The sequence below is a fragment of the Cynocephalus volans genome, chromosome 10 (assembly GCF_027409185.1).
Source record: "Cynocephalus volans isolate mCynVol1 chromosome 10, mCynVol1.pri, whole genome shotgun sequence".
Taxonomy (NCBI): Eukaryota; Metazoa; Chordata; class Mammalia; order Dermoptera; family Cynocephalidae; genus Cynocephalus; species Cynocephalus volans.
Window position 1 is genome coordinate 60,592,407 of NC_084469.1, and position 72,089 is coordinate 60,664,495.

Consider the following 72,089-nt stretch of genomic DNA (forward strand, 5'->3'; position numbering starts at 1 on the left):
TAATTTATACATATTGTTGACAAAGGGTTATATCTAGCACACATAAAATCTCTTACACATAAATAATAAAAATACAAGCAATGCTATATAAAGGTTAAAAGATTTTATTATCTGGCAAAGAGATTAAAAGCACAGTGGATATTACTACACACCCACTAGAATGGTTACAGTTAAAAAGATTGACATTGTTGACAAGGATATGGAGCAACTGAAACTAATACATTGCTGATGAATCATAAATGTGGACATCCATATTTGAAAAGTTTCTAATACTCCATGATACAGTAATTCTGCTCATTGGAAAAAAATGAAATCATATGTCCACTACAAGATTGGAACAAGAATATCCATAGCATCTTCTTGCATAATAATAATTAAAAAACCCTGCAAACTATCTAGAAATCCATCAATAGAAGAATGGATAAATAAACTGTGGCATATTCATACACTGGAATATTAAAAAACAATAAAAAGCATAGAACTACTAATATGAGCAATAACATAGCCAAATAGCAAAATTTTATGATGAGTGAAAGAATATAGACACAGAAGACTTTATAATGTATGATTTCATTCACATAAAGATCAAGATAAGGGAAAACAAGTCAATTGTAATAGAAATCAGAACAATGGTTGCCCTGAGTAGGGTCCCCCAGTCTCCCCTACTCCCCTACTTACTGTGTTCTGACTGAAAATCTCAGAATGCTTTGATCTCCTTGTGACTCAGCTAGCTGCAGTTTCCTCCATCAGGCTTGAAACAAAACTGGGGCCCTGAACATTCTCAGGCACTGATAAAGGTATCTAGGTTGTTGCCCACAATACTGAATGAAACTGGCCCTGTCCTGAGCCAAATTCCTTAAATCCTCATGTAAACTCCATACCCTGACCCCTCACTGCTGACATACGTAGGTAGAACACCTCTTTTCTCTCACTGTCTATTGTGAGGATACACTGAGGCAATCTGTACATAAGTTCCCCTAATAAATATTTTGGACATCACCCTGACATTTAGTGCTTCTTTCTTTGGATTTCTTTGGAATCCTAACTGGCGTGGAGGCATTCCCTATAGGAACTCCCCTGTCACCACCTTTGAGGAGATTCCAGCCTCAGGTTCAGTGGTACAAAAATATCTTGGGACATGGAAAGAAAAGAAGCAAGAGAGAACTTTTAGGTGTGTTGAAAATGTTCTATATCTTGATTTGTGTGGTGCAAAAATTCCTAAAAATACATATTTAATTTATAAATTTTACTCTGCATAAAATATACATTAATATATTTTAAAAGACAGAAGTGAAGATGGCATTATTTAAAGATTCAAGATTATGTTGCTTATTACAGGCACAATTTAATCACGTATATAGAAAAGTTAAATAAGATTGAAAACATCTTGAAAAATATAAAACAAAAGAAGGATGGGATAGAAATTCTTATAGCAGGCATAGTAGAATTTAAGGCAAAACGTCCTATATATAAGGGCACTTCTTAACCTTGGGAAAGTGTGTTTAACCCCTTAAAAAATTTTTACATCTTGGAAGTGGCAAGATTGATAGAATTCTTATTTTGCTTCGTATATTCCCCACTGTTGGATTTTCATACAGAATCATTATCCTTATTGTTAAAATTAAACATTTAACAAAACAGTAACCTACATGAATAAATGGAAAAGGAAACAGAGATAATGTAATTTATGATGTTCCTCAGGACAAGAGGATGTATGTGGTCAAGAAAATAGGGGATCTTAAAGAGACAGACAAAATGGCTGTCTAGAGGTGCCTGGTCTCATCCCTCCCACAAAAAAGGACCCAAACAACTAATAAACAGCTAAAAATTGATGGAAGTGTCTGTGAGGTAGCATGGGAGTTCAGCAAGAGACTGGTGAGATCCCTGTGGAGCATGAAAGCCCAGGATGGCAACATAGAGAGGGGAGAGAGACACACGGACTCAGCCCCCAGGTCTCTGCTTCTGGGATCAGTGCAGGAGGATCTTTCCTTTGCAAAATAATAATAATAATAATAATAATAATAATAATAATAATAATAAAACGGTAAGTAGAAGGCCCCCATTAGCTTCATCTTCACCACAGAAATCTTCAATTCCTGTTACAGGAGAATCCCACAGCTCTTACAAGCCCAGAGCCAACTGTGGGGAGCTGTCTAGATTACATGAATGGCATTGCTCTAGAATAGTAGCACACATTTTGCACTTCCTAGCCCACACCCTTGTGAACCAAGCTGATACACAGAGCCCCTGGCATGCCTCGCCCCCAGCCCCCCACCTGAGAATTATCCAGCAATGTCATTAGTGAGCCAGCCACTGAGATGACTGATCCACAGTGTGCACACATCCCCTGGCCTGAGAACCAGCCCAGTGGGCCCACCCCTGGCAAACTTGTGTCACTGCCACCACAACCCTCCCACCCCCACCTAGGCCACTGAGGCACTTGCAGACATACAAACATGAATTACAGCTGAAGAAACTGCACAGAGTTTATACTACTGTACCCATTCAGAACAAAGCCAATGTACCTTACCCAATTGACACTCAAGGACACATTAGCAGGTAAAATCTTTCCCCATGCAGGCTACTCTACTCTAAAATTCAAAGAAGTGACTGTTCCACCAGATGCACAGATATCAATGCAGGGAAACAAGAAACATGAAAAAAAGAAAAAAGGAAACATGACACCACCAAAGAAATACAATAATGCTCCAATAACTGCTCCCAAAAAATCAGAAATTGCTGACTTGGCAGAAAAAAATTCAAATTAATAATCTTAAGGAAACTTGCTGAGATATAAGAGAATACAGACAGATAATTCAACAAAGTCAGAAAAACAATTCATGATCTTAATGAGCAATTTAACAAAGAGATAGATATAAAAAAATCAAACAAATCTTGGAACTTAAGAATTCATTAAATTAAAAAAAAATACATCTGAGAGTCTCAAGAGCAGACAAGATTGAGCAGAAGGAAGAATTTCTGATCTTGAAGACAGGCCTTGAAATAACCCAGGAAGGAGGAGGAGGAGGAGAAGAAGAAGAAAGAATAAGAGAGAATGAACAAAACCTACAAGATTTGTGGGACACCATTAAGTAAACAAATATTCCAATTATGGGCATTCCAGAAGGAGAACAGAACAACAGAGGTATCAAAAAGTTATTTAATGAAATAATAGCTGAAAAATTCCCCATTTTTAGGAGAGATCTGAACATCCAAATCCAAGCAGCTCTAAGGTCCCCAAATAGATTCAATCCCTAAAGTCCTCTTTAAGGCACATTGTAGACAAACTGTCAAAAGTTAAAGACAAAGAATTGTAAAAACAGCAAGAGAAAAGTGTAAGGGAATATCCTTTAGAATAACAGCAGGATTCTCAGAAGGAACCCTACACACCAGGAGAGAGTGGAACCATACACTCAAAGTGCTGAAAGAAAAAAAAACAAAAAACAGCCAGCCAAGAATACTATACCCAGCAGAGCTATCCTTCAGAAATGAAGGAGAAATAAAGTATTTCTCAGACAAGTGATAACTAAGGGAATTTATCACCATTACACTGGACGTAAGAGAAATGTTTATGGGAGTCCTACATCTAGAAGAGAAAGGATGATAAGGCCATCATGAAAATATAACACTTACTTGTAGAGCAGATACAAAAATTAGAAAGAGAAAGGAATCAAACCTTATCAACAGAAACCCACCAAACTGCAAAGATAAACAACAAGAGAGGGAAAGAGGAAAAAGGATATACAAAACAATCAGAAAACAACCAACAAAATAACAGGAATAACAGGTCTAACACCTACATGTCAATAATAACCTTGAATGTAAAGGATTAAAAGCCCCAATTAAAAGACACAGACTGGCTAAATAAGTAAAAAACCATGATCCATCCATGTGCTGCCTAAAAGAAACATACCTTACATACAAAGACACACAAAGACTGAAAGTGAAGGGATGGAAAAAGATATTCCATGCAAATGGAAATCAGAAGTGAGCAGAAGTAGCTATACTTATATCAGATAAAACAAACTTTTAAAATCAAACACTTATTTTTATTTATTTTTATTTTTTAAATTTATCATTATATGATGTAATCAATTTTTGTGGCCTTTTACCAATTCCTCCCTTACCAAATCAAACTTTGTACAAGGAGATGAAGAGAGGTATTATATAATGACATCATTACAGCAAGAGGAAATAACAATTATAAATATATATGCATCCAACACTGGAGCACTCAGATATATAAAGCCAATATTATCAGATCTAAAGGGAGAGATAGACTTTAAAACAATAGTAGTATGGGATGTTAACACCCCACTCTCAGTATTGGATAGAACATCAAGACAGAAAATCAACAAAGAAACATTAAATTTAAACTGCACCATAGATGAGATGGACTTGACAGACATTTACAGCTGCAGAATACACATTCTTTTCATCAGCACATGGAATATTCTCCAAGATTGACCATACAGTATGCTACAAAACTAGTCTCAGCAAGTTCAAAAAAATAGAAATCGTATCAAATACATTTTCTGACCACAATGGAACAAAACTAGAAATCAATAACAAGAGGAACTTTCAAAACTATACAATACACAGAAATTAAACAACATACTCCTGAATGATTAATGGGTCATAAAAGAAATTAAGAAGAAAAATTTTAAATTTCTTGAAACAAGTGAGGGTAGATACACAATATACCAAAATCTTTGGGATACAGCCAAGGCAATATTAAGAGCAAAGTTTATAGCAATAAATGCCTACATCCAAAAAAAAAAAAAGGAAAGAAAAAGAAATAGAAAGATATTAAATAAACAACCTAATAATGCACCTCAAGGAACTAGAAAAGCAAGAACAAACCAAATCCAGGATAAGTAGATGAAAAAAATCAGAGGAGAAATAAATAAAATTGAGACTAGAAAACAATACAAAAGATCAATCAAATGAAAAGTTGGTTTTTGTTGGTTTTTTTTAGAAACTGAAATTTTATTAATATTTTTTACATTCTAGGATGTTGTTGCAGAGCAGTTGGGCAGGAGGCGGAGGGAAGAAAGGGGAAGGAAAGAAAGGCCTGTGGCACCCCCCCTCATTTACCTAGGGGAACTGGAGGGTTCCAGTGGTGGCTTGGTCATTGCAGGGCTGGGTGCAGATGTCAGGGGGGTGTGGAAAAGCCCTCACCCCCCTCTATCCCAGATTGGGAACCTGGTGCACTTCCTGTGGTGGATTGGTGGTCGTTACTGGGCTGGTTGCATGCATCAGTGGGGTATGTCCAAGTCCCACGGCTCCCCACCTCCCTGGATCAGGGAGACCGAGGACCTTCCTGTGATGGCTTGGTGGTTGCCACTGGGCTGGCTGCAGGTGTTGGGGGGGATGGCTGTGGCCCAAGGCCCCACACTCCCCCAGCTTGGGAGAGCCCAGAACTGTTCCTTGGCAGCTTGGTGGTTGCCACCAGGCAGGCTTTGGGTGTCGGGAGGCATGGCCAAGGCCCTTGGCCCCCCACCGCCCTGCTCAGTGATCACCGCTGGGCTGGGAAAAGTTAGTTTTTTGAAAACATAAACAAAATTGACAAACCATTAACTACATAACCAAGAAAAAAAGAGAAATGGCTCAAATAAATAAAATCAGAAATGCAAATAGAGACATTACAACTGATGCCAAAGAAACGTAAAGAATCATTAGATAATATCATGAACAACTATATGTCAAATGAATTAAAACACCTAAAAAAAATGGATAAATTCCTGGACATATACAACCTACCAAGATTGAAACAAGAAGATACAAAAAACATAGAGACCAGTAAGAAGTAAAAAGATTGAATCAATAATAAAAAGTTTCCCAACAAAGAAAAGCCTAGGACCAGATGGTATTACTGCTGAATTACACCACATTTTTAAAGAAAAGCTAATCCTAATACTTCTCAAACTGTTTTCAAAAATTGAAGTGGATGGAACTCTTCCAAACTCATTCTATGAAGCCAGCATTACCTTGATACCAAAGTCAGACAAGGACACAACAAAATAGTAAACTACAAGCCACCAGCCCTGATAAACAATCATGCAAAAATCATCAATAGAATAAAAAAAAACTGAATCCAAAAGCACATCAAAAAGATTATACACCATGATAAGTGGGATTTATCTGGGATGCAAGGATGGTTCAACATACACAAATCAATAAACGTGATACATCATGTAAACAGAAAGGAAAAAAAACATGATTATCTCAATAGATGCAGAAAAAGCATTTGATAATATTTAACATCACTTTATGGTAAAGGTTCTCAACAAATTAGGTACAGAAGAAAAGTATCTAAACACAATAAAGGCAATATATGAGAAACCCACAGCTAAAATCATACTGGAACTGGAAGAAGACAAGAATATGCACTTTCACCACTTTTACTCAACATAGTACTGGAAGTCCTAGCCAGAGCAATTAGGCAAGAGAAGGAAATAAATGGCATTCAAATTGGAAGGTAGGAAGTCAAATTGTCCCTGTTCATAATGACATGATTTTACATGAACAGAAACCTAAGGACTCTACCAAAAAACTCATAGACCTGATAAACAAATTCAGTAAATCTTTAGGACACAAATCAACATATAAAAATTAACAATATTTCTATAAAACAACAACAAACTAGCAGAAAAAGAACTCAAGAAAGCAATCCCATTTATGATAGTGACAAATAAATAAATAACCTAGGAACAAATTTAATAAAGGAGGTGAAAGATCTCTACAAGAAAAACTATACTGATCAAGAAATTAAAGGAGACACAAAAAATGGAAAGACATCTCATGTTCCTGCACTGAAATAATCAATATTGTTAAAATGACCACACCACCCAAAGTGATCTACAGATTCAATGCAATTCTCATCAAACTAACAATGACATGCTTCACAGAAATAGAAAAAAAAAAACCCAATTCAAAAATTTATACAGAAGAAGAAAAGACCCCAAGTAGCCAAGCAGTCTTGAGCAAAAAGAATAAAGCAGGAAGTATTATATTCCCTGACTTCAAAATATACTACAAAGCTATAGTACCCCAAACAGCATGGTACTGGCACAAAAACAGACACTCAGACCAATGGAACAGAATAGAGAATCCAGAAGTAAATCCATGTACTACAGTCAAGGTGCCAAGAAAATACATTGGGGAAAAGACAGTCTCTTCAATAATGTTTCCAGGAAAATGATATCATATACAGAAGAATGAAACTGGACCCCTATCCTTCACCTTATATAAAAATCAACTCAAAATGGATTAAAGACTTAAATGTAAGATGTGAAACTGTAAAGCATTAGAAGAAAACACAGGGACACACTTCAGGACACAGGACTGGGCAAGGGTTTTATGAATAAGACCTCAAAAGCATGGGTGACAGAAGCAAAAGTAAACAAATGGAGTTATATCAAACTAAAAAGGTTCTACACAGCAAAGGAAACAATCAACAGAGTGAAAGACAACCTGAATAATGGGAGAAAATATTTACAAACTATTTATCCAACAAGAGATTAATATCCAGAATATACAAGGAACTCAAACAACTTAATAGAAGGGCTATTAAGCCGGTTAGCTCAGTTGGTTAGAGTGCAGCTTTATAACACCAAGGTCATGGGTTTTGTTCCCTATATTGGCCAGCCACCAAAATAAAAACAAAAACAAAAAGACAACTCAATGGGAAAAAATCAAAAACAAACAAATAATCCAATTAAAAAATGAGCAAATGTACTGAATAGACGTTTCTCAAAAGAAGACATATAAATGGCTAACCAGGTATATGAAAAAATGCTCAACATCACTAATCATCAGGGAAATGCAAATCAAAACCACAAGATATCATCTTATACTAGTTAGAATGGCTATTATCAAAATGACAGAAAATAAAAAATGCTGGTAAGGATGTGGAGAAAGGTAAAACCTTATACATTATTGGTGAGAATGTAAATTAATTAGCACAGCCATTATGTAAAATAGTATAGAACTACCATATGATCCAGCTATCCCACTACTGAATATATATCCAAAGGATAGGAAATCAACATGTTGAAGAGATACCTGCACTCCCATGTTTGTAATGGCTCTATTCACAGTAGCCAAGATGTGAAACTAACTTAAATGTCCATCAGTAGATGATTGGATAAAGGAAATGTGGTATATATACACAATGGAATGAAATTCTGACATTTATGGCAACATGCATGAGCTCGGAGAAAATTATGTTAAGTGAAATAAGCCAGGCACAGAAAGAGAAATACTGCATGCTCTCACTCATACATGGAAGCTAAAAAACTTGATTTCACAGAGGTAGAGAGTAGAACAGTGTTTACTAAGGGACTGGTAAGAGGACAGGGCATAGGGAGAGGGTGGTCAATGGATACAAAATTGTAGCCAGACAGGTAGGATAGGTTCTAGTGTTCTATAGCACTGCAGGGAGACTACAGTTAACAACAGTTCATTGTATAATTTCAAGTAGCTAGTAGAGAGGATTTTGAATGTTCCCAACACAAAAAGGTGATAAATATTTCAGGTGATGGATATGCTAAATACTGTGGTATGATCATTGCACGTTGTATAAATAAAGTCAAATTTCACATTTTATTCCATAAATATATACAATTATCATGGGTCAATTAAGAAAAAAATAAAAAAGAAAAAAAAATGAGGGATGCTGTGAACTGAGCTCCTTGTATGGGAACAACCTCCACAGAGAAGAGACGGAACCACAGTAGAGACAGAACCTCAGTAACAGACACAGAAGGAGAATTTGAGCCAATGGAAGCAGGGAGAGAGTGGTCCTCAATGAGAAAAAAAACCAAAGCCAGCAGAATCTAACATCTCTCTAAGCCATTATCCATCCTCCTCTCGCTCTAGGGCTGAATCCAAGTGGGAGCAGGGAAATTGCTATTGGCTAGAAGGTACCTCGTCCAGGAAAGAAGTAAATTATCTCACCCCTAAAAAGATGTTTGGGGAAAAACATCCTTTCCACCAGACTAGAGATTATGTACTTTTTTCAGGTCACATCCTATAATAGCAAGGATATTCCTTGGAGTTAAAAATTTGCACCCAGGATGGACTGGTGGCTACGAGACAAGATCCAGATTCATCATTTTTTCCACTTGTCTCAGGTGTTCAGCAGGGGAGGAAGTTTAGCAGTCTCTGAGCTCAACAGACAGCCTGAAGGGGATGCTGACATGGTGTTGTGATGAACCAACTCATTACCTGTGTCTGTGTAACATAAACACCTATTTACCTGTGATCCTCACTGTTTATGCCCCTTGTCCTGGAATAATTATTATGGAGCCCCTTTTCAAGCTGTATGGATTGGTTTGGAAAATAAATATGTTCATGCTAAGCATCAATCCAGGGGGTCACTGGATCATCAAGTTGTGTCCAATATATAAAATCAAGGGAGAAAATCAGTGTTCTAAGAACATCATCTTATGTGTTTAAACCAATTAACTTCTCTTTAAAGAGAGATGTATTTATAATCACCCAGTTTTAGGTGGAACACTTAATAATTAACCTAAAGTCATACATATAGTTAATGAAGGAGCCTTTGGACTCAAGCATAGATTCTCCAAATTTTATACTCTTAACTCCTACATGACACCTTAGCACAAAGTCTTCTCAGGGAAGGAGGAGTTAGAACATCTTGTTCACAAATTCTTTCCCCAGAATCTCAGAAGGCAAAAGACACCTTATCTTTCTTCACGGGTGCATATAGTGTACACCGTCCGTGATCATGAGGGAAAATCTGAGATATTTAAGGGGAGGAGGAATCACAGATCAGAAATAGCACCTTAGGCTGGCCCATGGCTCACTCGGTAGAGTGCGGTGCTGATAACACCAAGGCCACGGGTTCGGATCCTATATAGGGATGGCCGGTTTGCTCACTGGCTGAGCGTGGTGCTGACAACACCAAGCCAAGGGTTGAGATCCCCTTACCAGTCATCTTTAAAAAAAAGAAAAAAAAAAGAAATAGCACCTTAAAAACTCACTTTCAGCAGTTTATGGTAAAAAAAAAAAATGAAAAAGCCAAGAGTCATTTTCAATGTGGATTACATTAAACAAATTTGAAAGAGTTCCAGAATTCAGTGGGAAGATCTCACTTCCTATTTCTAACCCCGGCACATGTTGCTGGAGAATTTGTAGTCTCTGGCTCTGAGGTGTCTTTGATGACAGGAACATCAGGTCTTAGCAGCTCAGTTATGGGGTCTTATCCCTTTTCTGCAGAGCCTCAATTCCATCATGAAATAAGATTGTCAGTGGCTTAAGCTGAGTTCCCTAGAGCAGAGCCTGAGGTGGGGAAGTTGTCAAAGAGCTTTATTGAGGAGAACTCTTAAGGGAAGGGAGAGTGGGGAGTATGTAGGGCAGGGGAGAAGGCTAAGCAAGATGTGGTCTCGGCCTGATTCCACATTGGGGGTGGGAGCTGTGAAGCACACAGTGCAGGAAGAGTTAGTTCCTCACTGAAGTGATGCGCTGGGCTTACAGACCCCCATTTCAGTCACTCATTGGCCACTTGTTATTTAAGTAACCTTGTAGATGAGGTGGCTTCTCCTTGTCTAAGGGCACTGTTCCTGAGAGGGGTGCAGGTGTGAGGCTTTTGCAACCAAGGCTCACAGCAGCTGGGGGAGCGTGCACCAGTAGATTCAAGGGATCTGGGGTGAGAGAGGGCACAAACTTCCTCCACTTCAAAGTGCCTTTGAGGAGTGCGGAGTCATGAACACCATGAGCAGGCCCTGTGATAAGCCCACAGGATCCTACGTGTTATAATGAATAAGCATAAGTCATTAGAAATAATTACAGCGCAGAGAGAGAAAACTTGGCATGAGATAATGCGAACTAAAAATGTGAAATAAAAACACAGTCATGCAGATATTTTGGAACCAGGTTTCCTTGGTTAAAAAAGAGCACTACATATATTGGGCAAGAAAAGAGGAGTCAGTCATTAAATGGGAAATGGCAAGTCAGGTACTCAGACAAAAAACGCAACCTTGAAGAAGGGAAGTTAATTAATTCAGGTTTTCCCTTCTTTAGGCATTGGGCTTCAGCCAGGTGGGGAGAGGCAAGATGGCCACCATCATGTGGCCTCTGCATGTGCCAACAATTAATGCTAAAAGTAACCCTGGGTCTGCCCTGATATGGCATATTTTCCCACTGGTGTGTTTCATTTCCTCCTCTCTGGCACCAAGGGCAGGGTGTGGTCAGACCTGGGCATGTAAGAGGGAGCCATCCCGATTCAAAGCCCAGAACTCAGGATTTTCTGTCTTAATACCACAGCCCAGTGCTGATGATGTGGTCAATGGGTGGCCTTATATCCATTATTGGTTTTGGGAAGTAGATTCAGAAACATGTCTCTCCTTGAGAGGCTCAGAATCAATACTTACATCTCTTTCCTGCAGTCTAAGAAGAATCTGAGGAAGAGAATAGGGTTTATGCCTTTTCCTAACACCATGCAAAGGGAGAGCTCTTTATGAATGTTTTTCTAAAGTCAATCAGGACCCCAGAGGAAACAAAACAACATTAACCCACATTTACTATGTGCATGCTCAAAGCCAGACGTACTTATGTTTATTCCTCATCACATTCCTACAATGGAGGTGCTGTGATTTCCACCTTCAAAGAAAAAGTTTAAAAGGTTTGTTTATGGTGAGAAGGGAGGAGAATTCTGCCAAGTCTAAAAGGAGGAAAGGAAGGGTGGAAAGTTTCAGGAAGCCCACAAACAAAAAGGAAAGGAAGGGAAAGAGGATAACTCAACTACTAAATACACTAGAAACACAGGACATATTAGAACCATCAAGTCATGAATTTTTCTTGAATCCTGAGATTAAATAAAAGGCTTATTAACATTCTTGGAGCCACTTTTTATGACATATCAAAATGGAGTAAAAGATTTACTCACCAAGCCGACCTGACATCTGGATGGTGAGTCTGTTGCTGCCAGGGTTTGTGCCTTGGGGTGCAAGAAAGCACCTGAACTCCGAGTTACACACTGGGGACACCATAACCTCATTTCCCACTAGTGCAGAGATTACTATGCCACTGGTAACACTGACAGTGTCTGTGAGGGGAATTGAGACTATTTCTGAGAAACTTTGGCCCAGGGAAAATAGTAACATGAGCAATTACTAACTAGTGCTCATGAGAAAATCCAAAGACACCAATGTCCTGCAGCAAAACTTTCCTTTTATGAGGCAGCAGACAGGATGTTGAGGGTGGAGCAGAGGGGGTTTGAATGGTTTATGTGCAGAACCAGTGAAGATACACCATCAGCAAACTCCCATGTCCCCATGCAGACATTTCTTCTGCCATTTTCTCTTCTTCCAACTCCATAATCTACACATCTCAACCCTCTAGTCTGGGTTCACTGCCTGACCAGCTAAGGCAAACTTGACTTTTCAGCAGCCAGGACTTCCCTTCACTTATGAGCTCCACGGGGACCTCTTGCTTTCCCATTGCTGAGAGAGAGTGATTATTTTTAAAAGTCCAGCTCCTTCAACTCTATACCACACAAATATATATAATTAATTATGTTTCAATAAAAAAGCCCAGCTCTTGAAGTAACTGGCTGATGTTTAAGTGATACAACAAACATGAGCAATAGATCCTATCATCTGCCAGGCATTGTTCTCTGTTCTGAGTATAGAGCAGGGGTCAAAAATTTTTTTCTGTGAAGCCTGACAATAAATATTTCAGACTTTGTGGGCCACAGGGTCTCTGTCACAACTATGTGGTTGCAGCATGAAAGAAGCCATAGATAATATGTAAATGATAGAGGATGGCTGTGTTCCAATAAAACTTTACGGGCAATGAAATTCGACTCTGATAATTTCCAACTTTCAAAAGCATTACTTGTCTTTTGATTTTTTCCAAATATCTAAAAATGTAAAAACCATTCTTACTTTTGGTTTATTGGATGAAGCCATACAAAAACAGGCAGTGAGCTGGGTTTGGCCTGTGGGCCATAGTTTTCTGATCCCTGCTATAGACAAATAACCAAAGAGTCAAAATTCTTGCTCTAATGGATATTTTATTTGACTCATGAACACAGATATAGAATAGTCCAAATATAAATAAACACAAAATAATGCATTGTGATGAATGATGATACAAAAAAGATGAGGCTTTTCAAAGAACCAGTGATGGGTGATCATGATTTAAATATGGATGTAAGGAAGCCTTGTAAAAGAAACTAATAATAAGCTGAAGTCTGAAAGATGAAAGTGAGTGCTTAAAGCAAAGACAAGGAGAAGAGAATTCCTGGGAGAGCAAAGGCCCCAAGAAGGGAAAGTGATTGGAGTCTCTGAAAGGAACTGAAAGAAGGTCAGGTTTGCAAGGAGCATCATTGCTGTATGTGCAGCTCATCTCCCCTTCTGAGAAAGCTTAGTTCTGATCCTCTTGATCTTGGCTGGATCCTCTCCCTAAAGTCCCCTCACACAGTTTACATGGGCCACGTACAGTGGATTGCATATACTATGGCATGTTTGAGATTTCTTTCTTTTACTCTTGTATTAGTCTGGGTTCTCCCAGACTAATACACACACACACACCCCTGATAGTACTTCAAAAAGTTCATGGAAAAATAGAATTGAAAGATAATACAAATCTTTCCACTAACTTTTGAACTACCCTCGTGTGCGTGTGTGTGTGTGTGTGCGTGTGCGTGTGCGTGTGCGTGTGCGTGTGTTTACTATAAGGAATTACCTCACATGGTTATGGAGACTGGGAAGTCCCAAGATCTGCAGTTGGCAAGCTGGAGACCCAGCAGAGTGGACGGTATAGTACTAGTCTGAGTCTGAAGGATTGAGAATCAAGACAGCCAGTGGTGTATGTTCCAATCCAAGTTTGAGTCTGAAGGTAGAAGATGATATTCCATTTTAGAGACAGTCAGGCAGAAAGAATTCTTTCTTATTTAGCTTCTTTATTTATTCAAATCTTCAATGAATTGAATAAGGTCCACCCACACTGGGGAGGGCAATCTACTTTATTCAGTCTAAGAATTCAGATGTTAATCTCATCCAGAAACACTCTCACAGGCACATCCAGAAATAACATCTAACCAAATATCTGGGCACCCCGTGGCTCGGATAAGTTGACACATGAAATTACCCAGCACAGTCTCATATAAGAGAGGTATTTTGACTAGAGCAGTAGATACTGTGAGCCACCCAAATCCCAGTTTTATTTCATTAACAACACATTTATCCCAAGGAAGGTGACTGAATAACGTCTGTGCTTACCATGTCCTTACCATGTATCATTATGGTACAATGGATATTATTATTTTTAATCCTTGCGAGTTTTTAGTCCAGTATGGCATCTTGTTTTTATCCAGTATGGCATCATCTATTTATTTGTCATAAGCTTACATGTGTCTTCATGTACACATTTATAATTTTTAATTCTTCTTTTCTTATTTCTCCCTTTATATCCTTGACTCATTATTTTTCACAACAGTGTGTTCATCTATATATTGATATATAAAAACTGTTAATTCAGCTCAAGAATATTTTATTTTGTTTTGTTTTATTTTATCAATATACAATGTAGTTGATTTTCGTGTCCCTTTACTGATTCCTCCCTCCCCCCTCCTACCCATCAACATTATACCTGTTCACGTGTCTTAACAAGTTCAAGGAATTGTGATTGTTGTGTCTTCTTCCCTGCCCCCCTGTTTGTTTATTTATTTATTTTTAGCTCCCACAAATAAGTGAGAACATGTAGTATTTCTCTTTCTGTGCCTGAATTATTTCACTTAATATAATTTTTAAGTCCATCCATGTTGCTGCGAATGGTAGTATTTCATTCTTTTTCATAGCAGAGTAGTATTCTATTGTGTAGATATACCATATTTTCGTATCCACTCATGTGATGATGGGCATTTGGTCTGTTTCCAACTCCAGCTCAAGAATATTTTGTTCTCATATTTGGAACAGAATTTTTCTGGTTAATTTGCTTTTGACTTTCTAAAGGAGTGTATTGAATCTGGAGTTCTACTATTCTCATAGGTTAGCTTATTAGTTATTTACTTTATGATTCCTAATTGGAATGTTATGTTCTCACATCAAAGATTATACTAGCCTTTATTCATATTTTTATAAATACATTGGTAGTCTATATTTCATTCTTTTTTTATGGTGGCAAAATACATAATATTTGCCAATTTAACAATTTTTAAGTGCATAATTAAGTGGCACTAAAGTACATTTAATTGTTGTGCAGCCACCACCACTATCCATCTCCAGAAATTTTTCATCATCCCAAACTAAAACTCTGTACTTATTAAATGATAATTCCCCATCACCCATTACCCATCCCAATCCCCTTCTAGCCACTATTCTTCTTTCTGTCTCTATGAGTTTGGCTACTCTAGGTACCTCATATTAGTGGAATTATACAATGTCTGTTATTTTGTGTCTGGCTTATTTCACTTAACACAGTGTTTTCAAGGTTTATCCATGTTGTAGCATGTATTAAATTTTTATTCATTTTTAAAAGCTAAGTGTGTATATACCACGTTTTGTTAATCCATTCATCTGTTATGAACATTTGGGTTATTTCCATCTTTTGTCTATTGTGAATAATGTTGCTGTGAACATGGGTGTACAAATATCTGTTCAAGTGCCTGCTTTCAATTCTTTAGGATAAATATGTAGAAGTGGAATTGCTGGATCATATGGTAATTCTATGATTAAATTTTTGAGACAACATATTGTTTTCCACAATAGCTGCACCATATTACATTCCCACTGGCAATGCATAAGGGTTCCATTTTCTCCATATCATTTCCAACACTTGTTATCTTCTGTCTGTTGGTTTGCTTTTATTAGTAGCCATCCAATTCCACGTGAAGTGGTATTTCATTTTGGTTTTGACTTGAATTTCCCTAATTATTAACGATGTTGAGCATCTTTTCATGTGCTCATTGACCATTTTTATATTTTCTTAGGAGGAATGTTTATTCAAGTCCTTTGCTCATATTTTGATTGGGTTGTTTATTTTGTAGTTGTTGTTGTTGGGTTGTAAGAGATCTTGATATTCTGGATATTACTGCCCTCTCAGATATATAATTTAAAATATTTGCTCACATTCTGTTCATTGCCTTTCAATATTTGATAGTGTCCTTTGATGTACAAAGTTTTAAATTTTAATGAAGTCTAAGTTATCTGTTTTTTCTTTTGTTACCTCTCCTTTGGATGTCATATCCAAGAAATTATTGCCAAATCCAATGTCATAAAGCTTTCCTCCTCTGTTTTCTTCTAAGAGTTTCATAGTGTTAGCTCTTTCATTTAGATCTTTGATCAATTTTGAGTTAATTTTTGCATATGGTGTGAAGTAGAAATTCAATTTTATTCTTTTGCATGTGGATATCCAGTTTTCCCAGCACCATTTGTTGAAGAGACTGTTCTTTCCCCTAGAATTGTCAAAAGTCAATTGACAATAGATGTCATATAGATTTATTTCTGGATTTTCAATTCTACTCCTCTGATCTGTCTGTCTATCCTATGTCAGTAGCATGCTGTTTTGATTATAATAAATTACAATAAAAATTGTAATAAGCTTTGAAACCAGGAATTTTGAGTTCTCTAAATTTGTTCTTCCTTTCCAAGATTGTTCTGGACGTTTGGTGTCCCTCATATAAATTTTACTTTGCATTTTCATTTCTTCAACATATGCTGTTGGGAATTTGGTAGGGATTCTGTTGCATCTGTAGATTCCTTTTTTGAGTATTGCAATCTTAACAATATTGAAATCATCCAATTCATGAACATGGGACATCTTTCCATTTCTTTAGGTTTTCTTCAATTTTTTTCTCAGCAATTGTATTAATTTCCTGGGACAAATTATCACAAACTGAGAGATTTAAAACAACAAAAATTTATTCCCTCATAGTTCTGGAGGCTGGATATCTAAAATTATGGTGTCGGCAGGATTTGCTCCTTCTGAAGGCTCTGAGGAGGATCCATTCCATTCCTGTCTGCTAGCTACTGGTGAGTGTCAGCAATCCATGGCATTCCTTGGCTTGAAGGCATATCACTCCAATCTCTGCCTCCATCTTCACATGGACTTCTTCTCTGTGTGTTCTCCCACTCTCATCTAATGCCCACTCTAACCCAGGATATTCTCATCTTGATCCTTTATTTCAGCTGCAAAGATCCTTTTCCAAATAAAGTCATAACCACAGGTTCTGGGTAGATGTTATGTTTTGGCAATGCTACCATTCAACTCACTACAGCAATTTTTTTGTGTCCAGGTCATGTATATCCTCAGTTAAATTTATTCCTAAGTATTTTATTCATTTGCTGCTATTGTATATGGAATTAGTTTTTAAATTCTCTTTTCAAATAGTTCGTTGCTAGTATATAGAAATACAACTGACTTTTGTGTGTTAATCTTGTATCATGCAACTTTGCTGAATGTTTATTAGCTTGTGTGAGTGTATATTGTTTAAACTTTTCTCTATAATAAAGATCATGTCATCTATGAATAGAGACAGTTTTTCCTCTTCCTTTCCAGTTTGGATATGTTTTCTTTTCCTTGCTTAATTGCTCTGGCTAGCTTTTCCAGGACAATGTTAAGTAACATTTTAGTGGTAAAAGCAGATATCTTTGTCCTATTCCTGGTCTTAAGGGAAAAACTTTCAATCTTTCACCATTTAATATAACGTTATCTGTGGGTTTCTCATAAATGCCCTTTATTATGTTGAGGATGTTTCTTTCTATTCTTAGATTTTTAAATGTTTTTATAATGAAAAAATGTTGATTTTGTCAAATGTCTTTTCTGCATCAATTGAGATTATCATGTGATTTTGACTCTTCATTCTCCCAGTAGTGTAGTGTGGTGTATTACAGTGATTGATTTTTTGTATGTTGAAGCACCTTTGCACTCCTGGTTAATCCTATTTAGTCACTGTGTATAATCTTTTTAATGTGATGCTTGATTCAGTTTGCTATTATTCTCTTGAGGATTTTTACATCTATATTCGTACGAGATATTGGCCTGTATTTTCTTTTCTTGTGATCTGTTTGTCTGACGTTAGTTATCAGGATAACGTTGGCCTCATAAAATGTGTTAAGAAGTGTTCCCTCCTCTTCCATTTTTTGAAAGAGTTTAGGAATTTATGTTAATGCTTTTAAATGTTTGGTAGAATTTAACAGTGTAGTCATCTGGTCTCAAGCTTTTCTATTTTGGGCGGTTTTTGATTACTGATTCAATCTCTTTACTTGTAAGTTTGTTCTGATAGTTTTTATTTCTTCTTGAGCCAGTTTTGGTAGTTTGTATTTCTAGAAATTTGCCCATTTCATCTAGGTTTCCTAATTTGTTTGACATAGAATTCTTGTATAATCTTTTACTTAATTCTGCATTAAGGATAACTAATTCTGCAAGTACTCTCTTGCATAATTCTTTTTATTTCTGTAAGGTATCTATTATTACTGGGATTCAGGAATTTTTCCTGAATAAATGCTCCTTTAATTGTTGTAAGTGTGCTTAATTTCTGGAGATCTGAAAAAGCTGATTTTGACAATATTTGCTAGTGTTCTTTTTCTGTTTTGGAGGACTGCAGTTTTGGAGGTCCATCCTACACCTTTACCACTCCTTACAGTTTAATAGTGTTAAGTTATATCAGAATATATAGATTATTCTGGATTTTCCACTCTGGAATCATATCATGTGCTAATAAGTTCTTTTTCATTTAAAATATGGGAAAAATTTTTTTCTTGCATTCATAAACCCCTTGTAATTGTCCAATGGCAATGGTGATATTGAGCATCTTTATCTTGTTATTGATCCCAAATGTGATTCTTTGTATGATGCTTATTGTGGGTTTTCGTTGACATTGCTGAAGAGATATTCTTCCCCAGATGAAGATAGTGCCCTTTTGTTCCCAGTTTGCTAATTGCTTTTGTTCAAATTATCAGTTGCTTTTTTTGAGGCAACTATTGTGATGATCTTATTTTTCTCTTATATGGAAATCTCTGACTAATTTTCCAATGATAAGCCAACTTTGCATTCTTGGAATACACCCAACTTGTTCAGGATATATTACTTATTGCATATATTGCTGATTATATTTTCTAGTTAATTTCTATAGATCCCCCCACCCCCCCACCACCACACACATATTCTATTGGTTGAGATTCACCTGGAATTTGCTTTTCTCTTCCTGTTTTTCTAGGTTTTGTATAAGGGTTGTGCTAGCCTAATAAAATGTTAGTGAGTATTCACTCCTTCTATTTTCTGAGAGAGTTTGAATAAAATCTAAATGATCTCTTCCTTAAACATTTGGTAGATCTTACTCTGAATGGAGTTTTGTAAGTAAACTTTTGGCTGCTTTTAAAGTTATTTTTATACTGATAAAAAATTCTCTCTTTTTTTTTTTGTCTTATTGGAACAATACAAGGGTACTTTAAAAAGTTCATGGAAAGATTCATATTATGTTTCAAGTCTATTTTTGAAGTACCCCTGTATTTATTCTATGAATTTTCCCATTGTATATAATCTTCCAGTATGGGAATATTGGCACAAGACTGGCCATAAGTATTTTTATATTCTATAGTTTCTGGAGGACATGCAGTACTACATCCTTCTCATTCATATTGTTAGTTCCTTCAAGTCAGTGCCATCAGAAATGATCAATATCATTTTTCTTTGGAGAATCAGATTCTAGCTTTGCTGATCCTGTATGTTATATATTTGTTTTCTATTTCATTAATTTCTACTCTTACGTCTGTTTCTTTATAATTTCTTTTGGATATCATTTGCTATCTTTCTAATTTCTTGAGATAATTGCTTATCTCATTAATTTCAGCCCTTCTTTTCTGATTTATGTATTTACAACTATAAATTTCCATGTAAATATTGCTTTAGCAGCACCCCATAAAGAAATTTGTAAAATTTCCGTTTGACTCAGTGTATATGTATATATACACACATATTTAAATATATATAAATATATACAGCGTGGGTGCCTATATGTATATATGTTTCCATTGTGATTTTTTGATACAAGGAAATTTTAGAATTGTATTCTTTCATATCTAATCATATAAAATTTTCCATTTATCTTCTTTATACAGATTAATTTTAGTCACGAACATACTCTATTGTTTCAATCCTTTGACACTCATGTAGACTGTTTTATGTCTAGTATATGAATAATTTAAAAAATAACTCATTGCACTTGAGCATGTATTTAGTGCACATTAGGTACACCGGCTTTATAACATATGAATTTATAATATGCTCATTAGATCAGTATGTTCATCATGTAATTTTTGTCTGCTTGCACAATCACTTACTGAGATATGTGTTAAAATCTCCCATGTGTATGGATTTGTCTATTTCTCCCTGTAGCTTCTGGGATCACTTACCTCTCCCAGTCCATTCATTTTGTAAACACCTCAGGGGAGCCCCAGCATTAATGACTATTCAGTGTCCTTTTTCAGTTTTGCCCCCATTAAGATTTCTTTAATATTCCTAGATACTCAGTTACTTAAGCATTTGATAGAGTATCAGCATTCGGAAGAACAATTGATCTATTTTACACAGCATTTATATGTGCTACATAGGGTTTTTCAGGTTATCTAGTCTGTCACATTGCCCCAGATAGAAGTCTCCACAATATTTCATAAAGTCCTCCCACACTGTTTGTTTTTGGTGCCTATCATGGGATACCTCAGCTCCTTTACTGTTATTTCTTAGCTCTTAATCATAATGCATTATGAGTACTTTCTACTGATCTACCTTTCTAACTTGACAGACAGATGCATTTCAGATTTGTTTCTGTGTTCCGAGTAGGAGGGATGGATATTGGTGGGATAAAAGAAGAGGGTTGGTCCCAGCATCTTGATGGGAAATAAAATCACAAAGTGTCAGAGGTCAAGATTAGAACTTATGGAAATTTAATAGATGGCAGGGCTGGTGAAAGAAAGGACTGAAGTTATTTTGTTTCCAGGCTGGGTGAGAGAAGGGCTGATCACTTATCTTCAGAGGGTAATTTGGGGCTGGGAGTTCTTACCCTTAGGGCAGACACTTTTATCTTTACAGTGCCAAGGATGTAAGCCCTGTACCATAACTGGTTCTTTCTGTCAGGAATTCAGCTCAAGGCAGGGCAGAGAGGGACATCCTAGCCCAGATTTTAATCTTCAGACTTCTCTGGGTGTCTGGTTTCAATTTTACCTATTGTAAGAGAAGCCGTAAGCCTCCTCTGTGAACTCTGAATGAATCCAAATATGGCATCCTAGGCTAGAGTCCTATCTCCACTCCTGAAAGAACCTAGGGTTCCCAAGGCTGGAGGCAGAAGTCTGAGTCTCAAAATGGAATTATAGTTAACTGGTCAGTTAGGGAGGTGCAAGATAGGATTGCAGCACCCCTTTCTCTATCTGCTTCAAAACACTGCTTTATTCAAGTTCTCAAAGTCAGACATGGGGGTATATAATAAGTTACTCTAATTTTAAAGGCCAGGTAGAGAAGGGTTCGATAATTCTACTTTCTTCCTCTTGTGCTCTATGCTCATGCTTATCAAGTTTAGAATTTTACTAAAGCTACCATGTTTCATAGATTAACTTAGCTGATCCTCTTCCCCTAGGGATGATGTCAAGTAGCATTCCCTAAGGCCTTTTGCCTCCAAAGTTCACAGTCTTTCAAAATGTCATTTAGCACTTTTCTCATTCTGCCAGAAAGGCAGAAAAGCATGCCCCAGAAGGGAATGTTCCCCCTTGCCCATAATCTGAATTTTTGTTGAGGTATGGAAGAGTATGTAGATAGGAACACTCATGGGAAATCTTTGCTCTGCTTTTGAATGAGATGAGATAGGAGGGTGTAATGACTGCTTTTATTATACAGCAACCTAGGTGAATCAGTTACGATTATGTATGGCTGTGAGTAAGATAGACCCAGAATGACAAGGTTCAACCAGGAAAATTCTGGGGGTGAGCAGAGCAGTCCAAGGCTGATATTATGGCTATGTTCCAAAGTCCTCCAAAAATCATCTTATCCAAATTCAGGCAGCAGAATAAAGGCATGGAGGAAAAAAGGGACAAAAAGGGATGAACCAGGTGTCATTTAAGGAAGGTTCTCCCAGACTGCCACACAATTCCAGCTGTCTCCAATTGTCCATAATTGAAGATCCATGGGCCAATAAGGTGGGGAAATATAGTCATTATCCTGAGTCGCTGCATGACCAAAAAAAAAAAAAAAAAAAAAAAATGTGATGGTTCTTCTGTTATGGAAGGGTAGATGAATATTGGGGGCAATTAGCAGACTTAACTCCTAATTCAAATACCAACCACAAAACTTGACCTCCTGGACACCAGTACTGGTGCAAAAGATCTAGGAGGCTGAAATTAGATCATTGAAATGGAGGCTTACAGATACATGTCCAGTGATTGAGAATCTTTCAGGAATTTTTGATCCCTCATCTCATCAGTCACCTTTTCCTGTTTATTCTACTTAATATATGAAAAATATTTTACCTTTTTCTACCATCACAACTATAGTGAAACTTCCTTATTTTCAGTCTGGATTATTGCAACACGTAGTAATACTGGACAAATACCTTGCATTCAGTTTTTACTGTTTCTCCTCTCATTCTCACCCCACATCTAGTATATTCTATATTTGCCACCAGATTGAATTTTCTAAAACACAAGGCTAGTGTGACTGAGGAACTGACTTTTAAATTTTATCTAATTTTAATTAGTTTAAATCTAAATTTAAAAAATGAAGCAGTGTAAAATAGTTTTCCATTACTGACTTTATTGTTTCTGTAGGATTACATTTCACTTTAACCATTTCACCCCATAGATATTATTTTTCCCTTATAGGATGCATGTTGGGGGCATGTGCTTTTTAGTATTGTTTATAAACACATCATTGATCTAGTTGGTGTCAAGAAATTGGTGTGTTCTTTTTGAACATTTTATGAAGACAACATGAGCTACAGTCGTGTAAAGAAATAATCAGTAATTAAAATGAAATACTTATTTCTTTAATTATAACTAAATTATTATTCTAGTTTAAAAAATAAGTATGGACAAAGTTCAGTAGAGAGCAGTACTATGGCCAGAATAGTAAAAAATGAGACTGGAAGATAACATACTGTGAATTTCATGACAAATGCCAATTGCAATTTGCTGTGATGGCGCAAAACAAAAAAAAGCTATTTGATTTATTATGTAAAGAAAATTAAGTTAATAAAGAGGAAAATATTGTGAAATATTTTCAGCTAATACATAGTAAATTTGATGAGAAACTTCCTCTTGATAAGCAACAGGGTATAGATGAAGTTAGTTACCTGAAATCGGAATTAAATGCCCAATCAAAAATTTATAAACAAGTTTTAAACAGAATCTGAACTTATAACTTTGTCCAGCTATAAAATGGCTTGGATTCTTGCACAAAAAAGAAAACAAATTTTAGATGGAGAGATACAATAAATTTTTAGTTACAAAAATTTTGTTAGAATACTATGAGAAAGACTAAAAATAAAATCTTAGAAAAAGTGAAAAAAACTTCAATTAAGCTACAAAAAAACCTGCCCGTAGAATACAAGATCTTTCTAACAATATCAGGGATCAATTAATTCAAAATTAGAAAAGCTTCGAGTACTCTTCTTTAGCTTTAGATGAGTTGTACAATGTATGATACTGCCCAGTTGATACTCTGGGTAAATTTTGTCTCAAAAGACTTGCAAATCAAAAAGAAATGTCAATTTGCAGCCTACAAAAGTCATGGCACAGATATTTTTGTGTCTTATATCTGTTACAGAGGAATTTCTGCTAGATATAAAAAAGTTTCTATCACAATGGATGATACTCCAGCTACATTAGGTTAAAAACCTGAATTCCTTGGATTTTAAGGCAAGACACTGATGTCTCCCAAAATGCTTTGCTCCACTGTTTGAAAAGTATCATGGTTTAGTATATACATAATATTATAAATCATTGCCACTTTATGGAACTGTTGAAAGAAGTACAGAACAATTAATTTATTTATCTTATGTTCTTTGCCAGTGCTCACTGGCTGAATAGTGGAGAAGTTCTGAAAAGATTTACTATACTTTGAAATTCAAGATTTTCTTTAAAAGTGCTTTCCAAATATTTCATAACCACAGACTAAAAAATGACTGTGGTTTATGTTTTCTCACCAGTACCACACTGCACACATATAAAAAAAATTTGAAACTCCAAAGAAAGGAAAATCTTTTCTTGTGTGTGACATATCTGAAAGGGTAAGAACATTTGTTGAAGTGGGGACTTTTCACAGTACAAGTTAATGATAATGACTTTACATATTTTTCTAGCATGAATCAATACACAGAAGATATTAATAGGAATCCAAAGCACTCTGAAAATATGCATGCAAGGAAGAAACAGGAAATCTTAGTAAAGAAATAAAAACTATAAAAAATACTAAAGAAAAATTCTAGGACTGAAAAATGTGACATCTGAAATTAAACATTTGGTAGATAGGCTTAACAGCAGAACTGAGATGACAGAAAAAAAATCAGTGATCTTGAAGACAGAGCAATAGAAGTTGTCTAATCTGCAGAACAGAAAAAAGACTGCAGATAAATAACAAAGCAGATGACCTGTGGGACAACACCAAAAAATTTGACATGAATACTTGGAATAACAGAAAGAGGAGAGGTAAGGGTAGAAAAAAAAATATCTGAAGATGTATGGCCAAAATTTTTTGAAATTTAGTAAAAGGCCTAAGTGTGCAGATTTCAGAGGCTCAGAGAACCCTAAATAGATTAACACAATGAAAACCATACCAAGGCATTTTATACTTAAACAGCTGAAAACCAATGGTAATGAGAAAATCTTGAAAGCTCCCAGAGAATAAGAACACATTACATGCAGAGGAAAAACAATTAAAATGACTTCTTATCATAAACTGTAGAGACCAGAAGTCAGTGATACAACATCTTATAGACATATAGATAGAGATATACAGATATATATTAGGGTACTTCGAAAAGTTTGTGGAAAAATAGAATTAAAAGGTAATACAAATCTTTCCATGAACTTTTTGAAGTACCCTCATATACACTCCAAGACTGTCAACCCAGAATTCTATGGCCAGAAAAAATATCCTTCAAGAATGAAGGCATTTTAGTAAAAGAAATTATGAAAATTCATCACTAGCAGATGTCCACATCAAGAAATGCAAAATTGAGTTCTTCAAGCTGTAGGGAAATGATACTTGATGGAAACGCAGATCTTTGGAAAGGAATGAAGAACATGGAAATGGTAAATATATTCATAAATATAAAAGATGAGGTTTTTCTTCTTAATTTGTTTGAAATAAATAAAACTCTTTAAATTTCCAAGTGGAGTACCAATGTCTTTCCATGGATTACTTATTAATTGCAAATAAAAAATGTACCAATACAATGGAGAGAGCTGGTGGTCAATACATGAATTAAGAGGTCAAACATAGTTTCACTTGTTTGCTACCTGATATTTTACAATACAGAGTACGTAATACTATCTATGAAGGAGTCTTGTCAAAAACGTTTAATCCAGAATAAGTTCTGGTGTCCTATTGCTCAGGAGCATGACTAGAACCAACAAAAAGGTATTGTATATCTCAAAATAGCTAAAAGAGAGGATTTTGAATGTTTTTACCACAAAGAAATGATAAATGTTCGAGGTGATAGGTATGTTAAATACTCTGATTTGATCATTACACAATGTATACATGTATTGAAACATCACGTTGTACCCCATATATATGTACAATTATTATGCTGATAAAAAATAAAAATAATAAAATGTTTAATATAAAATCTACTCAATCTTCTAGAAGTAACCTCCAGTTCACAATAAATATAATAGAAAAACAAGTTAAGCACACCTTGAGACACAATAGGAAAAATGCAGGATGTGCAACATTATGTAAGTCAACACTCCTAAGTCTTCAAAAGCTCTGTGTCACAAAAATGGTGGAGGTTAGGTTCTTGACCAAAATAGATATAATAAACCATCATCAGATAACATACATGAGCTTAGTTTGGTTCTTGGCTTTTAAAAAAGCCAGTGTTAAAAGACACTATTTAAACAATTGGAGAAATTCGCAAATGGACTGAATGCTATAGGACATTATGGGATTACTGCTAATTTTTTTAGGTAACAATTGTTTAGTCCTGTAGAAGATTATTTAATTTTAGAAGCTGTATGTTGATTTTAAGAAGTGAAGTGATACATAAACATTCCTTCAAAAAACAGCAAAAATGATATATGTAATATATAAATGTAATTTGTGTCTGTATCTATACATATATACACGTAAAACATGCATATGTATATGTATTGTGTGTGTGCATACATACATAAATATATAAGAAAAAAACTGACGTCAGATACACTGAAACTAGGTGGAGGGCAAACAAGCCTTCACTGCACCACTGAAAACAGCAAGTCAACATCTGTCTTTTGGCTACCCACTTGTTAATTTCTAATTTCTCTGAATTTTAGGGAATGCAGATTGTGTTAGAGAATTTATTATGAGAAAATTTCTTTAAACCACTCTAATTTTTCAATATTCAATAGACAGTATTTCTTTCCAGTATTAATATTCAGTGGGATGAATTCTGAATAAAAAATTTTCTCATTTAATATATTCTATAGGATTTTATTCAAAATCAATGGAGGATGACAGAAAAAATTTTAAAATATCATACTCATGTGGTCTTCTACATAAATTTATTTTTAATAATACTGATTATCATAAAAATAATATAATTAATAAGCAAATACTATGTGCCAGATGCCCTTCCAAGCATTTATATTTTATGTTAACTAGTTAAATCTTCACCATAACCTCATTAGTTGGTAGACTAGAGATGATGGTAAAGGAAGTGCCATAGCTTAATGAGGCTTTCCCACTCATTACATTGAATTCTCACTACCATGAAATCTTCGATGTTGAGTAAGTTGATAGCAACGACTAAAGGCCTTCCCACATTCCTTGCATTTGTGTGGTTTTACACCAGTATGAATTCTTCGATGTTGAGTAAGTCGATCACTACGATTAAAGGCCTTACCACATTCTTTACATTTGTAGGGTTTTTCACCAGTATGAATTCTCTTATGCTGAGAAAGACCCGAGATAGAACGAAAGGCTTTCTTACATTCTTTGCATATATAGGGTTTCAAACCAGTATGAATCGTCTGATGATAAATTAGTTGAGAATTAAGTCTAAAGGTTTTCCCACATTCCTTGCATTCGTAGGGTTTCTCCCCAGCATGAATTGACTGATGTGTTTTAAGGTCTCCAACACGACTGAAGGCTTTCCCACATTGGTTACATTCATATGGTTTCAAATCAGTGTGAATTATCTGATGTTGAATAAGGTAAGAATGAAGCTTAAAAGTCTTCCCACATTCTTTACATTCATGTGGCTTCTCACCAGTATGAATTCTCTGGTGTTGTGTAAGTTGAGAGCCTCTACAAAAGGCTTTCCCACAATCCTTACAGTCATAGAGTTTCTCACTACTATGAATTCTCTTATGTTTAAGAAGGCTTGAGCCCCTACTAAAAGCCTTTCCACATTCTGTACATTCATGAGGTTTCTCACCAGTGTGAGTTCTTTGATGTTCAATAAGCAGATAGCTGCGAATAAAGGCCTTTCCACATTGTTTGCATTTATATGGTTTCTCACCAGAATGAATTTTCTTATGTTGATAAAGACTTGAACGATGACCAAAGGCCTTCCCACATTCCTTACATATATAGGGTTTCACACCATGATGAATTTTCTGATGTACACACATATGTCGGTACAATCTAAAAGTTTCCCCACACTCCTTACATTCATAGGGTTTCAAACCAATATGAATCTTCCGATGTTCAGTAAGGTGAGAATGCCGTCTAAAGGCCTTCCCACATTGCTTACATTCATAGGGTTTCATGCCAGTATGAATTATCTCATGTTGAATAAGCTGTGAATAAAACCTAAAGGTTTTCTCACATCCATTACATTCATAGGGCTTCAAGTCAGTGTGAATTTTCTGATGTCTAATAAAATGCCGGAGAACTGCAAAGGCCTTTCCACATTCCTTACATTCATAGGGTTTCATGCCAGTATGGACTCTCAGATGTTCAGTAAGGTGGGAATGTTTTCTAAAGCCCTTCCTACATTCCTCACATTCGTATTTCTCTCTAGTGTAAATTCTCTGATGCAGAGAAAGAGACATATGTTTTCTGAATATCATTTGACTAAAACATTCCACTTTAGGTCCCCGGTGTCTCCTAAATTCAATTCTCCACTGTGGGTCATCTTTGAAAATAAACCCAATAAAGTTGAAGGTTTTGCTTCTTTTCAATGTCGCCTGATGGTATAAATTTACTTCATAACTGTTTTTTTCTGAAGATATTTTGTTGATCTCAGTTGTGAAATCAAAGTCTGAAAGAAAATGAGAAAAAAAAAACAAAGCTATTTTCCTATACTGGAGGTAGAGAGGGGACTTCTATATTAAAAATAGTGATAAACTGAAAAGCATATCCAAGTAAAAGGGTTTGAAAATTCTAAAATACTATCATGCAATTCTTAAAAGGCAAGGAGGACTTGTAAAATTATGAAAGTTCATATAAGGATGTATGGTTTGTGAGTAGGCAAAGAGACAAATTCAGTAGTTCTCATATTTAGCTGTGAATCAGAATTACTGAAGGAGCTTCTTAAATATACTACCCTTTAGATAACCACTCACACTGCATGAATCAGAATGTATAAGAGTAGGTCCTGTTATCTGCATTTCTAAAATCATCTATCAGATAGCTCTACATAATTTTTTCAATGGTTTGTCTTTATGTTAGAATAAAACTGAAACACATAATCATGAATAACAGGCTCTGTCTTATCTATATAAATTCATTTCAAGCCTTTGACATCCTTGTTCCCTATATTCTACCACACTGCATCTTTTCAGCTACAGAAGATACCACAACTTTTCCTATTGCCTGGGGCTTCACACAGGTGTCCCACCTTTCAGGAATCCTTTTAGGTAGCTTCTTTAAATTACTATCTTCAGAAGTTGCAGGATAGAGCTCAATTCTTTAGAAAGGCTGTCCCTGCTAACTCTAGCAAATTCATATTGTTTATTTTATACTCCAACACCTAATTCTTTGCCTTCATAATACTTTTCTCAATTACATATTTATTATATCTCCTTGATTTTACTATTTATTTTGTTACTCTAAAACACAACTATAACTAAAACCTTCTTTGAATTACCACTGAAAAACAAGTCCTTACCACATGGTAAGTATTAAATAATTAATTGTAGAATAAAATACTGAATTAAAAAATGTAACTTGGATAAAAATAAAAGTCATTGGGGAAGGCAGTTGAATAAAATAAACATTCCATTTCTGAAAATTATGCAAAAATTGTCAACTCTCTCTCCCTGACTCCAATCTTTCACATCTTATTACAGCAATCATTTACCTTACATTTACCTTACAGATGGGAAAAATGCACTTCCAAACTAGATCAGTCAAGAATATAAGTGGAAAAAGTTGATACCTGATCATTCTCCAATTGCCTGTCTCCTTAAAAATATACATGTCTCTACCACTATTATTCAATCCTTCCTTTGCATAGTCATGGTTGCTTTACTGTTTCTATTGCAGTCAAGGTAACAGATGCTCAATCTGTTTTGTTTCTTCAATGCCTTTCCCAAATTCTCCCGTCTATTCCTTTATAGCCATGGCCAATCATTCTTGAATTTTGCAGAAATGCATCACAGTAATTTTTCAGGAATTGTCTTAGTTAATATTGTATTGAAAGGCTTATGAAAATCTAAGCAAATAAACATGGGGATGTTGGGGAAAATAGAGTAACTAAATAATATGGGGAAAAAGCCTAAGAAACAAGTGCTATAGTTGACCACCTGAAGAGAATTTCCAAAACAAAATACAGGGATGGGTAACCAAAACAGCCCAGCAGTATCCTGGAGCAGAGGAGAGAGGATATAGAGTTCAGAGAAAAAAAGGAATACAGAATTTGCAAGGTGTAGTACCAGAGAGGAGGGAGCTGCACAGAGAGAGAGAGCTCTAGAGATCTACAGAGGGATCTCCTTGAAACTCTGGCTGAGTACTGACCTGCACCTGTATGTAAGGAAACTAAGGAGACCAAGGAAAGCCCCAGAAGATAGGAGTAGGCAGAACAGTACCTGGAATTCACTAAAGGTAGGGCATAGTGCCTGTTTCTACCTGCCAGTGAGAAAGACCCCACAACACATGAGACTTCAAATTGAGTCCCCAAAAGGGTACTGCCTCAGTAGTGCAGCCAGATTAGCACTAGACTAAAAGCTGTTCTGGACCGACTTAAAAGCAAAGCTTAAAAGCAAACTATGAAAGTATCAAATACATTCAATATGTTCCAAATTATATAACTGAACCCAGAACAAAGCCCCTAGTATGCAAAAGACTATTAAAAATCTAGCATTCCAACAGAGTAAATGTCACAGTGTCTGGCATGAAATCAAAGATTATCAGGCATGCAATAAAGGAGGAAAATATGACCCATTACTAAGAGAAATAGCAATCAAAAGAAAGAGACCAAAAGAATACAGATAATAAACAAGGATAGTAGATAAGGATATTATCAGAGCTATAATAAATATTCTCTACATGTTCAAGAAAATGGTTATTTTTCTACTTATCTCTCACGTTTTTGTAGTTTATTCTTCGTTAGACTCAAGATGCGAAAGAACAAATAGGAAAAATATTCCCCAAATTCTTTCATGTTAAAGCTGTTGCACTTATACTTTCATGACAAACTATCTAGGCCCAAATCTTTCAATTAGTGGGAAGATATTGATGACTGATTCAGTTTCTTTAGTACCTAAGAGACCTTTCAGGTTTTCTTTTTTTCTTGAGTAGCGACTTTTATAGATTAAAATTTCCTAATAATTTATTTCATTTTATTCATCCAAGTTTCCAGCATAATGTTTTTCAAAATATCAACATATTTTCATGGTTTTGTGGTTTGTAATGAGGTCCCCTTTTTTTCCTTGCATAGATTTTTTTCTTGACTCATGATGAAGGAGTTGTACCAATTCTGTTACTTATCCTTTTTTTTGTTTGTTTTTTATTTAATTAATTTCTGTTTTTTTTTCCTCTTCTTATTTCCTTTATTCTACTTTCTTTAAGTCTATCATGTTTTTCTTTTTCTAACTTACTAAATGGGATTAACTTATTAATTTTCAGCATTTCTTCTGAAAACAAAAGATCCATCAGAGGAAAACACTTAAATCAAAACAGATAAGCAATAACAGCTGTTAAAGGAGTGATGAATTGACCCTGAGGATCTACAACCACTTTTCCCCTGGAGAAACGCTGATTCTTATTATAGCTAGAGATAAAGGAACAATGATAACAAAGAGGTAGCTCAGTATTCCCAAAATTGAAAACCAGCACTGACCCACTCAATCCCTAATTGTTGTTATAGTGATCAGCCTGCCATTCTATCAGAGGAAAACGCAAATACTCTCTGGTGGAAGATACCATCACACAGAACCTCTTTAGTTCTTTTGTATACAATGTCCAGCATACAATCACAAGCACTAGTAACTTGAAGAGGCATTACAATATGATGAGTAACAAGAGAAAAAAAAAATAGAAGCAGGCCCACAGATGATACAAAAAATGAAAGAATATAAGAATTCCAAAATAACTATGACTAAAATGTTTAAGAAAACAGACAAAAATAATGAAAAGAAAGTTAAAAAATGAAAATAAACAGATAATTAGAAATTTTTTGAGAATCAAATGGAATTCCTAGCATTGAAAAGATAATATCTGATATGAAAAACTCCTCTTTAAGAGCCGACTCATCACAGCAGAAGATAGGATAAGTGAGCTAGAATACAGGTCAACAGAAAATACTCAAATTCTAGCACAGAGAAAAATGGAGAGGAAATAGAGAGGAAAAGAAGATAAACTGATGGTAGAATTGTGGGAGGGGCTGGCCCGTTAGCTCACTTGGTTAGGGAGTGGTGTTGGTAACACCAAGGCCACAGGTTTGGATCCCTGTGCTGGCCAGCTGCCAAAAAAAAAAAAATTGTGAGATATGCTCAAAAGATTTAGCGCAGGTATAATTGGAGTCCCAGAGGAGAGAAGAGAATGGTGAAATATTCCAAAAACTGAACAGACTTTCACTTCTGAGTTGAATCTATCAGAACTGCTAAAACTATAAAAATAACAATAAAAAGATAATGATCTTGATTCACTCTCACTAAAAAAATTATAGATGCTCTTTTGTAGTAAAGAGAAAACCAGGATCCTATGTTCTCCATATAGGTGGGTCAGCAATTAGAATAGAGTATTTACAGACAGTCTGAATATACACATTATATAAAACTTGTTTTCATTGGCAGTGGTTATGCAGAAAAAGCCCCAGAATTTAAACCTCTAGTCATTTAGAAAAAGCATTTACAGGACATGGCAGAAGGAGGCAGAAAGGCAACTAAGGAAAAGGGAAGATTCAGGTGCTGAATGGAGGTGCCCATTTCCTTCTAACAAACCTCAAACAAATCCTTTGAGAACATGGAGCAGAAATTTAGCTATTTTTCTGGCACAGACCATAAAACATGCACTGAAAAAGGCTGATGTTCCAGAGAGTAGATTCTACGTCATTTCGTTCAGATATCCTTACCCAGTGAGACCAAGTTAGCATAATTCTCCAACATCACATCTCTGTACAAATCCTTCTGATCTGAGTTTAGACATTCCCACTCCTCCTGTGAGAAGTTTATGGCAACGTCACTGAATGTCAATGGTACCTGAAATGACAAACCCATGTATTATTTGTAAAAGTAAAAAGAAGTTTTCAAGATGGAATACTGAATTGCAGTAAAGGGGCAATATATAAAAACAAGTGCTCTGAAGTTACAAGATCATGACATGGTCAGATGAGAGAATATAAATTAGCATATATTAAGTAGACTGCCTGTACAATCTTGAAGAATCCTGTTGTAGCACACAAAATTTCCTTAGTAACACGGAAAAAAATATCCAAATGTATGAAAATGAATAAGGTAGTAAAACTTTCCCAATTAAATTAAATGGTATATACAAGCATATATATATATATATATATATATATATATATATATATATATATATATATATATATATATATGCTTACCTTCTATGTTCCTAAACCACAGACTATTAATAAATACAAGTTCTTACATCTTTTCTCTTCAAGGAACATGTAAAAAGAATTGATAAAATCCCTCCACCCCTGCCCAATGTATTACAAAATCTCTTCCAGCCAAGATAGAATAACGGGGACTGAATTTACCCTCCTGCAAAACTTAAAACTTGTGCAAAATATATGAAATGATAGTGTTTATGACAAGAAACATTAGGCAATGAAAAACCGTGATCCTTGAAAGACAATAACCAATGAGGTGAGACCTATGATTTCCCTAGTTTGCTGCAAGGAGACAGTTTCCAGGATATAGCACAGGGAGGGAGAACCAAAGCAAAACCTGGTGGACTCCCTGAGTGTTATCCTCATAGCAAAACCAGATAAAGGCACTACAGGAAGAGAAAACTACAAACCAGTATCCCTCATGAACATAGATGCAAAGATTCTAAACAAAATTTTAGCACATGGAACCCAACAATATATAAAAAGGGGCAGTCCATCATGACCAAGTGTTGTTTATTATATGAATCCAAGGCTAGTCTAACACTTAAAAAATCAATATAATTCACCTTATTAACAAACTGCAAAAGAAAAACCATATTATCATATGAATAGGTGCAGAAAAAGTATTTGATAAAATCTAAAATTCACTTGCTTAAAAAACCTCAGTGAACTAAGAACAGAAGAGAACATCCTAACTTAATGTATGGCACCTATAAAAAAACCTGTAGTTAACATCACATTTAATAGTGAAAGGCTGAATGCTTTTCTCCTGAGATCAGGAATAAGGCAAGGATATCTACTCTCACAACCTCTATTCAATATTGTACTAGAGATTCTAGCCAGTGTAATCAGGCAAGAAAAAGAAATAAAAGGCATCCAGATTGGAAAAGAAGTAAAAAATCTCTTTATTCACAGATGACATATGATTGTCTATATAGAAAATCCAATAGAATCTAATAAAAAGTCATTAAAATTATTATGTGAGTTTAGCAAGGTGAAAAGATATATTCAAACATCAATCACATTTTACTATTAGCAACAATTGTGAAAACTGAAATAAAAAAAACTGAATATTGAATGAAAAAATATTAAATACTTACGGATCAATCTATCAAAAGATGTGTAACACTCATACTCCAAAAACTACAAATAATTGCTCAGAAAAATTTTAAGAGACCTAAATAAATGGAGAGATATAACACGTTCATGGGTCAGATGACTCTTATCTTTGCAAACAGATCTACATATCGAACATAATCTCAACCAAAATCCCAGCAGACTTTTTGTAGAAACTGACAAGCAGATTCCAAACACAAAAGACCTAAAATAGCCTAGACGACTTGAAAAAGAACAAAGTTGGAGGACTACCCCACCGAATAGAAAATTTAATGTAATATTATGGTAATCATAATAATATAGTGTTAGTGTAAAGACAAATAAATCAATGAAACAGAATAGAGATTCAAGAAATAGACCCACACAGAGACAACTGACTTTCAACAAAGGTGCAAAGGCAATTTAGTGGAAAAAGGATAGTCGTTTCAAAAAGTGGTAATGGAACAATTGGGTATCTACATGCCAAAAAACCCCACAATTATACTTTGCACCATATGCCAAGATTAACTTAAAATAAATCATAGACCTAAATATAAAAACCTAAAACTATAGATCTTCTAGGAGAAAATATAGTATAAAAATCTATGTAACCTTGGGTTAGGTAAAGATTTCTTAGATACATTAACAGTACAGTTGATAAAAGAAAAAGCTGATAAACTTCATTTCATCAAAGTTAAAAACTTCTGGTCTTCAACAATCACTATTAAAAGAACAAAAAGACAAGCAACATGTCATAGCCACCCTACAAAGAAATGATGAATCCCCACCCAAAATTTGGTTCAGACGGTGAGACTGATGACATCACATATCCTGGGAAGGTATGAAAAATATTTATTATTGGGCCGAGCCTGTGGTGCACTCGGGAGAGTGCGGCGCTGGGAACGCGGCGACGCTCCCGCCACGGGTTCGGATCCTATATAGGAATGGCCGGTGCACTCACTGGCTGAGTGCCGGTCACGAAAAAGACAAATATATATATATATATATATATTATTCACAAATAGGGCTTTCTGTGGAAAGCAGAGTGGCTGTCAAGAAGGTATAAAAAAAAGGCTTAAGGGAGCAGAGAAAGGAGAATGGCTTGGGATTTTTATTGGGTTTAGGGTTGTGGGGCAGGATGAAGGTTCTCACACATGAGCAGGAGCTTATGTGGTTTGAACTAACCTCCCACCAGTACCAAAGCAGAGAGCACCTGAATTTTCTTATCAGCTTGCTCAGATATGGATCAGAAGGAAAAGAAGATGAGGTGAGGCTTAAAAGCTATCAGCAATGAAACAGCACAAATGGAGTCAGATTGTTTATTACACTACAGATTATGAGAACTACAGATTATGAGAACGTATTTGCAAAGCATATGTATGATAAAAGACTATCCAAAATATATGAACAACTCTCAAAAATCAATATTAGGAAACCAACCTATTTTTTAAAAAGGCAAAATATTTGAAGAGATACTTTACCAAAAAAGATATATAGATGGTTAAATAACACATGAAAAGATGTTTAGCATCATTATTTATGAGGGAAATGGAAAATGAAAATGAATACAAATTAAAACTACAATAAGTTACTACTACATCATTTCTAGAACGGCTAAAATTAAAAAGACTGACCATTTCAAGTGTTGCCTAGGATGTGGGAAAAAATGGAACTGTCATACATTGCTGGTGAGAATGTAAAATGGTATAATCACTTTGAAAAATAGTTTATCAGTTTCTTAAAAAGTTAAGTATCCATATGACCAAGCATTCCAATCCAAGTGTTTATCCAAGAGAAATAAAGCATATGTGCACACAAAGATTCGTGTATGACCGATCATATCAGCTTTATTTGTAAAAATAAAAAAACAGAAAAAACCCGAGTGTCCATCAACAGATGAATAGAAAAAAAAAAAAACCCCAAACAGATGAATAGAAAAATTGTCGTATATCCATAGAATAGCATGCTAGTGTACAATGAAACAAAATGTACTACAAATATATGCAAAAACACAGAAGAATCTGGAAATAAATACACTGACTGAAATAAGTCAGACAAAACAGTACATAATATATTATTTCATTTACAAAAAATTCTAGAAAATGCAAACTAACCTACAGTGATAGAAAGCAGAACAATGGTTAGCTGGACACAAAGAGTAGGGTGGGATGGGCAAGAAAGAGGCAATTATTAAGGGGTATGAGAAAACTTGTAGAGTGATGGATTTGTTCATTATCTTGACTGTGATGATGGTTTCACAGGTATATACATATGTCAAAACTTGTCAAATTCCACACTTTAAATATGAGCAGTTTATTGTCTGTTATAGCTCAGTAAAGCTGCTCTAAAAAAATAAAATTCATACTTATTATATGTCAATTATGCCCCAAAAAGCTGATAAGCTATCTTAGAAAATTGAGTTTGTATAAATTGATACAAGTTTATTATACATTAGATTATGTCATAAGCATTTCCCTTATTCTGACAAATTAATGTTTTCATTTAGTCCTTCTTAGCAGATTTAATCCTTCCTAAGGTATTAATAATAATATTAATACAGAAAGTATTACACTAATATGGTATTTATGTTAAATACAAATCCCAACGTACTCCCCGTCGTTTAATATCATCTACCACATACAGTTCTAGTTGATCTTACTTTCTACAACCCCTTACTGATCTGTTCCTGAATTAGAACATCCTAATGTAGAATGATCCAGAGCATTGATTCACTCAAGGCCAACAATTTCTCTTCCACTACAAAATGGACTTTGGTACCTTATTCATTTCTCAGTGATTTCTTAGCAAGATCCCTGATCTCTCTCTAGGTAGGTGCCAATCCCACCTCTACCAAAACCTAAAAGCTTTTCAAAGCTGAGATCTCATCTCAAAGTGAGACCGAGACCACTCATAACAAAATTCTCCCTTATCTACCTGGAAAACTGTGGAGAAAGTTTTCCCTCCTGTGCTCAACAGGACCATCATTTCTTGTATATCATGATGCCATAAACCTCACAAAGGCATCTCAAGTATTTCCTTCAAGGTAATTCACTCTTTCACTGCTTCCACAGTGCTCTTGAGAAAAGACTGAACACACAGAAGATGAATGAACTATTTGATGAATATGTGAATATCATTTCAAAAAAAGGGGGCAAATGAGGAAGCCATCATCCTTCACTCTAATGGGAGGAACTGTGAAATAAGTGACAGAGAGACAGCTTTCTTAGGTAGGCGGTTTCAGGATAAAGAATACAAATATTATATAAATTAAAAATCATATTTCAGGTAGGAAAAAGAGACATCAACTTACCTGGGCCATGGTTTTAGAAATGCCTCTTCCTCAGGTTTCCTCTATAAGAGAAGCCAGAACTGGGGGAGGAAAAAGACACCTTGAAACCAGGTGTATCTCAGAACTCTAAAAAAGATTTCACTTAAAATGGCCTTTCTTTTTTCTTTATTCTTGCTTCCTGCTATCCCTGCCTGCCATCCCAAACACATAAACATATGCCAGGGGAGGTGAGAAGTCCAGCCAAATCCAAGCCCTTCCTCATACATAGGGAAACAAGCTGCACAAGTGTGGGTACAGAGCAAAGGCATTCCTGCACCAAAGCCAGATCCATACACCCCACTCTGGCCTATTTCTCATTCTGATGATGTGAACTGTACCACAGCCTGGGTCATTCAGTCATACTCTGAGTAGATCCTCTCCCATCCAGGGTTGAGACCATGCAATACAATATAAACTGCAACAACAGTCACGATCTTGGGATGAACCTGAGCTATACCAGACAAAGGGCAGAAAACAGCAGAGACTAACCTGGAAACTGTTTGCCACTGTAAAACTGCCTGCTCAAGTGAAGCCTTCCCCCTAAGCCAGAAGTATGACTCCTGAGATCCTCTGGGATCCACATTGCCTTCTGGTACAAAATCATTACCTGCCCCCCATCCCCTGAAATACCCACTAGGGAGTAGTAAGTTCATGCTCACTGAAGCTATACAGCAACACATACATTTTTGCAATCTTCTCTGTGATAGGTACTCTATATACACCAACATTTAACCCTGCAATGTACTTATTATCTCAATTCAACAGATGAAGAAATTGAAGCTCAAAGAATTGAAAACATTTTCCCATATTCGCAAATGACAAATGATAAGAAGTGATGTGTTTTGAATCACATTTCTATATTATAAAACCAACTCTTTTTTTTTAACTGTTGCTTCTGAACCCCAGGATTTCTTGTTCCATTGTGTTACATCTGAGCATAGGTAATTATGGCACCACCGATCAAAAGATATATAACTTTACTAAAGAGACGTTTTTAAGCAATAAGATACTATCATTTTACAGGTACTCAACTGTCAGATTTAAAAGGTTGATGATGTACCACAAATTAGTAAGGTTATAGGGGAAAGTTCATTCTCATGGAGTCCTGTAAACTTGTGAAAATCTAGTGCATCAAGACATGTATATAAGAAGAATTTAACCGTGAAAGACTTCATCCAAAGGAAATAACTGTGAAATGTGGCCAGAGACGTATAAAGTTATATGATACATACTAGTTATAATGAAAAAAAGCTGGAGAAAATCTGAAGATACTTAATGAGTAGTTAATTAAATAAACTATATTGTATTTATATAATGGAAAATTAGGTAGATATTAAAAATGATTATGTAGACCACTGGTTCTCAACAGGGGGTGAATTCATCCTCAAGGGGACATTTGGAAATGTCTGGAGACATACTGGGCTGTCAAAATGTGGGCAGTGGTGCTACTGTATCTATTGGGCAGAGACCAGGGATGCTGCTAAACATCCTAGAATGCACAGGAAAGCCCCCACAACAAGGAATTATACAGTCAAAAATGTCTATAGTGCCAAGGGTGAGAAACCCTGATGTAGACTCATTAAAGGAAGGTACCATAATCCAGAGTTTCTATATCATCCATAATGCCAACATATGATAAAAATTATTAAACATGCAAAGAAACAAGGAAAAGCTACTGATAATCAAGAGGAAAAAAATCTCAACAGACACAGATCTAGAGATTATCCAGATATTGGAGCTAGCAGATAAGGACTTAAAAAAATTGTGATTAACACGCTAAAGAAAACAGAGGAAAAAATGGGCAAAATGGAATGAAAAATGGAATATATCAATGGAGAATTAGAATCTTAAAAAAAGACAATCACATGAACATTTCAGAATTACCACATAAAATCTAAAATTAAGAGCTTATTGGATGAATTTAACAGCAGAAAATATTATTAATCAATGTAAAGTCAAATTAATAATCTCATGCAGAGAGGAAAAAAGAAAGAACAGAATTGAACATAAGAGAAATACAGAAAATAGTCAATACGTGAAATGTAACACCTATAAGAAAACAGGAGAGAATGGGAAAGAAAAATTATTTGAAGATATAATGAACAAAAACATTCTAAATCTCACAAAATACCTCAATACATAAATCAAAAAGCTCAGCAAATGTAACCAAGATAAAATAAGGAAATCTACTCCTAGGGACATCATAGTCAAACTGCTGAAAAACAAAGTTAAAAAGCATGTATTTATCTTAAAAGCACATATTAAAAAAAAAGATGTCAGCTATAAGAAAACAACAATAAGAAAAAGGGTTCTCTTCTTAACAGAAACTATAGCAGCCTGAAGAACTGAATTCTATCTTTAAAATGCTGAAAGAAAAAAACCTGACAACTCTGAATTTTATACCTAGGGAAAATATCTTCCCGAAACAAAGATGAAATAAAGATTCTGTTTCAAACAAAAGTTAAGAAAATTCCTTATCAGCAGTCTCACAATATAAGTAATACTAAAGGACAGCATCAGGCTAAAGGAAAGTAATCTCAAAAAAATCAGTGAACAACTGCAGACAGAATAAAGACATGATTAATATGGCTAAACAAAAGGACTTTTTAAAGCAACAAAAATAATAACATTTTGAGGGGCTTGTAATATAGAAAGAAGGAATCACAGTAACAGCAAAAAATGGTGGTTAAGGTAAACTGAGTTAAACTATTGAAATGTTTTTATATTATTTGTTATGTAGTATAAGCCCTAATTTAAAGGGGACTATATTAAAGATGAATCTCATAATATCTCAGGTAACCAGGCAAAAGAATTATATGAAGATAATTCAACCAAAAAAGCTAATAGAGGAGATAAAATAGAATAATGAAAAATGCCTGATTAATGCAAAAGGCAGAAAAGGACAAATAAAGAAATAAAGAATGGATAGGACAAATGGAAAACATGTTGCAAAATGATAGACTTAAACCAAACTGTACCAGTAATTATAGTAAATGGAAGTGTAAATGGACTAAACCTTGCAATTAAAAACTAAGACGGCCAGGTTAGATTAAAAAGAAAAACAGGGCGCTGGCCAGCTACCTTAGTTGGTTGGAGCATGGTGCTGATAACACCTAGGCCCAGGGTTCAGTCCCCACAGATATGTTCAAAGTACATGGATAAAAAAAAAAGTATATCAGACAGTAATCAGAAGAAAGCTGGCATAGGTACACTAATAACATATAAAATATATTTTAATGCAATAAGTATTATAAGTAATAAAGAGAGACATGTCCTACAATTCAGCAAGAATATAACAGTAGACCCACATTTGTATGTACCTAATAACATAGCTTCAAAATATATAAAGCAAAAGTCAACGGAATTAAAGGACAAGCAAATTTAAAACTAAAGTTAGAGATTTTAACACTCTATTGGTAACTAGTAACAGGAAGAACAAAAAAGAAGAAGAAAATTAACAACAAGAACATAGAAGTTTGAAAAAGATTAACCAAATTGAAAATTATGCTCCCAAACTGCATATTACACATTCTTTTCAAATGTTCACATCATATTTATCAGAATAATATTTTGGGCAATAAACCAAGCATCCATAAATTTCAAAGGATTAATATAAAACAATGTATATTTTCTGAATCCTTTAGAATCAACTTAGAGCTCAAAAAAAAAAATACATTCCTCAAATGTTTCTAAATATAAAAAGTACACTTCTAAATAAATATAGGTCAAAGAATAAATCACAATGGAAGCTAGAAAATATTTTGAACTGAATGTATGTCAAAGGTATGACATATCAAAATTTGTGAGATGCAGCTAAACCAATGCTTACAAAGATACTTTCACCTTTAAGTGTATGTTTTATAAAAACAGAAAGGTTGAGAAACAATGATCTACCTCAAGAAGCTAAAAAAGGAAAAACAAATTAAACCTACAGAAAGCAGAACATATTAAAAGAAACCAATGACATAAAAAAGCACAGATATACAATAGAGAAAAATTAATAGAGCCAAAAGCTATTTTATTGAAGATTAACAAATCTCTAGCTACACTGACCAAGAAAAAAGTACCTAATATAAAAGAAGATATTAATACATATATTACAGACATTAATAGAATTAAATGAACAACTTTATAAGAGTAAACTTGAAAATGAAGATAAAATTTTTAAATTCCTTAATAATTTAAACTGATATAAGAAATGGAAAATCTGAATATTGTTATATCTAATAAATGAATTAATATTAAGGACCTTCCCACAAAAATAATGTCAGACCCAGAGGCTTTGGTGGTAAATTCTCCCAAACTAAAAATACCAATAAAACACAATCTCTTCTAGAAAATGGAAAAAAATGGACCATGTCATGAGGCCAGTACAACTGTGATATCAAACTTGACAAGGACATTATAAGAAAGGAAAATTCCAGTATATTCATATCTATCTCATGAACACAGATGCAAGTGTATTAAACAAAATATTAGAAAAGAAAAGCCACAGGCTGGTTGGTTATTTCACTTGGTTAGAGCATGGTGCTGATAACACCAAGGTCAGTGGTTCAATCCCTGTACCAGCCAGGCGCCAAACAAAACAAAACAAAACAAAAAACAGTAATATATATGATCAAGAAAGATTGATTCTAGAAATACAAAGGTCATTTAATTTTTTAAAAAATCAATATAATTTCCCAACTTTAAATGGTAAAGAAGAAAATCATTCAATCATTTCTTTAGATTCAGAAAATCCACTTCATTAATATTCCACATCAGTTCATGATGAGAATTCTCAGCAAACTAGGAACAGAGAATTTCTTCAAACTGGTAAAGGGGATCTACAGAATAAAAACTACATCCACCATTATACAAAAGGGGAAATATGGATCACTGTCCGGAGTTCAGGAACAATGTAAGGTTGTGCCTAGTCTTACCATGTCTATTCTTTGTATTAGAAGACCTATTCAGTACCAGAAGGGGGAAAAATGAAATGATGAAATGAAAGGTATGAAGATTGGAAAGAAGTAAAACTATCGTTATTTGTAGATTCATGATTATGTACATAAAAAATCTTTTTTAATTCTGCAAACTATTAGAATTAATAAATGTATTTATTAGCAAGATAGTTGAATAAGGGCCAAAGTATAAAACAATTATGTTAAAGCAAAGCTATTGAAAAATGAAATTTAGAAAACCTCCAACAGTTTATAAAAACATAAAAAATATAAAACACTTTGGAATGAATTTAACAAAAGATGTGTAAGACCTTTACACTGAAAACAACAAAATATTAAGAAAAGATACTAAGGATGAATGAAATAAATGTAAACGTATTCCACATTCATGAATTGCAAGACTCAATTTCGAGATAATAATTCTCTTTAAATTAATCTATTGATTCAATCTATTGATATCACCAACAATGTCAGCAGGGTGTTTTATTTTGTTGAGAAAATTAACAAACTCATTCTAAAATTATATGGCAATGCAAAGAACCCAGAATAGGCAAGGCAATTTTGAAGAACAAAGTTGTAAAACTTACGTTACTAGATATCAAGGTGTGATATAAAGCCACACTAATTAAAATAGGGGTATTGGCCAAGGATTGACAGAGACCAATAGAAGAGTCCAGGAAGACACCTGCACATTTATACCCACATGATTTACAAAAGTCTGACTGTGATTTAGAGAAGAAAGGACAGTCTTTTCAACAAATGGTACAAGAGCAATTGGATATCTGTGTGGAAAAAAAATGATTTTGACCCTGATTCCTATATACTCAGATATAAATTCAAGGTGAATCAAAGGCCTAAATGTGAAAACTAAAATAATAAAGCTCCTGGAAAAAGAAACAGGAAAATAGCTTCATGGTCTTGGGACAGACAAAGTTGCGATAGTAGTACAGAGTTCCTTTATACTTTTCACCCTAATACTCTTACATAGCCATAGGACAACTATCAAAACCAGGAAATTAACACTGGTACGATTCTACAAATTGCACATCTTATTTAAATATCGCCAGTTTTTCAACTATTGTCCTTTTTCTTTTCCAGGATCCTATATATGATCCCATTTCCTTTAGGTATTATTTCTCGTTAGTCTCTCCCAATCTCCTCAGTTTTTCTTAGTGCATTAGTTTTCAGTTGCTGCCATAATAAATGACCACAAATTTAGCTGAAAACAACACATATTTTTTTATTTCAAATTTTCCATGGACCTGGAGCCCAAATGCAGTATAGCTGGGAGCTCTCCTCAGGCTGTTTTCATAAGCTGCAAACAAGGTGTCAGCTGGGCTGTGTCCTCATCCAGAGGCTCAAGAGGGGTAGAATCCACTTCTAGGTTCATTCATATTGTAGACAGAATTCATTTCCCTGTGACTATATGACTAAGAGCCCAGCTTCTTATTGTCAGCTGGAGGCCACACTAAGGTCCTAGAGACCACCTGCAGTTTCTTGCAATATAGGCTTCTCGAACATTGCCACTTAATTCACCAAGCCCACAAAGGGAGTCCAGTCTGCTATGAGTCTTATAAGATATAACATAATCACAGTAGAGACATCCCATCACTTTTGCCATATAAGGTAATCTAATAACAATAGTGACATCCCCTGATCTTTGCCATTTTCTATAGCTTAGAAACAAGTCACAGGTCCTGCTTGTACTCCAGGAAAGGAAATTATACAATGGTGTAAACATCAGGAGGTAGGAATCATGGGGCCATCTAAAGTCTGTCTGCCACACCCCATCTTCACAAATTTTCAATTTGGAAGATTACCAATAATTAATTTTGTCAAATGTCCCTCCACATGGTTTGTATGATGTGTTTTGTTTTGGGGTTTTTTTTAATTGAATCATAATGGATTGTGCATATTTGGGGGGTTTAATGTTGACATATGTTGATCAAATCAATATTACTAGTATGAATATTGTTACAAATTGTACTTATTCTTTATGCCCCTTGTCCAATCTCTCCCTATCCGCCTCTCCCTCCCCCTTCCCACCACTGATAACCCTAGATTTCTTCTCTCCCTCTGAAGGAGTAATGGTTACTCTGTTGATTTGTTGCATAGATGATCTGTCCAATGCTGATAGGTGTGTTCAGGTCCCCCACTATATCATAGAGCAGCTGCTTTTTCTGTCACTCTGGAATGGGCTTTGTGGAGAGAGACATCCTCTTCTTTTCTTTGGTCTCTGCTGGTGACTCTCCTGTGTCGATGCATTCCAGTGGCTGATAGACCATCTGTGTGGTGGTTGTGGCATCTAGCCACTTTTGCAGCAGCCCTTGTTATTGTGGTGGCTGTAGTGAGCCACCCACATGGAGGTGATGTTTTTGACATGCTCCTTGGCACCAGTGATATGTCTGGTTGTGGGGGGCATCAGGTCCGGGCTCTATGCTTCAGGACTCTGGGCGGGCCCCAAGGTGCTGGCAGTGTGCCTGGTTGTGGGCAGGGGTGTCCGGTCCCTGGCTCCATACCTCATGTCCCCTGGCAGACCCCAAAGTGCTGATGGTGTGCCTGGGCTGGAACTAATTTTTTGTCAAACTTTGCTTACTTCTAAAACAGGGGGACTTCCTGTGGGAACAAGTACTTGAGCTGTGTGGTTGAGCTAAATTGCTGCTTTGCTGCTGTTTCCCTAGGGAAGGCTTTCTGTGCAGTTCAGGGTTTAATGGTTGACCTTACAGGTACTTCTGGCTCTCCAGAGACCCAGTGCACCTGGGTTGTGTAGAAACTCTGATCTAGGCCTAAGATTTTTCAGCAAACTGCACCCCATCCAATTCTGCCTTCCCAACAAGCCTCCTCTGAGTGGTCCCGCGCTGATTGAGGGACGGATCAGCTGTCCTTGCTGTGTTCCCATGTTCTCCCGGTGGGCCTGTCTCCCCCACCACCTGTGCTCCAAACATTTCCCATGGGACGGGCCATGTGCCAGTCCCTTGTGATGACTCACCGGCCTCTAAATGGCTCCCTTTTTTCAGCTGTTCTGGCTCCTTGGTCCTGCGTGGGTCCATGGGAACCCTATTAGTGGTCTTGCTGTCCTGTGGGCCATCAAGGCCCTCTTCTCCCCTGCTGCCTCCAAGTAACTCCATCTGAAAGGCACAGCTGCGGCTTTGGCCGGCTCCTGCTCCACGTGCTCAGCAGCTCCAGCCATTAAGTGGCTGTGGCCCAAAATGCTCCAAGCAGTTTTTCTTTTGCTCATCATGTTTTCTCCCACCTTTATGAACTCTGTAGGTCTCTCCTCCTCTCCCATGGAGCTACAGCGGCCCCAGCTTGGCTGATGTTACATTTTTACAGTTGTAAATTGGGTGAATTGTGGGAGAGAGTGACACTGGGGCCGTATATTCCACTATCTTGATCGGAACTCTGTATGATGTATTTTAATTGAAATGAAGTATGCATATTTGGCATTATCACAGAAATGATGCTATGCCCTCCTCATTGCATTATTTCAAAAGGGTAATAGATGTCAATGTGTTATTACTGGTGATGTTAACCTGGATTACTCGGTTAAAGCACTTTCAGTTGGGTTTCCTCTCTGTAAAGTTACTACCTTTCCCTACGTAGTTAATAAATATCTTGGAGGGGGAGTATCCTTTAAGACTGCAAATCCTTTTTCTCCTCAAACTTTTACAGACTAATTTTAGCATCTGTCAGTGGATCTTGTCTGAAACAATTATTACTGTGGTGTTTGCCCAATGGCCATTTTCCATTTCCCTCTTCCTGTCTATGTTGGAACTACTGTAAGAGCTGTCCCTTCATCCCCAGAAAAAGATTTTAAAACAAATACAAATATAATAAGCATTTAAAAAAGATTAATAAGTGGGGCTTCATTAAAATTAAGAACATCTATTCATTATAAGACATCATTAAGGAAGTAAATAAGAAGCTACAGGCTAAAAGAAGATGCTCATTCTCTCTCCCTCTTTCTGTCTATACACACACACAAAAGACTTGTATTCAAAACATATTTTTAAATTCCTACAAAACAATAGAAAAATGACAAAAAACAAATTAAAAAATGGACAAAAGGTTTGGACAGACACTTCATGAGAGTATATCAAAATGGACAACATCATATGAAAAGATGACACCATCATTATCAGGAAAGTGCGAATAAAAATCACAATAAGATGGCACTGTACATGCAACAGAATGGCTAAAATTAAAATGATTGACAACATCAAATGTTGGCAAGTTTGAGGAGCAACTGAACCTTACATACACTGCAGTGGGAGTGTAAATTAGGTAAAACACTTCCACCCTTAGGTATATACCTCCCCCCCACCAAAAAAACCATGATCATATGTCCACAGAAAGGACGTTCACAGAAAGTTTATTCATAATAGTCAAAGACTGGAAACAACCTTGTTTTGTCCAGCTGAACTCCCAGCTGGAGTTGCCCCAAAAGTAGTAGCAGGGGAGTTCCTGTAAGGGGCTGCCCCAAACTGTCCCAAAAGGAAGCTGGTTAGGATTCCAAATAAAGAAGCACTAAACACCAGAGTGATGAGTCCAAAGCATCCATCTGGGGAACTTATGTACAGAAGGGGACCTGCAGTTTAACCTCACAAGAGACAGCGAGACAAGGGATGTTCTACCCACATATGTCTGCAACAAGGAAGTCGGGTTATGGAATTTATATGAGGGTTTAAGGAATTTGGCTCAGGGATGGGGCTAGTTTCTATGTTTTTAGCAACATGTTTTGATCTTTCAGTGTTTCAGGCAATAACACACACAACTTTATCAGTGCCTGTGAATGTTCAAGGCCTGAGTTTGGATTCAAGCCTGCAGGGAAAAGCATGCAGCTGGCCAGGTCAGAGAGTGGTCAAGGCACTCTGTGTTTCTTGGCTAGGACAAAGAAAGAGTGGAGGGAACTTGGGGACCCTACTTGGGTCCCATCATCATGAGAACAAATAAACGATAGTCATATAAAGCAATACTACACAATAAAAAAAAAAAAAAAAACTTATTGATTCACAAAACAACATGGATGAATTCCCACAAAGTACAAGTTCGGATGAAAGTAGGCAGACACAAGAGATTCCATTTATATGAAATTCAAGAATAGGCAAATCTTATCCTGTGTAACAGTCTATTCTGTGCTTACCTTTTATGGTACAGGGCTAGGTTCTAACTGAGACAGGACACAGACAAATCCTCCAAGGTGAGGGATATAAATGTTCTGTGTCTTGATCTGAGTGGTGAGTACACAGATGTTTTCAAATGTAGAAACTTGCTGAGCTATATTAGTATATAGCTAAGATGTGTGTGCTTTATTGTATATAACATATACTTCAATAAAAATGACATAGATCATTATTTGATTATAATGAGTAAAAACATATTACAAAAATGTCACACTGTTATGGCAGGTAAAATAGCACATAAATATATGCACATGCCTTGAGGGATAGATAAAAAGATTTGGAGTAAAATGTTTACAGTGGTTATCTTTTCACTTTGGATTTTTCTGTATTTTCCGAATTAGTGCATGAGAATGTATTACTTTTATAATAAAGATGATAATAGAGATAATCATTCTCTTTAAGACTGCAAGACGAAATAAAAGGAGATATAAATATGGTGATATTTGGTGTATGATGGTGAGGCCTTATTTTCTCCAAAGTCCTAAAGTCTTTGAGTTGATTCTCTCAAATTGAAACATCAAGGCTCTAAGTCTTGAGTCATAAGTTTTGATATGTGATAGTTTTCCCTTTACTGGTTTCTCCTAATTCATCTGGTGTATTAGTCTGTTTTTGTTGCTTATAACAAAAACCCGAAACTGGGTGATTTATAAAGAAAACAAAACTTATTGCTTACAGTTTCTGAGGCTGAGAAGTCCAAAGTCCATCTGGTAGTAGCAACAGTGACCCAGAGGTCTCACATTGCAAGATGGTGGAAGCAGAAAGAGCAGAGAGAGACAGACTCTCCTTTTCTTTTAAAGCCCTAAGAACCATGCCCCTGACCACCATTTTTAATCCATTCACTACTGCATGGTCCTACAATCCAATCACCCCTTCAGGGCTCCACCTTTCGATTACTATAAGATTTCCCACCCTCTTAACAGTCACAGTAGGTGCTAAGTTTCTAATACATAAAACTTGAGACAATTCAAGCTTCAGTGAGTTTTGGGGGGACATAATTCAATTCACTACACCTGGACAGCTCCTCTTGTCACTACACTCTCTACCTATGAGGCCTGGACTCCTTGCTCCAATTAAGAAACTGTACCTGGCTTGAAAATAGGAAAAACCTACATATGAAAAAAGAAACAGGACTTTGGCATGCTGTGCCTTTCAATAAATTCAAATACATCCCTGTGGGTCACAGGGGCAGAGAGGTCCAGTACAAAAAGGGCCAAAGAAAAGCCACCTTAGGGACCAGGAGGATGATGCTTCAAGGAAAATAGAACAGGACAATTAATGAATCTCAAACAAATTCTTTACAAAGTCAAACACTCCAGGGCCTCTCTAGTGGGTCCCATTAAGGGAATAAAAAAGCTCCAGAGATCATGTTTTGAATTTAGAGATATGATCATAAATACTGTGATAGTTTCTCAGTGTCACATCCCTTTATAAGTTCTTCTGAGAAAGTGCAGTCATCAGTACTCCACCCAGTAGAGACTATTGCCACATTCCCAAATGTCACTACCGCTGAAATTATAAAGACTGAAGTTCCCATATGGCCCTGAGTGACTGGAAGAAGTGAGTTGATCACAACATGGAAGTGGGACAGCATGCAAAAGCATGCATGTTCAGCATTCTGAGGTCAGCAACAGCTGATTAGTTAAATATGTAACAACATCCATGTGATGAAATATTAAGCAATCATTAAATAAGTTGGACAAACTGTTTAAGGAAATTAAAACATTCAAGACACACTGCCAGTCAAAAATTTGCTTAGAAAATAATAAACCTCATTTAAAAAGTGGGCAAAGCCTTGATGATGCCCCCCATTCCTCCTTCTGCCACCTTTCCCTTCTCCTCTCCCTCACAACTGCTCCACATCTTAGAATGTAAAATAATAATAATAATTAATAAATAAAAAAAATATTTTTAAAAAATAAAAAGTGGGCATAGAATTTGAACAGACATTTCCCAAAGACATACAAATGGCCAATAAACACACAAAAAGATGTTCAACACTGTTAGTTATCAGAGAAATTTAAATCAATACCACAAGACCCACTTCAAACCCACTAAGACAACTATAATAAAAAAGAAAGTTAATAACAGGTGTTGGTAAAAATGAGGAGAAACTGGAACCCTCTTGTACTGCTAGTAGGAATGTAAAATGGTGCACCCAGTTCAGATAACATTTGGCAGTTCCCCACATGAGTTGCCATATGACCCAGCAATTCCATTCCTAAGTATATATCTAAGAGAAATAAAAACATACCTATACAAAATCTTGTACACAAATATTGACAGCATTACTCTTAATAGCTAAAAAGTAGAAACAACCCAAATATCCATCAACTGATGAATGGATAAATAAAATGTGGTATACTCATATTCACACAATGGAATACTATTCAGTAATAAAACGAATGAAGTACTGATACATGCTAAAACATGGACAAATCCTGAAAACAATAGGCTAAGTAAAAGAAGCCAGTCACAAAAGACCACATATTATATATAATTCCATGTCTATAAAACGTCTAGAACGGACAAATTTATAGAGACAGAAAGTGGATAAGTAGCTGCCTATGGCTGAGGGAAATAGGGAGACTGCTAACGGGTATGGGGTTTTGTTTTGAGATGACGAAAATGTTCTAAAGTTGACTATGATGATGGTTGCATAACCATGTGAATATACCAAATACATTAAATTGTTCACTTGAAATGGTTGAATTGTGTAGTATGTGAGTTATCTCTCAATAAAGCTGTTAAAAATTAGATTACAAATGTACAAAATTATGCAAATATCAAACATCATTGCATTTATAAAATATATGTATTTATCGAAATATAGAGAAAAAGTGACAGACATTAATAAATAGGAAAAAGTACAGAAAAGTATATACCCTATATTAACATTACTTACATGCGTGTTATAGTCCTGGTTTCCTTCCTTTTCCAAAAAGTATAAAATTTTAAACAAAGGTCATTCCACACTTTGTGATATAGATAGATGGACAGATGGATAAAGATAAACAGATTTACTAATTTTTAAAAGAACAACATTTTCTCCAAATAGAAAAAAATCTCCTTCATCCTCCTCTTTTTAAACATCTTGAATCTGAAGAAAAATCTCAGTATACTCCAGAACAAAGGTCCACAAGGAACATGTTATAGTCCTTAGGAACACGTTATAGTTCCTAGGAACATGTTAGAAATACAGATTGTCTGCTCCACCCCAGACCTACCAAATTAGAATTTCTGGGAGCCCAGCGATCTGTGTTTCAACAAGCCCTGCAGAGGATTCCAATGCGTACTACATTTGAGAAACAATACTTCTCTAAAAACTGTTGCTGTGTTTTTATTGAAAGCTTTTACTTCATTTTTAACAGTTCCCATCCTGAACCAACCATATGATTTGTTTGCCTAAGGAAATGTATGTCCACAATTGGAGGCTACAATGTTTTGTATGTATTAATAGTACTTCCAAAGCTACTTCGTATTATATATTTCTGATGGATGCGTTTATTTTGCTTCTGAACCTATCATCAGAGCCACAATGTCCTGCAAATAGCTGTTGAGACATCTTGTCTCATTTCAAGTCACTTTGCATTTAATATCATTAGGAAAAATATTTCTAAGATCCATTTTCCTTCAGAGTTCCCATCATTTGATCATATTCTGACAACACTCCTATAATCAGAATGATGTCTCTTCCCTGTAAATTCCCAAAGCAGGTCACCTGAATTTCTTTAATGGCCTTTCACACCTCCTGTCTTACTTCTTCCTATTCTGATTTCATCTTTCTTACTGGAAAACATGTCACTTGAGGAAACCAACTATATATTTTTGTCACTGTATTCTAACAAATACAAACACATTGTAATAAATATCTGATGTCTTAAATTACAAAACTAAAAAATTATCCTTAGGGAATGGCTATACAAGGACACAAAGATTTATGCATAATGATGTTCACTAGAGACTAATTTAATTTTTAGTCAAAATTAAAGACAATAGCTAACAGCAGGCAACAGGTTAAATAAATTATGGAGACAAGTGCTTGGGAGCTCTGAAAGGGGGATCCAATAGCAATGGCCCCACTACTCACAGATATGTCATTATTAGGTAAGGACATTTCAGGAGAATGACAAAAAAAAAGATCTCATGTCTTTGTAATTAAAGTGCATTTTGTGAATAATGAAGAAACATAAACTCACCTGGACTTTAACTTCCAGATGTTTAACAAAAATTCTTTCCTCTTTCAGGGTCTTTTAAAAAAATTTTTATAGAGGGGAAGCACTGGAAACAGAGAAGGCAAGCACCAGACATCAAGATTTTCTTGGATAGCACTGGAACTTAGAAAATGACTACACCTGCTCACCCAGTTCACCACACACAACCAGATGGAAGTAGGAAGGAGACCGGAACAGTGTTGGCCTTTCCAGTATGAGAGAGGCCAGGGTCACTGATGTCTAGGGTGGAATCTATCTCTAACCCAGAGCAGGTTCCTGGGGTGAGAGCTTTGGAAAAGCTGTGGTTATGAAACGTGTAGCTAGTTCCTCAGAGCTCCCAAGGGGGAACTTCCAGGAGAGGAATCCTACTCCCAACCTCCTCATCAGGTCCTCCTAGAGGCCTGCCTTGGGGCCGCAGCCATCTTCAAAAATCTCATCTCAAGATCAAGTCTGTGTCTTCTTGCTGGGATCCTCCATTCTGAGGCTCAAAATGTGGCTTCTCTCTTTTATCTGCTGCATACTCAAAGTGGCTGTGAGGGGAGAGGGCTGAGGAATCGGCAGAGCCTAGAGCCATGAGTTAAAAGTGACAGCCCCATAACCACACAACCCTCGCTCACCACACACACACACACACACACACACACACAATCTCTGCTGCTCACTCAGACACAGGCTTGAGACTATAGGCACGGCACGCCCTGTCTGCACACACACACACACACACACACACACACACACACACACACACACAGAAAATCTCTGCTGCTCACTCAGACACAGGCTTGAGACTATAGGCACGGCACGCCCTGTCTGCACACACACACACACACACACACACACACACAGAAAATCTCTGCTGCTCACTCAGACACAGGCTTGAGACTATAGGCACGGCACGCCCTGTCTGCACACACACACACACACACACACACACACACACACAGAAAATCTCTGCTGCTCACTCAGACACAGGCTTGAGACTATAGGCACGGCACGCCCTGTCTGCACACACACACACACACACACACACACACACACACAGAAAATCTCTGCTGCTCACTCAGACACAGGCTTGAGACTATAGGCACGGCACGCCCTGTCTGCACACACACACACACACACACACACACACACACAGAAAATCTCTGCTGCTCACTCAGACACAGGCTTGAGACTATAGGCACGGCACGCCCTGTCTGCGCCCTGGGCCTCCTAGCCTTCAGCGTCCTTCACCCCCACCACCTGTTCCATTCCGGTTACGGACCTTGAAAGCCTGCGCTGACTTTTTTCTTCAGACAGGACCTACTCACCACGTACAGACCAAAGCCGCTCGCACACCGGAAGAGAACCCAGAGGTCGAGGGTGACTTAGCCTGGTGGCTTCTGGGAAATGTAGTAGACCCGGAAAAATCACGGCCACGGAGCCTTCGGTTGGGTACTCTGTAATCGGAGTGCGCGTGAGCAGGCATGCGGTGGCCCGCGCTGTAAGATGACCCGCCCTATGGAGGACCTTGATTCCAGGTCGTCCTACATGCGTGGCGGAGGCGAGTGGAATCGGAGTCGGGGCTGGAGAAGGCAGAGCAAGTGATGCACACTGTAAAGCCTCAAACCTGCGTGCTGGAGGAGGAGGTGGCGGGCTCCAGAGTACGGTCTGCGGGTGGTTCCCAGGCTGTGAGCTCTGTGAGGACAGGGGCTGTTGCTTTTCCGCCCACGCCCAGGTAGTACCAACGCCTTGAGTAGCTCCAGGAGCACAACAGGCGTTAAGTGGTGCGTTTGTTTTAAAGAGTGCCTGGGCGTTGCATATGTGTTTGTCTTCTTTTCACTCTCTGTAACATTGTGGGACCCGTTGTGTGTCTGTAGCCATGTATGGGGTTGTTCCTGCTTATGGTTTGTGCTGTGGATTGATTGAATTGTGTCCCCCAAAGTCCATATGTTAGAAGCTTGATTCCCACTGTAACTGTTCAGGGTGGGAAATCCTTTTATGGAAATTGAAAAGTGGAGCCTTGAAGAGGGGATTAGATTGTTGGACCATGCCATAGTAAATAGATTAATAACGGTGGTCAGGTTCGTGGTTCTGAGGGCTTTAAAAGGAGAGCACATGAGAGAGTCTTTCTCTCTCCCTCCCCCTCCCCCACTCCCCCACTCTCCCTCTCTCCCCTCTCTCCCCTCTCTCCCCTCTCTCCCCTCTCTCCTCTGCCATTTTCTACCATGTGAGACCCCTGGGTCACTGCTGCCACCACCAAGGCCTTCACCAAATGTGTTCCCAGGACTTTGGACTTCCCAGCCACCAAAACTGTAAGCAATAAATTTCATTTTCTTTATAAATTCTCCAGTTCCAAGTATTTTGTTGTAAGCAACAGAAGTGGACTATACAGTTTGTTTATGAGTTACTCTGAATGTGAAGTAGTTTGTGTTTCACATTTTGAGGTTATATAAATTTGTAAAGCCCTCTTCCCGCACCCCAACCCTCACCCTGAAATTCCCCATTCCCAATTGCCATTCTCTCACATCAAATGTGAATCTGGCTGACTTTTGCCCCAGGCACATGTATTAGGCAGAGGAGGCAAAGTGCCAAGAGCTCACAGTACTTTTGTGGCCCACAAAAATGTTTTTAATTTCTTTTAAAATCAGAAAAATCGAACATTCAGGTCAAAGAAAATATTTAGATCAAAGCAAATATAGTTTGCTGCTGGTGAGCGTATAAATTGATGCAACCAACCACTTTGGAAAACTGTTTGGCAGGATCTACTGAATTTGAACATATGTATTTGCTATAACCTAGCAGTTCCATTCGTACACTTAACCCCAAAGAAGTGTGTATACATATTCACCAAAATACATGAACAGGGATGTTTGTGGCATTGACATTTTGATTGGAATTGCATTATAGGTACTTTTCAGGAAAATTGGCGTCTTAAAAATATTGAGAAGGGACTTCCAGGATGGAGTAGATGTACTTTTTCCTATTCATATGGTTGAGTACAATTAAAATCCTGGGCATTATACAGGCTTACCTCATTTTATTGCACTTTGCTTTATTGTGCTTCACAGACATTGTGTTTTTTTTGCAAATTGAAGGTTTCTGGCAACACTGCATTGAGCAAGTCTATTTGATATGTACTGGAGATTCCGGCCAGGGCATTTAGCCAGGGAAATGAAAAAGAGGCATCCACATGGAAATGAAGTAAAACTATCTCTATTTGTAGATATGATGTTGTATATGTAAAATCCTAAAGAAATCACTAAAAAACTAATAAGACTAGTAAATGACTTCAGCAAAGTTATAGGATATAAGATCATAATACAAAAACCAATTGTATTTCTATACACTATAAATGAGCAATCCAAAAATGAAATTAAGAAAACAATCTTATTTACAACAGCAGTTAAAAGAACAAAATTCTTACAAATAAAGTTAACAAAAGAAATAGAAAACTTGTACACTGAAAACTACAAAACATAATTGAAAGAAATTAAAGAAGACCTAAATAAAAAGATAGACATCTCTTATTCATGGATGGGAAGACTTAATATTGTTAAAATGGCAGTACTCCCTAAATCTACAGATTCAATGCAATCCCTATCAATATTCTTGCTGGCTTTTTTTCCCCCTAGAAAGTGACCAGCTGATCCTAAAATTCATACAGAAATGCAGAATAACCAAAGCAACTTTGGAAAATAACCAAATTGGAGGACTGATGGAGTTTGGATGTATTGTCCTCCCAGAACTCATGTGGAAATCTTATCCCCAGTGTAACAGTTTGAGTCATGGGAGTGGATCCCTCATGAATGGGATTAGTGCTCTCCCTGGGTGGGGGTAGTAATGAGTGAGATCTCGCTCTATTAGTTCCCATGAGAGCTGATTGTTTGAAAGACCTTGGCACCTCCTCTCTCTCTCTCTCTCTCTCTTGCTTCCTCTTGCCATGTGATCTGCTTGTACCCCCGCTGGCTGCCTGCCAATTTCCACCATGAGTAGGAGCAGCCTGAGGCCTGTGCCAGATGCAGCTGTCCCAGAATTGTAAGCCAAATAAACCTCTGTTCTGTATAAATTACCCAGTCTCAAGTATTTCTGTTATAGCAAAACAAATGGACTAAAACAAGGACTCACACTTCCCATTTTCAAAAATTACTGCAAAACCACAGTGTGGTACTGGCATAAGGATAGACAGATCAGGTGAATTGAATGGAGAGTTCAGAAATAAGTCCTTATATTTATTGTCAGTTTTCAACAAGGGCACTAAGACCATTCAGTGGGGGGAAAAATAGTCTTTCTAACAAATGATGGTGAGACAACTGGATATCAACATGCAAAAAAGAAAATGAAGTTTGACCTTTTCTTGATGGTATACACAAAAGTTAACTTAAAAGAGAGCATTGCCCTAAACATAAGACCTAAAAACTATAAAACTCTTAGAAGACAGCATAGGGGTAAGTCTTCCTGACCTTGGAATAGGCAGTGGTTTCTTAGATACCACATCAAAATCACAAGCAAAGTAACAGACAAATTGGACTATATCACAATTAAATGATACCATCAAGAAAGCGAAAAGATAACCCATGAAATGAGGGGAAATATTTGCCAATCATACATCTGATAAAGGACTTGTATCTAGAATATAAGAACTCTTACCACTCAATAGTGAAAAAAAAAAAGCCAGGTTTCTAGAAGTCATCATATCCAAATAAATGATTTTTCCTGGATCTGTCAGAGAATTGAGGTCACAAGGTGAACTGCCATCCAAAATATGGAGAGTCAGGAAAATAGAGAATAGCTTACTTGGAACAGAAGCTGCTAGAACCATAAACTGTTAGGAACACTTAATTGGTAATTTAGACAAATTGCTGGAGGTTGAATGTGGACTAAGAGTAATAATTTCCTGAGGACTCAGTCTTAGCGGTACCCTCATATTTTCATGGAATTTACCTCTGGGAATGCTACCAGGTTGTCATGAGGAATATACTTCACGTTTTGGAGAAGGACCAAAGTAGCTGTTTTGAAATACAGAGGATTCCATGTAACAAAGGACTGATCTTCAAGGGAAATGACTTTACCAGAGATTTACATAAATGGGAAGAAGGGCAATATGCCAATTTCTGTCCCCATTAGCCTTCCTATCTCACCTAAGGGGAGAACAAAAGGGCTAAGAACTGTTTCTGAAGGTAACAGCTCAGGGACTCAGGCCCACTAAAAGAGAGATTTAATCATATGATTGTAGAATTCTTCTCCTGCCACACTTTACCACCATATGAATAGGGTTCCTGTGTAACAACAAACAGGATTAAAATTGAGGGGCTACAAGATGCAGACTCTATTTAAGAAGGAGTTTTTAGGGAAACTCAAAGACAAGTGTGGAGAAAATAAAAGGTACAGTAGAGAAAACTGAAACCAAAGCTTCTGATACATACAGCTAGAAAAAAACGTTAAGCACAACCCAACTCATGGCCAGATTATGAAATCTCACACTAAAAGCCCATTTACAGAGTTCCTATTACTTGATACTTCAAGTTTTACTTTCAACCAAAACTGCAACATAATAAGGTAGGCTAAAAGGCAAGGAAAGTGCTGGCTGTTTAGCTCACTTGGGAGAGCCGTGGTGCTGGTAACACCAAGGTTATGGGTTCAGATCCCTGTACCATCCAGCTTCCAAAGACAATAACAACAAAACAAAACAAAAAGGCAAGGAAAAGCACAGCCTAAAGAGACAAAGCAAGCATCAGAAACACTCAGACAAGACATAGATTTTGAAATTATCAGATACTGAATTTTAAAAAACTATGATTAGTATGTTAAGGGCTCTAACAGAAAAGTAGACAGCATGCTAGAACAGATGAGTAATGTAAGCAGAGAGATGGAAACTACACGAAAGATTCAAAGGGAAATGCAAGAAATAAAAAACACTAATAGAAATGAAGAATGCTTTTGATAGGATCACCATAGACTGGACATGGAAAGAATCAATAAACATGAAGATATGTCAATAGGAACTTCCAAAACAAATGTAAAGAGAAAAAAGAATAAGAAAAAGCAAAACAGAACAGAATATTCAAGAACTTGGGGACAAATGCAAAGATATCAGGAAGAGGGGAAAGTGGCAGAAAAAAATATTTGAACTAATAATGGCTGAGAATTTTCCAAAATTAATGACAGACACCAAACTGCAGATCCAGGAAGTTCAGGATAAATACCAAAAACTACAACTAGCCATACCATATTCAAAGTACAGAAAACAAAAAACAAAGAGAAAATCTTGAAAGAAGCTGGTGGTGAGGAGTTGGGGAGTAATTTACTTAGAAGCAAGAAGAAAAATTGTATCAGACTTCTTGTCAAAAAACATGCAAGGAAGAGTGAACTGGAGTGAAATATTTGAAATGTGCAAAGAAAAAACACCAACCTAGAATCTTATACCCACTAAAATTAACCTTCAGAAATGAATGAGAAATAAAGACTTTCTCAGACAAGCAAAAACAGGGAATTTGTTGCCAGTAAACCTGCCTTACAAAAAATGTTAAAGAAGTTCTTCATAGAGAAGGCTAGCTAGTTAGCTCAGTTGGTTACAGTTCAGTGTTATAACACCAATGTCAGGGGTTCAGATCTCCATACTGGTCAGCCACCAAAGGAAAAAAAAAAGTTCCTCATAGAGAAATGATATAGGTCTGAAAGTCAGGTGCACATGAAAAAAAGACCACTAGAGAAAGAATAAATAAAGATAAAATAATCTTTTATTTTTCTTGTTCTTACTAATCTATAGACAACTGTTCAAAGTAATAATAGCAACAATGTGTTGGGTGATTATGGCATATGGACAATTGACATGAATGATAGCAATGCTATAAGGGACAAAAGAAAGTAATTGCGAATACTCTAAGGTACCTCTACTACCCATGAAATGGTACAGTGTTATTTGAAGGTGGACTTAAGTTAGTTGTAAATATATATTGCAAACTCTTGAGCAACCACTAAAATTTAAAAAAATAAGTATAATTGATATGCTAACAGAAAAGACAAAATGGAATTATATAGAATGCTCATTTAAGATTAGAGAAGGCAGAAAAAGAGAAGATAAAAAATGAAAAACAACTGCAGTGAGTAGAAAAGACATACACATCTAATATTTATCATGTTATAAACATGATAGATAGATATTAATCCAACTATATCAATAATCACTTTAAATGTGAATGGCCTAATACACCTATTAAAAGAGAGACTGTCAGAGTGAATTTTTTAAAAGACCCAACTACATGTTGTCTACAAGAAACCCACTTTAAATATAAAGACATAGATAGATTAAGTGGATAAAGAAAAATACAACATACCAACACTAAAAAAAAAAAAAAGAAAACTAAAGTAGCTGTGTAAATTTCGGAGAAAGCAGATTTCAGAACAAGGACAATTATCAGGGATAAAGAGGGGAATTGTATAATATTAAAGAGGTCAGTTCTCCAAGAATACATAAAAATCTAACCACGGAACATTAAAATGTGTGAGGCAATAACTGATATAACCACAAGGAGTAGAAAAATCCACTATTATAGAGACTTCAACACACTTTTATCAGTAATTTACAGGTCCAGAAGGCAGAAAATCAGTAAGGATATAGTTGAACGATTCAACATGATCAACTGGATCTAATAGATATTTGTAGACTACTTCATCTAACAAGAGTAAAATACACATTCTTCAGAAGATCAGATAGAACACTCACCTACATAGACCACATTCTAGGCCATAAAACACAACTTAACAAATTTAAAAGAATAGAAATTATACAAAGTATGCTCTCAGACCATAATAGAATTAAACAACATACTTCTAAATCACACATGGGTAAAAAAAAAAAAGTCTCATGGGAAATTTTACAATATTTTGAACTAAATGGAAATAAAAATATAACTTATCAAAGTACATGGGGTGCACTGAAGCCCCAGTGCTTAGAGGGAAACATATAGCATTGACTGTATATATTAGAAAAAAGATCAAAAATCAATTACCTAAGCTTTCACTCTGGGAAACTAGAGACTCCCAGGTATAGTCAAGGGAAATGAGAATATGTGTCCACACAAAAACTTATACAGGAATCTTCAGAACAGCATTATTCATAATAGCCAAAAAGTAGAAACAACCCAAATATGCATCAACTGATATGGAATATTACAATGGAATGTTATTCAAAATCAAGAAAGAAGCAAAGTACTGATACATGCTACACCATAAATGAACTTTGAAAACATTATGTTAAATGAAAGAAGCCAGTCACAAAAGACTACATATTGTATGGTTCTATTTATATGAAATGTCTAGAATATGCAAATCTATAGAGACAATAAATAGGTTAGTGGTTACTTAGGACTATGGTTGGGTGATTGGGGAAGATGGGGAGATAGAAAATGAGTATGGAGTTTCTTCTTTTAGAGGGCATAAAAATGTTCTAAAATTAGATTGTGGTGATGGTTGCACAGCCTTGTGAACATACGAAAAATATACACATTAAGTGAGTGAATTGTATGATATGTTAATTATATCTCAGTCAAACTGCTTTACAAAAGAAATCTATGAAGTAGAAAACAGAGAAACAATAAAGAGAATAAGTGTAACCAAAACCTGGTTCTTTTGATCCAATCAATAAAATTGTCAAATTTATAACCAGACTGAAAGGAAAAAGTAGGAGGAAGATACAAATGACCAATATCAAGAATGAATATCAAGAATCATTACAGATTGAACAAATATTAAAAGAATAATAAGGAAATATTATGGAAAATTTCATGGTAATATATAATCTGACAACTCAGATAAAATGGACTGATTCCTTAAAAGATGCAAACTGAAGCAGAATATTCAAGAAGAGACAGATAATCTATATAGCTCTATATCTATTAAAGAAATTGAATCTGTAACTAAAAACCTACCTACTCACAGTGGAAAAACCTCTAGACCCAAATGACTTCACTTCACTGCTCTTCATGATAAAGAGCATCTACAAATACATATAACTTACTAATACTAATGCTAGCACTAATACTAATTACTAATATAAAATGTTTAATGAAATCTGAAAAACACTATTAGAATTTACAAATTAGTTTAGCAAGGCTATAGGATACTAGGTCAATATACAAAACTCTATTTCTGAATACTAGTAGTATTTGTTCAATTAGAGATATGTATTAAAAATGCCACTTAAAATAGCAACAAAAATACAAAATACAGAATATATAGAAATAAATATAACAGAATGTATGAGATCTATATTCTGAAAAATATAAAACATCACAGAGAAATAAGATAAATAAATAAATGAAGTATCATGTTCATATATCAGAAGGCTCTACATTGTTACGATACCATTTTCCCTCAAAATTACCTAGAGTTTCAACACATTTCCTGTCAAAGTCTCAGAAGGCTTTTAAATAGATATTAACAAGATGATTCAAACAACATACATAAATTCAAAGGAAGCTGATGGACAAAATAATTGTGAACAAGAACAAATTTGGAGTATTCACACTACTTTCAAGAATTATTATAAAGATACATTGAATAAGACATTGTGGTATTGGTGTAAAAATAGATATATAGATCAAGGGAATGAAATAGAGTCCAGAAATGGCCCATGAAAATCATGATTCATAAGCAAACAAAAGAACAATGATAAATGGATTTAAGCAAATCAGAAATATTTGTTCTTCAAAGATCCGGCTTTTAAAAGATAAAAGGCAAGTCATGGACTTGTAGTAAACATTAGCAAAACATATACCTGATAAAGGTCTTGTAATCAGAATACATATAGAACTTTTAAACTCAGTAAAGACAAATAACCTAATAAAAGTGGGATAATTACTTAAATAGAGAGTTCAAAAAATATATGCAAATGAGCAATAAGCATATTAAAAGATGCCCATGATTTGTCATTACAGAAATTCAAATTAAAACCATGAGTACCCCTAAATATCTACCAGAATAGCTAAAATTAAATTGGCTGTGTGATGGTTAATTTTATTTCAACTTGACTGGGCTAAGGGATGTCCAGATAGTTTTTAAAACATTTTTCTCTCTTTTTTTAATTGAAATATAATTAATTGTACATATTTGTGCATTGAATATCAATACCTGTGTGCAATATGTAATGCTGAAATCAGGGTAATTATATATTCAATATTACACAATGTAATAATTTTTTGTGGCCCTTTACAGTTTCTTTCTAGTCCCCCTCCCACTCCTCCTTTTCCACCTCTGGTGGCCTCAGTTCCATTCTCTCCTTTTGAAAGTTCAACAAATTATTGTGATTGTTGTATCTTTCTTTCTTTCTTTGTAAAGTTTATTTGGTTTTTTTAGCTCCCACATATGTGTGAGGACATGAGATATTGCTCTTTCTGTGCCTGGCTTATTTCACTGAACATAATTTTCTGTAAGTTCATCTATGTTGCTGTGAATGGCAGAATTTCCTTCTTTTGTATGTCAGAGTAGTATTCCATCATGTACATATACCACATTTTCCTTATCGAGTCATCTCCTGATGGACATTTATGTTGGTTCCAGCTCTTATCTATTGTAAATGGAACTGTGATGAACATGGAAGTACAGGTATTCCTCTGACATGATGATTTCCATTCCTTTGGGTATATACCCAGCAGTGGGATTGCTGGATCATATGGCAGTTCTGTCTGTAGTTATTTGAGGACTCTCCATACTGTTTTCCACACTGGCTGCACTAATTTACACTTGCACCAACAGTGTTAGGGTTCTCCTTTCTCCACATCCTTGGCAGCATTTATTTATGCTCTGTCTTTTTGATAACGGCCAATCTAACTGGGGTGACATGATATCTTAGTGTGGTTTTGATTTGCATTTCTCTGATGCTTAGTGATATTGAGCATGTCGTGTGTCTGTTTTCTTGTGTCACATGTCACATGTCTGTTGTCATGTGTCAGTTGACCATTTGTATCTTCCTTTGAGAAATGCCTATTTAGCTCCCTTGCCCATTTTTTATTTGGTTACTTGTTCTTTTGCTAAGTTGTTTGAGTTCCTTGTATATTCTGGATATCAATCCCTTGTTGGATGCATAGTTCACAAATATTTTTTCCCATTCAGTAGGTTGTCATTTCACTCTAAGTGTTTCTTTTGCTGTGCAGAAGCTTTTTGGCTTGATATAATCCCATTTATTCATTTTTTCTTTTGTTGCCTGTGCTTTTGGGGTCTTATTCATAAAGTCTTTGCCCAGTCCTACTTCCTGAAGTGTTTCTTCCATGTTTTCTTTCAGGAGTTTTAGAGTTTTGGGTCTTATATTTAAGTCTTAATCCATTTTGAGCTGATTTTGGTATATGGTGAGAGATACAAGTTTAGTTTCATTCTTCTGCATATGGCTGTCCAGTTTTCCCAGCACCATTTATTGAAGAGGCAGTCTTTTCCCCAAAGTATGTTCTAGGTACCTTTGTCAAAGATCAGTTGGCTACAGTATGTGGATTGATTTCTGGGTCCTCTATTCTGTTCAGTTGGTTTGAGGATCTATTTTTATGCCAGTACCATGTTATTTTGGTTACTATAGCTTTGCAGTATAATTTGAAATCAGGTAGTGTTATGCCTCTGTCTTACTTTATTTTTTTATTTTTTTATTTTTTGCTTGGGATTGCCTTGGCTATATGGGGTCTTTTGTTGTTCCATATGAATGTTAGGATTTTTTTATTTATTTCTGTGAAGAATGTCATTGGTATTTTGATGGGGATTGCATTGAATCTATAGATCACTTTGGGTAGTATGGACATTTTCTCAATGTTAGTTCTTCCAATCCAAGAGCATGGAATGTCCATCTTTTAGTGTCCTCTTTAATTTCTTTTGGCAGTGATTTGTAGCTCTCATTGTAGAGATATTTCACCTCCTTGGTTAAATTGATTCCTGGTTATTTTATTTTTGGGGTGACGATTGTAAATGGATTTGCTTTCTTGATTTCTTTTTCTGCTAGTTTGTTATAGGAGTATAAAAATGCTTCTGATTTTTGTGGGTTGATTTTTGTATGCTGCAACTTTACTGAAATCGTTGGTCAGCTTTAAGATATTTTAAGTATCTATTGTTCCTTTCTTCCCCTTTTATTGTTTGTTGGTTTTATGAAGTGGTAAGATATAGTTTCTTTCTCTTTCTCATTTGCATTTTTGTTCTACCAGTGGGTTTTGTTATTTCTTTTTATGTGTGTGTGTGGTAGTGATTATTGTTTTTCAGATTCCAGATGCAGGACTCCCTTGAGGATTTCTTGCAGGGCTGGTCATGTGGTGAACTCCCACAGTTTTTGTTTGTCTGGGAAAGACACTATTTCTCCCTCATTTCTGAATGATAGCCTTGCTGGGTATAGTATTCTTGGCTGGCAGTTTTTTTCTTTTAGTATTTTGAATATATGACCCCATTTTCTTCTGGCCTGTAGAATTTCTGTTAAGAAGTCTGCTGTTAGTCTGATGGGGACTACCCTGTAGGTGACTTGACACTTTTCTCTTGCTGTTTTTAAGATTCTCTCTCTGTCTTTGAGCTTTGCCAGTTTGACTATAATGTGTCTTGGAGAGGATCTTTTTGGATTGAATCTGTTTGGAGATAGTTAAGCCTCATGGATCTGAAGGTCTATGTCTCTCCCTTTACCTGGGAAGTTTTCAATGCCTTTTTCTTTCTCCTACCCTTCTGGACTACCCATGATTCAGATGTTTGTGTGCTTAAGGTTGTCTGCCAACTATCTTAGATTTTCTTCATTAAAGTTTTTTTCCTTTTTTTTTTTTTTTGGTCCACCTGGGTTATTTTGAAAAGACTATCTTCAAGATCAGAAGTTCTTTCTTTTGCTTGCTCTAACCTTCTGCTTAAGCTCTCAGTTGTGTGTTTTTTTGTTTTTTGTTTTTCATTGAATGAATCCTTTAGTTTCAGTTCCAGGATTTTTGCTACATTCTTTTTAAAGGTGTTAATGTCTTTGTAAATTTCCTCCTTCATATCCCGGATACTTTTTCTCATTTCATTGTGTTGTCTGTGTCTTCTCATATCTCATTGAGTTTCCTTAATATTGTTGCTCGGAATTCCTTTTCCTTCATTTCAAAAGTTTCCTGCTGTATGGGGTCTTGTACTTGAGAATTACTGTATTCCTTTGGTGTTGTCATATTTTCTTGGGGTATGTCTGTTTGTTTATATTTCTTGTATCTGTACTTTGATGTCTGGTCATCTGGTAGAGCAGGTGCTTCTTCTATTACTCTGGAGTGGGCTTTGTGAAAAGAGACTTCTATTTTTCTGTACTCCACTGGTGACTCTCCTTGTTTCAGTGAAGTTTAGTGGTCAGCAGGCTGCGTGCATGGTGGCCATGGCTGCTGCTATGGCAGTAAGCAGTCCTTTTGCTGACAGTGGCTGTGGCAGTGGCTGTGGTGGACTACCCACATGGAAGTGGTGTCTGCAACAATGGTGGAGCTCTCCCTGGCTCCTGCTGAGGTCCCCAGATATGCTCCTGCCTTCTGTCAGGTAGAGGACATCTTCTGCTGAATTCCCCAGTCATGCTCCTGCCTTCTGGTGGGAGGCTGCCCACAGCTCCTGCTGCAGTCCCTGGGTGTGCTCTTCACAAAACATTTTTCTAGGTGTGTCTGTGAGGGTGTTTTCATTAGAGATTAGCATTTGAATTGGTGGACTGTATAAAGAAGGTCACCTTCAATGTGAGGGTGACCTTTCAATCCACTCAGAGCCCAATCTGTTGAGAGCCCAAATAGAACAAAAAGGTAGATGAAAGGTGAATTTTCCCTCTCTGCTTTTGCTGGGCCATTCGTCATCTGCCCTCAGACACTGGTGCTCCACATTCTCAGGCCTTTGCACTCAGACTGGAACTTACACCATTGGCTTCCCTGGTTCTCTTCTCAGGCCTTTCAGCTTGGACTAGAACTACTCCACTGGTTTTTCTGGGACTCCAGCTTACAGACAACACATTGTGGAACTTTTCAGCTTCTGTGATTGTGTGAGCCAATTCCTCACGATAAATCTCTTTCTGTATATCTATATATAGAATATTGGGTATGTTTCTTTGGAGAACCCTAATACAGACTGACATCATCAAATATCTGGAGCACCTGAGAGTCTTGTGTATTTTTGGTGGGGGTATAAAATGTTACGTTTTGGAAAGGGTCTGGTGTATTATAAATCTAGCCCTGTAATCACTTATCCTATAAACACATACTTCCCAAGCAATTCAACTTAAGTATTTACTTAAGTGAAAAGTAAACATATGTCCCCCAAAAGACCTATAAAAGATTGTTCAAAGCTGCTTTATTTATAATAGCCCAAACCTGGAAACAGCACAGGTGTCCATCAATAGGAGAGTAGATAAACAAACTGTGATTTATTTATTCAATGGGCTACTATTCATCAGTAAGAAGGCATGGACTTAGAATATATATACACAACCACATGGATGAATCTTTAAAATATTATGTTGACTGAATGATGCATTACACAAAAGAGTACATAATCTGAGTTCATTTATATGAAGTCCCAGAACAGGTGAAAATAATCTATGGTGGGAAAAAAAAATCAAAACAGTGGTTGCTTTTCTGGAGTATGTGCAAGAATTGACTGGAAAGGGCATGAGGGAACTTTCTTGAGTCATAGTAATGTTCTATATTTTGATAGACATTTGGCTTATACCAGTGTATGCATTCATCAAACCTTAGCAAATGTTTAAATGTTTAATCCTTAGTTTGGATTTGTGCATTTCATTGTATATAAATTTTACCTTGAAAGATATTGTAAGTAAATATTAAATTTCAATTAATGATATGAATGTGAGGGTATTTAGGGGGAAATGTATTGATGTCTGCAATTACTCAAATACATCAAATATAGATGTATTGATGGATGGATGAAGAGATGGATAAGAGGATAGATATGTGACAAAACAAGTGTATTTTAATGGCAGTTTCTAGGCTTTGGGTAACTGGGTATTTATTATAAAATCTTTCAACATTTTTGCATGTTTGAAAATGTGCATAATGAAACGGAAAAAAATCAAGGCTGGACTGTCTGGAAGCTAAGGGCAGTCTCCCCACCAAAAAGTCATTATTCCTTGCCCAATTTCCAAATACAAAGCAGTTTTCAGACACACGGAACCTGTTGAGTGAGGTAGACACGAGGCTCCATGGAGAAAGAACTAAGGAACACTACAGCAAGTGGGAATGATAATGATTTTCCAGTTCTTCCCCAGAGGAATTTATGGTCATTTTCTCTGACAACTACATCTGGGGACGGGGAGCGGGCATAAATTACACAAACATTGGACATAGGGTCTGAGTTGACAATGACACTCAGAAGATCTTCTGTTACACTGGAGGCATATGGAAGCCAGGTAATATAGAGTTCTGCCCACAGTCTGGTTTACATTTGGTTGACTGGGTATACAAACCCATTTTGTTGTCATATTTCTGGTCCCAAATCTGAACTCAAAATTAACTATTTAGGGGCTGGCCAGTTCCTTAGTTGGTTAGAGTATGGTGTTATAACACCAAGGTTAAGCATTTGGATCCCTGCACCAGCCAGCCATCTAAAAAATAAAATAAAATAAAATATAAACTATTTAGAAGTTGTCACAAACCTAACATTAAGTATTTGGCTATCATAGTGGGGAAAGCCAAGTGGAAACCTCTGAAACTTCTCCCCACTGAGACAGTATAGTAAGTGAAAACCAATATAATTTCCCAGGGGCAATGGCAGAAGTTACTGTCACTGTTAATTACACCAGCCTTGCCTCTGGAAAAATTCAAATGGATTTTGAGAATGGCAGTTGCCTCAATTAAATTGTAGCACCAAATGCAGCCACCCTACCAGATGTGATATCCTTCTAAAGCTGATTAACATGTTCTGTGGTACATGCAACACAGCCATTGGTTTGAAGGTGTACTTTTCCATTCCATTTCAGGAAAGAATCAGAAACAGTTCACATTCACAGGGGATGCACAAGTATATACATTTACAGTTTTGCTCCAGGGCTAGGTTAATTCTCCTGCCTTCTGTCATAATACAGTCTAGATATGAAGCATTTGGCTATCTTGAGAAGCATCACATTAATTCACTGAGTTGATGACTGTCTTGGTCCATATTGTGCTGCTATAACAGATTACCACAGACTGAGTAATTTATAATGAACAGAAATTTATTGGCTCATGGTTCTGGTTGCTGGGAAGTCCAAGATCAAGGGACTGATGTCTGAAGAGGGCCTTCTTGCTGTGTTATCCCATGAAGAACGGTCAAATAGAGGGAGAGAGACACACACAAGGGGTCCAAAACATGTCCCTTTATAAGGAATCCAATTCTGCAATAATGAACCCAATCCCATGATAATAGCATTAATCTATTCATGATGGAAGATCCCTCATGGCCTTATCACCTCTTAAAGGTCCCACCTCTTAATACTATTACAATGGCAATTAAATTTCAAGATGAATTTGGGAGGGGACAAACATTCAAACCATAGCAATGACATAACGATAATTTGACTGAATAAGCAAGAAGTGGTTAGCACTTTGACAGCCTAAGTAAAACCTATGTGCTCTAAAGGGTGGCACAATTCATCAGTCTGCTATATCAGTAAAATATTTAGGAGTCCAGTGATAAGGGACATACTGACATATTCCATACAAGACAAAAATACCCCAAATTATTATATCTTGCAACTCTCATCTTGATGCAAGAAGCATACTTCTTTGTGTTATGGAAACTAAATATTCCACTCATGGGAATACTGCTCCAACACATATCAGATGAATAAAAGAGGCTGCCAGATTTGAGTGAGGTCCAGAGCAGGAAATGATTCTGTAAAAATTTTGGGGTGTGATGCAAGCATACCTGCATCAGAGGGCATAAGACCAAGCAGTGATGGGGAAAGGTGCCATGTGGAGTGTGGCAATCCCCAATGGGAGAATCACAACATATACACCATAGGATTCTGAAAAGGTCATATGTAGCAAAGAGTAATATACTTTTGGTAAATACCTTCTGTTATGTTAGTGGAACCTGGTAGAGATAGACTATCTAACCATGAGACATCAAATCACGCTGTGGCCATAACTGTCCATAATAAGCTGAGTTCTTTCAGACCCACCAGGTCATAACTTATTGTAAGATGGAAATGGTAAATGTGGGATCAAGCATGATCAGGGCCAGAATGCACAAGCCAGATGCACAAGCATGTAACTCAGGCTCCAATTCATCCACCACTGTTGCACCAGCACCTCTTCCTCAGCTCACATATATGGCCTCATGGGGAATCATTTGTGACCATCTGATGGAGGAGGAAAAAGCCTGAGTTTGACTTACATATGGGTCCATTCAGTATGCAAGCCAGATTCAGGAGTGGCCTTGATGGACAGTGACAAGGGAAAATTCTCCCGGTGGGATAGGAATTTTGTCAGTGCATCTGGTAACATGTGTGAAAGGAAATGTGGCTGAAAGCTAGAATACATACATATATATGTGTATACATATATATATATTTCCTATTCATCATATATACACACATACACATATATAGATGATGAATAGCTGGACAACTGGTAAGGTGCCTGTACAGAACAAGATTGGAAGACCAAAGAAAAGGAGGCCTGGGGCAGAAGCATGTGAAGAGACATATAGTAGTGGGCATGAAGTGTGAACAACTTTATATTTCATATTAATACCCATCAGAGAGCATCCACTGTGAAAGAAACACTAAACAATTAGGTAGACAAGATGACCTTTACAGTTGATATTATCTAGTCTTTGTCATCATTTTCCTGATTGTGGCACAATGCTATAAGAGATAAAGGCTACATATGGGCATAATGGTATGGGCTTTTCTTTGCCACAGATGATCTAGCTACTAATGCCACCAAATATTGAACCTGCCATCCAGAGAGACCAATTCTGAGTCACATAGATATGACATACCACTTGAGGACCAACCACCCATTTGGTGGCAAGTTAACTGCATTGGACTGCTTCCATACTAGACAGGAATTGACACATATTCTGATTATAGATTTGTCTCTACTGTTCACAGGGCTTCAGCCAGTACCATTATTTAAAGGCCTACAGATTTTTTGATTCATTGTTTTGAGATTCCAATAACATATTATCCAACCAGGGGACCTTGTTTATTTCAAAGGAGATGTGGGAATGGGCCCATGACCATGGGATCTACTGTGTTACATACTGTACCAACAAGAAGCTGCCAGCCTGATAAAGCACTAAAATAGCTTTTCAATAATATAGATAAAATGCTGTATTAGAGGACATACTTCCCAAGAATGGGGCACCATCCTCCAGGATGCATACATCCTTTGAATAAAAATTTGGTAAAAGATATAAATTTATAGATCCAAGAAGTTCGGTGAACCCCCAAAAGGATAAAAACAAAGAAAACCACAGCTAGGCACAACATAGTAAAACGACCTAAAACTAAAAGAAAGATTTTTGAAAGAACCCAGGTAAATATGACACATTACATATGGGGCCAATGATAAAAATGATTGCTGACTTCTCATTTAAAAAGAAAAATAAAAGACTAAAGACAATAGAATGACATAATTAAAGGGGTGAAAGCATACACAAAGAAAAAACAACCCCAAATTATTTATCTAGCAAAAAATTCTTCAATAATGAAAGAAAAATAAAAACACTTTCAGATTCAGAAAAATATTAAGATAATTTATCATCAGTAGACCTGAACTACAAGGAATACAAAAGGAATTTCTGCAGGCTGAGGGGAAAATATCAGATTAAAAACATTTTTAGGAAAGAAAGAAATGTGCAGAAAATAGTAAATATGGAGACTATGTGTCTCGATGTGTTTAAAACATATCTGACAGAATAACACTATAACATTTTGTTGTGTGGTTTAAAATATATGTAAATGTAGTATATGTAACAACTACAACATAAAGTATGAAAAAAAATAGAACAAACAGGTGCAGTTAAGATGGACTAAGCCCACTACAGCCTATATCTCCCATGGATTACAACTAAAAACTATGGACAAACTACACAGAGCAACTACCTGAGGACCTTCAAAAGCAAATAATAGCAGGCAGATTAAAGAGAGAAGTCAAAATTGAAGATCAGTTTGTATAGCATGATAAATTTTCTTTTTTCCTCCTCTTTTATTTCCTGGCTTTGAACTGAGGGCTGGACAACTGGAAAACAGATAAGGGGTAATAGAGAACCAAAAACTCAGAGAGAGACTCATCTTTCTGGTAAGAGCACTAGAAAAGAGGGGCCATCCTTTTTTCCTTTTTTTCTTTGCTGTCCCATCTCCAAGGCCAACACCAATAGGGAAACTGTACTGATACCAGTGCATAAAGGCACCTAAAATCCTGAGTGAAAACTTGTTTCTCTAGGTAGAGAAATGTGGAGTATACTAACATAAAGCACATGTATTTCACAGGGCCTAGTTTCCAAAGCCCTGTAGTTTCAGGTATAACCTAACTTTTTAAAATTACATATAGAAATGTTAAGCTTACAAAAGACAGAAAACTTTCCCCAGGCTAAAGTCTCTGTTGTAGATAAGAATTGTAACACAGCAAAATTGCTGGCTCCAAGGACAGATGCCCTTGGTGCAATTAAACCTAATGACTGTTAACATGACAATTATCTTACTGTTCTTTTTGTAACCACCTATGTTCCTTTTCTGTAATTTTCTGGCCTGGAGAATAAATACTGAGAGAAGACCCCAGTTCATTGCTAATTTTCCAAGGAATGCCTCTCTCTTGAGGGTTCATGGAAATTAACCCCTTCGGGGCTTCTCACTGCTCAGAAGAAATGGGCTTTGAGTAATCCTTTGCATCTCCATCACCCAGGGGGAGAGAGGTGACACAGAAACTTAGAAAAGAGGTCCCTGTTGTGCGGAGTGTGGAATGAGATTGTCATTATATACTTCTCTGTTCTCTTACCCCAGTAACCTAATGTGAACCAGTACTGCAGAAGGATGTGACATGTTGGAAGGCTAAAACTCTGAGAGAATCTCATCTTTTGGGTCAAAGAAGCTTGGAAAGAGGGGCTTTAGGATCTAAAGAGTGTAAGAGGAGATTCAGAAGAACTGAAGAACAGGATTCCCTAGTTTTGTGGATAAACTGATGCAATTTCCAGGCTCACCACTGAGCTGCACATGCACAGAAC

General features: G+C 36.3%; 1 protein-coding gene across 1 annotated transcript; it reads right to left on the bottom strand.

The window, feature by feature from the left end:
• Nucleotides 1-26,732: 26,732 nt before the first annotated feature.
• On the bottom strand, nt 26,733-37,614 carry ZNF404 (zinc finger protein 404). Its single transcript, XM_063109089.1, has 3 exons — nt 37,590-37,614; nt 32,681-32,807; nt 26,733-28,426 (listed from the first exon to the last, which is right to left on the bottom strand). The coding sequence occupies exons 1-3, from the start codon at nt 37,596-37,598 to the stop codon at nt 26,910-26,912; spliced, it is 1,653 nt and encodes a 550-aa protein (XP_062965159.1). The 5' UTR covers nt 37,599-37,614; the 3' UTR covers nt 26,733-26,909.
• Nucleotides 37,615-72,089: the final 34,475 nt, after the last annotated feature.

Excerpts from the sequence above, each read along its gene's own strand:
- ZNF404 (XM_063109089.1), bottom strand. Across the intron at positions 28,427-32,680 it reads TGCTAACTTGGTCTCACTGG|ACTTTGATTTCACAACTGAG; the intron begins GTAAGGATATCT and ends ATTTTCTTTCAG.